General features: G+C 52.7%; 5 protein-coding genes across 9 annotated transcripts in view; 2 read left to right on the top strand and 3 right to left on the bottom strand.

Annotated features, from left to right (window-relative positions):
* VKORC1 (vitamin K epoxide reductase complex subunit 1) overlaps window positions 1–174 on the bottom strand; it is a 3,210-nt gene extending 3,036 nt beyond the window's left edge. For both annotated transcript variants that reach the window (XM_056137642.1, XM_056137641.1), the window contains exon 1: window positions 1–174. This exon is cut by the window's left edge and continues 64 nt beyond it. In XM_056137642.1, the coding sequence (XP_055993617.1) occupies window positions 1–109 (109 nt within the window). In that variant the 5' untranslated portion in view covers window positions 110–174.
* Window positions 175–9,854: 9,680 nt separating this feature from the next.
* BCKDK (branched chain keto acid dehydrogenase kinase) lies at window positions 9,855–14,552 on the top strand. The gene is made up of 12 exons (XM_056137638.1): window positions 9,855–9,960; window positions 10,494–10,859; window positions 10,975–11,043; window positions 11,131–11,241; window positions 11,532–11,579; window positions 11,666–11,785; window positions 11,882–11,980; window positions 12,118–12,191; window positions 12,514–12,642; window positions 12,729–12,818; window positions 13,857–14,015; window positions 14,102–14,552. The coding sequence occupies exons 2-12, from the start codon at window positions 10,665–10,667 to the stop codon at window positions 14,244–14,246; spliced, it is 1,239 nt and encodes a 412-aa protein (XP_055993613.1). The 5' UTR covers window positions 9,855–9,960; window positions 10,494–10,664; the 3' UTR covers window positions 14,247–14,552.
* A 4,047-nt stretch (window positions 14,553–18,599) lies between these two features.
* Window positions 18,600–28,358, top strand: KAT8 (lysine acetyltransferase 8). Of its 2 annotated transcripts, none has more exons than XM_056137636.1 (11): window positions 18,600–18,826; window positions 20,140–20,214; window positions 20,293–20,468; window positions 24,402–24,455; window positions 24,551–24,715; window positions 25,460–25,549; window positions 26,835–26,975; window positions 27,060–27,153; window positions 27,242–27,392; window positions 27,792–27,946; window positions 28,240–28,358. In XM_056137636.1, exons 1-11 carry the CDS (start codon window positions 18,613–18,615, stop codon window positions 28,302–28,304), a joined length of 1,380 nt encoding a protein of 459 aa, XP_055993611.1. In that variant the 5' UTR covers window positions 18,600–18,612; the 3' UTR covers window positions 28,305–28,358. The 2 variants fall into 2 exon arrangements, with proteins under 2 accessions (XP_055993611.1, XP_055993612.1); XM_056137637.1 differs by having other exon boundaries at window positions 28,139–28,254.
* Window positions 28,359–29,351: 993 nt separating this feature from the next.
* PRSS8 (serine protease 8) lies at window positions 29,352–32,407 on the bottom strand. Its single transcript, XM_056137640.1, has 5 exons — window positions 32,311–32,407; window positions 32,106–32,123; window positions 30,914–31,076; window positions 29,726–30,000; window positions 29,352–29,640 (listed from the first exon to the last, which is right to left on the bottom strand). The coding sequence occupies exons 1-5, from the start codon at window positions 32,393–32,395 to the stop codon at window positions 29,408–29,410; spliced, it is 774 nt and encodes a 257-aa protein (XP_055993615.1). The 5' UTR covers window positions 32,396–32,407; the 3' UTR covers window positions 29,352–29,407.
* Window positions 32,408–34,239: 1,832 nt separating this feature from the next.
* PRSS36 (serine protease 36) lies at window positions 34,240–46,419 on the bottom strand. Of its 3 annotated transcripts, none has more exons than XM_056137628.1 (15): window positions 46,383–46,419; window positions 45,940–45,975; window positions 45,777–45,812; window positions 45,390–45,552; window positions 44,831–45,111; window positions 40,951–41,117; window positions 37,659–37,908; window positions 37,424–37,553; window positions 36,884–37,140; window positions 36,639–36,802; window positions 35,703–35,940; window positions 35,452–35,593; window positions 34,965–35,230; window positions 34,769–34,890; window positions 34,240–34,596 (listed from the first exon to the last, which is right to left on the bottom strand). In XM_056137628.1, the coding sequence occupies exons 1-15, from the start codon at window positions 46,417–46,419 to the stop codon at window positions 34,318–34,320; spliced, it is 2,568 nt and encodes an 855-aa protein (XP_055993603.1). In that variant the 3' UTR covers window positions 34,240–34,317. The 3 variants fall into 3 exon arrangements, with proteins under 3 accessions (XP_055993603.1, XP_055993604.1, XP_055993605.1); XM_056137629.1 differs by having other exon boundaries at window positions 36,654–36,802; XM_056137630.1 differs by lacking the exon at window positions 34,769–34,890 and having other exon boundaries at window positions 35,152–35,230.
* Window positions 46,420–68,054: the final 21,635 nt, after the last annotated feature.

Below are 68,054 nucleotides of genomic sequence, written 5' to 3'. Positions count from 1 at the left end.
GGTCCCGGGCGCGCGCCGCCTTCACGTGCAGCGCGTAGAGCGAGAGCGCGAAGCCCGCGAGGCAGAGCGCCAGGCGGGCCCAGCCCGGGCTGCGCCAGGTAGCGCCCATGGCTGCGGGAGCCGCCGGAGGGGTGCGGGAGAGCCGCGACGACGGGGCGGGGCGGGGCCGACCACGCCCCTCCCGCCCCTCTGACCCGGCGATTGGCCCGCCTGGTCTCGCAGCGCCTCACCTCATTGGTTGTTCCCTGGTCAGCAGGCAAAGCAGGAAAACCACGAGGAATGCCGGGACTGGGAAGCCGACCCGGGAATACGGGTCGCCGGGCTGGTGGCAGTTGTAGTCAGAGCGGCGCAAGGCCTCCAGGGAAAGGGAGTCCCGGGGCTTTTAACTTAGTGCACAGAGCGCTTAACCCAGAGACCCCCGGATTGGGCAATCAGGGAATACTGCAATCCGATCAAGATCCAGACATCCCGAAACCCCTGTATCAGATATCAGCACTGTAGCATTGTCCTCCCCGTTGTTCATCGATTTGCTCCAACAGACCCAGTAACGTCTCCATTGTGAGACTTATTGTTGCTGTGTTTGACATATCGAATACTGCACGGGTACTTGCCAGACTTTGCCTGGCGGGCAGGATACTCTCGGTAGCTTGCCGGGCTCTTCGAAAGGGGCGGAAGTATTGAACTCCGCCGTGTGCAAGGCAGACATCCTACCCACTGTACTATCTCTCCAGCCTGGGTCCAAGAATCAGATGGAAAATTTAAATTAATAATAAATAATTAATCAAGCATCAGAATTATTAATAATTTCCTATCCGCTCAGTTTCTTCAACACGAACCTCCTGACTCACCAGCGCCTCTTGCCGGCCGCTTTCGCTCTCTTTCCCCAGCTCCATCATCTCTGGTGCAGGAGCCACGCACGGCTGGTCTTCTGAGAACTAGTCCCAGCTACGTGCTCGGAGCAGGAGGGGCGTGCGGTGCGGGAGCTCGAACGTGGGCTCCCGCATGTGCCCTCAAACCTCTGAGGTATCTCCTGGTCTGGACACATCCTTGACAGTATTATGACTATTCCATTGTGGCGCCCACCTGGTAAAACTGACCTGGATCAATCCCATCTTCTTTCAAAGCTTTTGTTGTTGCTGGTTTTGGGGTCTCACCTGGCTGTGTTTAGGTCTTACTCCTGACTCTGTACTCAGGGATAACTCCAGATGGGACTTGGGAACCATATGCGGTGCCAGGGGGCACATGCAAGGAAAATGCCCTACCCACTGTTCTATATCTCCTCTCCAGTCCCTAATCTGCTGATTTTAAAGCAGAAATCCTATGGATCTAATGTAGTTATTTGTATTCTCTTAATGAAGTCCTTAAAAAAAAATAAAAGGGCCAGAGACATAATAAAGCAGGTAAAGCACTTGCCTTGCACATAGCTGACCTGGGTTTGATTCTGGCACCAGGAATGATCCAGGAGCAGAGCCAGAAATAAAAATTTTTTTTGACTTTTTTGGTCACACCTGGCGATGCACAGGGGTTACTCCTGGCTCTGCACTCAGGAATTACCCCTAGCGGTGCTCAGAGGACCATATGGGATGCTGGGAATCGAACCAGGGTTGACCACGTGCAAGGTAAACGCCCTACCTGCTGTGCTATTGCTCCAGCCCCAGAGCCAGAAATAAATTTTGAGATCCACTAGGTAGCACTGTAGCACTGTCCTCCCTTTGTTCATCAATTTGCTCGAGCGGGCACCAGTAATGTCTCCATTGTGAGACTTGTTAGTTTTTGGCATATCGAATACGCCACAGGGAGTTTGCCAGGCTCTGGTGTGTGGGTGGGACACTCTCGGTAGCTGGCCGGGCTTTCTGAGAGGGACAGAGAAATCGAATCTGGGTCGTCAGCGTGAAGGCAAACACCGTACCTGCTGTTCTAATTGATCCGCTGGGTGTAACCTAAAAACAAAGGAAGAAAGGAAGGAAGGCCTAGTACCTCAGGTAGGGCGTTTGTTAGCCTTGCACATGGCCGACCGGGGTTTAGGTTTAATTCCCAGCATCCCATATGGTCCTGGAGCACTGCCAGGAGTCCGGAGTGCAGAGCCAGGGGTATCCCCTGAGCACCAATAGGTTTGGTCCAAGAAACAAAAACAAAGAAACATACCAAAAATACAGAGAAGAAACATGCAGAAGCAGTCAGAGGGATATATGACTTCGAAAGAAAGGCAGAGGCCAGAAAGAGGCCAATGGGCTGAATGCATTGTTCACGGGACTATTCTGTGCTTGGGATCTAATTTAGGCTTCCTGCTTGCAAAGAATGTGCTCCAGTCATCAGAGCTTTCTTTCTGTTACTAATTCATGTGCCTGTGTTTTAAAAACTCTAAATTTGTGGCAATTTGTTACAGTAGCTATGGGAAATAAATTCCAAGACTAAGACAGGTCTGTGGGGCTGGAGTGACAAAAGTATGGCGGGGAGGGTGTTTGCTTTGCACGTGGCCAACCCGGGTTCAATTCCCAGCATCCCATATGGTCCCCCAAGCACCGCCAGGAGTAATTCCTGAGTGCAAAGCCAGGAGTTACCCCTGTGCATCGCCGGTGTGACCCAAAAAGAAAAAAAAAAATTAGGCCTGTTTTTAGAGTTTCCTGCAGTGTTCCTGTTATCTATGCCTGCGTTCCTCTAGTAGTACAGATGACGAAAGGGAAAGCAAGATGGAAACTGAAATATATACACATATATATGTATATGTGTGTGTGTGTGTGTGTGTGTGTGTGTGTGTGTGTGTAGCACAGCGGGTAGAGCATTTGCCTTGCAAGCGGCCAACATGGCCGACCCGAGTTCGATTCCTCTGCCCCTCTCGGAGAGCCCGGCAAGCTACCGAAAGTATCTCGCCTGCACGGCAAAGCCTGGCAAGCTACCCGTGACATATTCCATATGCCAAAAACAGTAACAAGTCTCACAATTTGTTGTGAAATGTTACTGGTGCCCGCTCGAACAAATCAATCAATGAACAATGGGAGGACAGTGCTACAGTGCATATATATATATATATATATATATATATATATATATATATGGCTTAGTTTCCAAATTCAGTCATTTGGAATTATTCCAATTCCTTATCCGTGTGGAAAAGCTAGAGTGGAAGGGCTGGGGATTGCACACAGATTCCTGTCCCAAGAGAAAGGTTACTGGTTAAGTGGCAGAGCACAGACCTTGAAAATGTGAGGCCTTTGTTATAATCCCTGGTACCACAAAGAAAAACAAAACCCCAAAAGTATATAGGGAAATCTATACCGAGTGGTGGGCTCCATTGAGGACTTACTGTTGTTCAGTGGATTTAAAATAATAATGCTCATTTTCTTTTTTTCTCTCAGTATTTATGAATTAGGAATTGGGGAAGAAAATTTTGATTGGTCAGCTTTGCTGGATGCACTTACTGTCAAATTATGGCTAAAATTGGAACAATGGGGAACGGAAGGAGATGAGGACTAACCCAGTTTTTCTCTCCTCGCCTCCCTCCCTAACTGTCCCTGTTCTTGTTCCTGTCTCTGTCACCGACTCGTTCTTTCTCTCTCTCCTCCCACCCACCCCCCACACACCTCTCTAGGGCTTACCTATATCCATGAAGTCTCTTTGTAGAGGCTTCTTTTCCCTCACAGCATGACAGCCTTCAGGCTGCAGTAGCCAGTTCCATAATTATCTCAGTTATTTCCAGCCCCTGGCTTATACATACCATTGTGCAATCTCTTCTTTCACTCTGCAGAGTCCATCTGTTCAAATAAGATAGTACATAAAAGACAGTTGTGACTTTGGAGGCTGTCAGAGATGTTGCTGTTTCCATCTCATTCACTCAGTCTGGGTGAATCCAGTTGCCATTTTATTAGGATGTTAAGGAACCTAGGAAGAGGTTTACTCAGCAAGGAAAGGGGCTGCACTCATTATCCCGGCCTGGGAGACACCCACCTGAAAGTGGATTTTCTGGTACCAGTTCAAGTCATCTAATGATGTTGTTTTAGCTATCATGTTTTTAAAAATTAAACGTTTGTGGGGGGGGTCACACCCGGAGATGCTCGGGATTAATCCTGGCTCTGCACTCAGGAGTTATTCCTGGCAGTGCTTGGAGGACCATATGGGTACTGAGGGGTTGAACATGCAAGGTCAGTGCCTTATCCACCTTACTATCTCTCCAATCCATTTGTTATTTGTGGGGGGGCACATCTGTCAGTACCCAGGGCTTACTCCTGGCTCTACACTCAGGAATTACTCCTAGTGGGGTTCAGGGGACCATATAGGGTGCTGGAAATTGAACCCGGGTCAGCTGTGTGCAAGGCCCTACCTGCTATACTCTCTCTCCAGACCTCATCTCAATATCTTCACTGTAACCTCAGGGGAAACTTTGAGGCAGAATCACTGAGCTGAATTCTGACCCAAGAAGTGTGAGATGGGTCAGAGGGATCCCTGGCAACACCGTGTTGCTCCTCCATCCCACCCACCCCCACAAAAAAGTGTGAGAGATCATAAACACCATCAGTTAAACAATTAGTTTTATTTGGGGCGGCAATTTGTCACATAGCAGTAGATGGTTACCACAGGCGATAGGACTGTTTTGCTGTTGTTTGGTGTGTTTGTAGTTGGCGGTGTCCAGAATCCACCTGACAGTCCCGCACGGGAAAAGCCGATGCTTCTAGCTAAGCAACAGCATCACCTGGTGCTTGTGATTTTAAAGAGGATGATCACGGGAGACAGGACAGTGTTGTGAAATGAGGTGGTGTTTGCCTTGCCTGCAGCCATCGCAGTTTGATCCCCAGGACTACAGAGAGTGAGCACAGAGCTGAGAGTAATCCAAGCACTACCAAGTTCAGCCTCAAGCCCCAAATTAAAGAGGACGATCAGTATGGGCTCTACTCAGCAGACACACAGGCAGAAGCCTGAAGGAAACTGCTCCTGTATGTACAGTGTACTGTGAGCACTGCAGAAAAGTACTGGGGAAAGGTTCAGACAGAGGCTCTGCCCCACCCCCGGCGCCCCACCCCAGCTAGTGAGGCCCTCAGGTCCCAAAGCAGAAAGTGTCTGGATGGGGACTGGAGCTATAGTACATCGGGTAGGGCGTTTACCTTGCACGCGGCCGACCCCAGTTCAATTCCCAGCATCCATCCCATATGGTTCCCTGAGCACCGTCAGGAGTAATTCCTGAATGCATGAGCCAGGAGTAACCCCTGTGCATCGCCGGGTGTGACCCAGAAAGCCCCCCCCCCCAAAAAAGAAAAGAAAGACAAGTATTTTATTTTTTTGTTTATAATTTTATGTTTTTATGAAAGCACCTTGAGTTACAAAATTCTTCACAGTTGGGTTTTTGACAACTATATAATGTTTTATACAATGTTTCATCACTAACATCAACTTCCCTCCACCAGTGTTCCAAGGTTTCCTCTTATACCTGCCCATCCCAGCTCCAGCCTGCCATATTTACAGGCATCTTTTACATTTAGTTATTGAAGTTTGGGTTTTTTGTTTTCATTGTTGTTTACTTTGTGCTTTTGGGTATTTAGTTCTATCATTCTTTTTTATATAGTTTTTTAATTTTTATTAGTGAGACACCATGAGGTACAGTTGTAGACTCACAAATTTTTGTGCTTGGGTTTCAATTATACAATGATCAAATACCCATCCCTCCACCAGTGCCCATTTCCCACTACCACGGATCCCAGTATCCCTCCCACTCCCATCCCCCGCATCCCACCCTGCCTCTGTGGCAGGGCATTCCTTTTTGTTCTCTCTCCCCTTTTGGGTATTGTGGTTTGCAAAAGAGGCACTGATTGGCAATCATGTTTGGTCTATAGTCTACTTTCAGCATGCTTCTCCCATCCTGGGAGGATCCTCCCAACACCCTTTATTTGGTACTCCCGTCTCTGAGCTCCCTTTTCCCCTAGCACATGTGGCTGGCCTCCAAGTCATGGAGCAAAATTCCTGGTACTAATCTCGGCCATTCTTGGGTGTTAGTCTCCCGTTTTGTTGCTTTATGTTTGCCAGATGAATGCAATCTTTCTATGTCTATCCCTCTCTTTCTGACTCATTTCGCTTAACATGATACTTTCCATGTAGTACCACTTGTATGTAAATTTCATTACTTCATCTTTTCTAACAGCTACATAGTACTCCATTGTATAAATGTACCAAAGTTTCTTTAACCTACTGTGTATTCTTTCTTTTTGGGGTGTAAAGCCCTGTATAGGTCTATAAACCCTTTCTCTTCTACTTCTTCTTTCAAAGCCAGTGATTCCTTGCTGAGTTTTGTTCTTGTTGATCTCTCCAGAGGTGATAAGGCGATGTTGAAGTCTCCAACTACTATTGTGTTGCTAGCAATGCCATCCTTAAAATCTGTTAGCAGTTGTTTTAAGTATTTAGCTGTTCCCTCATTAGGTGCGTATACATTTAAGAGTGTGATTTCTTCCTGTTGTACGTATCCCTTGATGAAGAGAAAATAGCCTTCGCTGTCCCTTCTAATTTTTTTCAACGTGAAATTTAATGTTGTCAGATACTAGTATGGCCACTCCAGCTTTTTTTGAAGGAGCTGTTTGCTTGTAGGATTGTTTTTCCATCCTTTCACTTTGAGTCTGTGTTTGCTCTGACTGTTGAGATGAGTTTCTTGTAGGCAGAAGAATGTTGGGTTCTGTCTCTTGGGTCCTGTCTCTGTATCCATTTTGCCACTCTGTGTCTCTTAAATGGTGAATTTAGACCACTGACGTTGAGAGATTACTGTTATGGGGTTTTGGTCATCTTTTTGTAAGGGTGTGTTGTGGTCGTGGGATTTGGAAAGAAAAGTATTTTAATCTTATGGTCTGTTACAGCATGTCTGTTACAGCATCTGTAAAATAGGGGCACTAGTATCTACTTCCGGGGTGGTTGTGGCAATGAACAGAGCTCAACCACAAGCAACAATGTGTGCTCTGAGAGAGTGACTGCATGCTGGGCCACCCTCTGCCACCAGGAGGCAGCAGCTGACAGGGTCAGATGGGGTGAGGCCCTTCCCAGCTCCCAACATCCCCATAGCCACTGATTCTCAGGCTGCCCCTCTCAGAGCACACTGTCCTCACCACCAGAAGCACCCTTTCCCTCCCTCTGTGAGTCCCACAGCTGCGTGGGCTCCTGTCCAGAGTACTCCCATGGCTGGGGATGCGGCTCTGTAGCAGAAAACGTGCGTCCCCTGGGGAGGTCCTGGGATTAGTTGCCTGCACTGGAAAAAAGAAAAACAAAAGGAGAAGCAAAAGAGGAGAAGGAGAAGGAGAGGCCAGAGCTCTTGTGCTGTGGGTGAGGCATTTGCCTTGCGTGAGACTGACTCAGGTTCAATCTCCAGCACCCCATCTGGTTCCCGAGCCTTCCAGGAGTAAGTCCTGAGCACCTCCAAGTGTGACCCCAAAACAAAACAACTGTAGCACTGTAGAACTGTCCTTCCGTTGTTCATTGATTTGCTGGAGCGGGCACCAGTAACGTCTCCATTTGTGAGACTTGTTGTTACTGTTTTTGGCATATCGAATACGCCATGAGGAGTTTGCCAGGCTCTGCCATGCGGGCTGGATACTCTTGGTAGCTTGCTGGGCTCTCCAAGAGGGATGGAGGAATCAAACCCGGGTCGGCTGTATGCAAGGAAAACGCCCTACCCACTGTGCTATTGCTCCAACAAGAAACCTGGAATATTTCCAGGATTCTGGGGTAAGGGTAGGGGAAGGGGGCATGATAGAAGGTATAGGGATGGGGGGCTGATGAGGAAACCCCAAGACTTGGACACGCCCATGGTGCAGACAGGGCTGCAAGGCTATTCCCTACTTTGGCATCACTCTAAGCAGTGCTTCAGACCAGGTGGTGCTGGGACTCAAACCCAGGGACTTTACCATGGAGCTGGGACCCGCGGAGTCCCTTTGTCTGAAAACATTCCCCCAACTCTCAGGTAGGTGAGCCTTGGGGAAGGATCACACCTATTTTATTTTTGGTTTTGGTTTTGGGGCCATACTTGCCAATGAGCAGGGATTACTCAGCATTTTTCATCCCTTTTTAATCCCTAGCTCTGCATGTTCTCCCATGCACCATGGGGCGCAAGCCCCGGGTCATGAGCTGGGAGTAACTCCTGAGCACCTCAACTTGTGACCCCCTGGATGAATAACAACAAAAAGTTTTAAATGGAGGCAGATAGATAAGTGAAAGGGCTGGAACACATGATTGGCATGCAGAAACCTCAGGACCAATGCCTCCTACCACATGGTACTCAAGAGTGCTGCTGGGAGTGACCCCTAAGCACCAAGCCAGTTGTGGCCCCCCCAAACCAAAACTCAAATTTGTTTTTTAGTCTATCCCCTGTGGTGCTCAGGATTTACTACAGGTTCTGTATTCAGGGATTACTCCTGGAGGGATCAGGGGACCATATGGGATGCTAGGGACTGAACCTGGGTCAACCAGGCAAATGCCCTACCTGCTGAAGTAGTATTCTGGCCCCAAAACCCAACATTTTAAAATGGAGTTAGTGAAGCAGGTGACATCTTTGGAGCACAAAGGTAATTTTTAAAATAGCCGTGGGGCTGGAGCAATAATATAGTGGGTAAGGCACTTTCCTTGCATGTGGGTTGATCCCTGGCACTCCATATGGTGCCTTGAGTTCTGCCAGGAATGATTCCTGAGTGCAGAGTCAGGAGGAAGCCCTGAGCACAGCTGGGTGTGGTCCAAAAATCAAATTAAAATTCTAGGACAAAATTTACTTAGCACTGAATGCAGTCATGTTTGGGACTGGAGACAAATAGTATAGCAAGTAGGGCGTGTGCCTTGCACAAGGCTGACCTGGGTTCAATCCCTGGCTCTCCATATGGTCCCTGGAACCCCCAGGAGTCATCCATGAGCTCAGAGCCAGGAGTAAGTCCTGACTGCCACTAGGTGTGCTCCTCCACCCAACATAGTTACAAAATCTGTAACCATGGTTAAAAAAAAAAAGATCTAGTAAACACACACATCGATGTGCACACATAGACACAAAGGTACAGAGTCTCTTGCTCCTCTCACTTCCTATTTGGAAAAAATAACAGTCTTCTATTTGGGGAGGATGGTGTTACGCCACATTTAGCGATGGTCAGGGATCACTCCTGGAGGTGCTCAGGAGACCATATGCGGTCTCAATGCTCAACCAGGTGGACCACATGCAGGAAAGCACTCAACCCACTGAATCTCTTCAGTTCACGATAAGTACCTAAATTTCTGTACTATCTCTTGACCCACACAGTAGTTTTTAACTTGCCACAAACAATTTGAGGCTGAACTGGGATCTGATCTAAGCAATTTAGTTTCCCCCAAAATCAGTCAATATATGAAAGGAGACTGGGTTGGGGAAGACGCCTCTAAAGGCTGGAGTAGTGGACTTCATGCCCAATTCAATCAGCTTAACCAATAGCTGAATAAATAGCAGTAAATAATTTTAAAAAAAGGGCGGAAGTGCATGCTTTGCAGTGAGGGAGCCCTGGGTTTAATCCTTGGCTCCCATAGTCGCCTGAGCACTGAACCAGGGGTAGCTCCTGAATACTGCCCAGTGTGGCCCAAACATGAGAAGGAAGGAAAGGAAGAAAGGAGGGAAGCCAAGAAAGGAAAGGAGGAGAGAAAATAAAAAAGACGGAGATCTTGGGGAAGAATAATTCAGTCTGGGGACCCGTGCTTTACATCTGAAGAGTCTTCTCGCCCTTTCTCATTTCGCTCCCAGGGAGAGCAGGTGACAAGAGGCACCGAGAGGACACAGGCAACTGCAAGCTACCTAGGGGTCTGGAGCAAGAGCGGGACAGCGATGGAGCGCACGTCCTCCTCGCTGGACTACAACTCCCAGGAGGCACCGGGCGCCCACAGCCCCGCGACGTCACAGCGCCCGAAGGCGCAGGCGGCTCGGCTACCCCCGCCTGTCGACCGTTCGGGCTGTTCCGCTCGGACCCCGGCCCGGGCTCTGGCCCCGCGGTAAGTGGAGTATCGGTACCGGCGCTGCCCGTGGAAGCTTCGTAACACGCACCCGCAGCCTCCGCCATGGGGCTGAACTGGGGGTGTACTTGGACCGGGGTGCAAGAGGGAGGGATCTCTCATCTACCATATGGGGGTACCCGGGCGAATCAAGTGCCCCTTGTAAGGGGAGCCAGATGGAAACCCCCAAGTCGCAGCCGGGGGCGGTGGGCCCCCGGCGCACAGTGCAGTGCCCTGGAGCACGTACGCAGGCCGGGCTTCGGCGCCGGGTGTAGAGACTGGCGGGGGTCAGCCCCGCCCCCCGAATGAGGGGGCCGGAGGGAGGCCGGGTGAGGGTTTCCTGCCGGCTGGGTCTGAGATCGTTAGGGCGCGCCTCGAGTAGAACGACAGGATCTCGGGGAAGCGGGGTGGTCAAGGGTCGCTCTGGGCGCGGGGGGAGATGGCCAAGGGGGTGGTCAGGGGTTGCCGTGCCCACGTGATGATGTGGGGCTGCTGGACTCGAAGCTTGACAAGGGCCCCTTCTCCCCGGATAGATGGGAGCGGCTCCCCGGGGGCTGAGCTTGGCAGCACCGTTCGCCGGCCCTCATCCCTGAGGCCACAGAGGAGCCCTGTCCACCCACACCCTCGACCTTCTTGGCCCGTTTTGGGGTGGCCTGGGCCTGCCTGGTCTGCAGCCGTAGTGGTCGCCTGTCCCGACAGAGGAGATGATCCTGGCGTCCGTGCTGGGGGGCGGCCCCCGGGGGGGGCCTCCACTCCGGCCCCTCCTGGTGCCCGCACTCTCGCTCCGCGCCCGCTCCACCTCGGTCACCGACGCTCATCACCTGGAGATGGCCCGGGAACGCTCCAAGACTGTCACCTCCTTTTACAACCAGTCGGCCATCGACGTGGCAGCGGAGAAGGTGCACACACAGCAGGCAGGGAGGCTAGGGCCAGGGGCTGGAGCGGGTGCCCAGGAGAAAGGGTGGGGCCGGAGGTGCTGGAGGTCCCCCCGTTCAAAGCCAATCCCACCCCCAGCCCTCCGTCCGCCTCACTCCAACCATGATGCTGTACTCCGGGCGCTCTCAGGATGGCAGCCACCTTCTGGTAAGATTTCTGGCTCCTTTCCTTTTCTCTTGGTGCCTGGAGCTCCGGCCCAGCCACTCAGCCCTCGACTCGCCTTTCCTCTTCTAGAAAAGTGCCCGTTACTTGCAGCAAGAGTTGCCCGTGAGAATCGCTCACCGCATCAAGGGCTTCCGCAGCCTCCCCTTCATCATTGGCTGCAACCCCACCATACTGCACGTGGTAAGGCGGCCTCCAGGGGGCGCCGGTTTCCCTGGTAGAAAGAGCCCGGCATCTGTGTGGCTACTGCCCAGGAGGCAAAGGGGGAGAAGGAACCCGAGTGCAGACTTGCCTGCCAAAAGGTTTCTGGGTCATAGGGGACTCAGACCACAGCCTTCACAAGCCAAGACTGCATGTTCTCAGATGCTTCCAAGGCAACGATGGGCGGCTGAGGCGGATGGCAATCCCCATGGGTAAGCATGGGTGACTGCTCTGGACTCAGTGCCCAGAATTGCTACACCTCTTCCTTGCAGCACGAGCTGTACATCCGTGCCTTCCAGAAGCTGACAGACTTTCCTCCGGTGAGGGCTGGGTAAGGGCGGGGGGAGCGGGGGTGGCTGCGCTGACAGGGCTGGACCACCTATGCTCATGATTCTGTGCCCCAAAGATCAAGGACCAGGCGGATGAGACCCAGTATTGCCAGCTGGTGCGACAGCTGCTGGATGACCACAAGGACGTGGTGACTCTCTTAGCTGAGGGTCTGCGCGAGAGCCGGAAGCACATAGAGGTCAGGGGCAGCACAGTGTGGGTCAACACCTATTTTGGGGGGGGGGGGGCGGGAGCAGGGAAGAGCATAGCGTTTCTGAGGCCCTACACTTTACAGGATGAGAAGCTCGTCCGCTTCTTCTTAGACAAGACGCTGACTTCACGACTCGGAATCCGCATGCTGGCCACACATCATCTGGCACTGCATGAGGACAAGGTGGGGTGCTAGGGACTGAGAAGGCCCCTTGGGCAGGGGGCCTTGGATCCCGGGCCTGGGGAGAGGCTGGCACTACTTCAGCGGTTCAGGGGTGGCAGTGAAGGAGCCATCTAGTTCCGATCTCTTTCTCTCGCCAGCCTGACTTCGTAGGCATCATCTGCACTCGCCTTTCACCAAAGAAGATTATTGAAAAGTGGGTGGACTTCGCCAGGTGAGGCCAGAGCAGCTGAGGGGGTGGATGCTTCCCAAAGGGGAGGTTGGCTCTGAGCCCTTGCCCAAAGCATGTTCTAGGCCACTTGGTTCTTCAGCTGTGGCACAATGAAGATTTGGGGAGAGATAATTCATTTTGGTCAGGGACCAAAACTGTAGGAATTTTAAGAGAATCCCTGGCTCCTATAGGCACATGATCTATTCCCTAGTTATGAGAACCAAATGTCCTTAGGAATTGCACCTTTTGGGAGGGGGAAGAGGAGCAGAACAGCCTCTAGCTGAGAACCACTGATCTAGGTCTAAACACCTGCTCCTCACTGCAGGCGCCTGTGTGAGCACAAGTATGGCAATGCCCCCCGGGTCCGCATCAATGGACATGTGGCTGCCCGATTCCCCTTCATCCCTATGCCGCTGGACTATATCTTGCCTGAACTGCTCAAAAATGCCATGAGGTAGGTTAGCTGGATATGCAGAAGGTGGACAGGAACTGGCGTGAGGTTGTGCTTCCACCACTTATTGGTCTTTCTCCTCTGCATAGAGCCACAATGGAGAGTCATCTAGACACTCCCTACAATGTCCCTGATGTGGTCATCACCATTGCCAACAATGATATTGATCTCGTTATCAGGTTTGCGCTGTGTGGGAGTGGGTTAGGGAAGAGTGGGGTTCCAGGCTCCATTTCTGACTTACTGTGTGGGCTGGAGCCAATACCTCACCAGAGAGACCTGATCCCCACTGGACAGGTGTTCTCTGGAACCGGGGAGGTGACTCAGTGGTAGAGCACATGCCTTGCATGTGAGAAGTCCTGGGATTGTCACAAGATGGATATGAATGGATCTGGGGCCAGCCACAGGCCCTGGGGCCCTGCCTTTATTGACAGTGGGGGACCTGGGATGGTGAAAGATTGAGGAGTCATCAGTTTAGGCTGAGGATAATTGTCAAATCCTCTGAGAAGGTTTAAGCAGTCAGTAGCCCAGGCAAAGGTGAAGAAACATAGCTTTATGAAGAACAAGGGTCAGGCCCAGTCCCAGAGAGAGATGAGGCCAATCATGGTTCAAGATCCTGGCACTGTATGTGGTCCTCAGCAGTGCAGAGAGCAGGAATAGTCCTAGAGCACTGCTAGCTGTGGCCCCCAAACCCAAGAAAGTCAGAAGAAAATCTGTTACCTCCTAAGTATTCAATAAATTATATCATTATGATTACTTGGGGGGCATTGGGCCACACTTGGCGGTCCTCGGGGCTTACTTCTCAGGGACGACTCCTTGGTGGCCTTGGGGGACCATATGGGGTGCCTGGGATCAAACCCCAGTTTGCCTTGTGCAAGGCTGGCATCCTATGCACTGTACTTATCACTTCAGCCCATATTATTGTTAAAAGTTTAGGCATTTAGGGGCTAGAGAGTTAATATAGCATGCCTTGTATGTGGCTGACCTGGGTTCGATATCCATCATCCCATATGGTCCCCAGATCGCTACTAGAAGTAGTTCTTGAGCTCTGAGCCAGGAGTAAACCCTGAGCAAGTTTGGTGTGTTCCCAAAAACAAAAAAAAAAAATTCAGGCATGTAGACGGACACATCTCACCTATGGATGGAAGGCACAGGAAGGCAGACTCTGTTGGCTTGAAATTAGTGAGTCGTGTCCCCTTCCCGTGTTAACATCCTGCCAGGATTTCAGACCGGGGCGGGGGCATCGCTCACAAAGACCTGGATCGAGTTATGGACTACCACTTCACGACAGCTGAGGCCAGCACGCAGGACCCCCGGATCAGCCCACTCTTCGGCCACCTGGACATGAACAGTGGTGGCCAGTCAGGACCCATGCACGGGTAAGAGGCCACCTGCCAGTTTGGAGGGGTGGGCGTCCAGGAGGATCAGCCTCTCAGCTCTGTTATGTGTCCCTGCCCCCGCCCAGGTTTGGCTTTGGACTGCCCACGTCCCGGGCCTACGCCGAATACCTTGGTGGTTCCCTTCGGCTGCAGTCCCTGCAGGGCATCGGCACGGATGTCTACCTGCGGCTCCGTCACATTGATGGCCGGGAGGAGAGCTTCCGTATCTGATCCACGGCCCTTGGCCTGCTTGCAGCCCAGTCTGGGCCTTACCCCTTGCCAGGACCTTCAGGGCCAGGCAGGGCGCCTCCTTGCTCCACGCACTGCTGCATCTTGGGTCTTAGAGCCCCAAACAGACGGACTCCATGGAGCCAGGCACCACTGTCCTCCGAAGAATCACCTGCTTCCTGCCCTGGGCCGTGCAGGGAGGAAGGGGGGCCTTCTGATAAGGTCTCCAGCACCAGCTCCATCATTGTTGTTTCTGGGAACCCCAATTTTGACCTGCTGTTTGTTATTAAAGTTCACATTATGAATGCCCTCTTGGTCCCCATGTATGGGGAGGGCAGTGAACTTTTTATTTCCCCCTCCATTCAGGGCCTCTGGGCCCTTGGGTTTAACTTTTCGTGCCCTCGCCTCTGTCCTGCCAGCCTGAAGACAGCAAGCTGGCTCCAAGCCCTCTGCTTATTTGCTCTGGCAGGTGGGGGGGGGGGGGTGACTGGCAGTGTGTGCAAAGGCCTTTTATTCATTTAGCAAATATTTCTGGGTTTAGACATTATTGAAGGCCTGGGCTGGCACAGCTTGGAAACTCAGTTCTAACTCTTCCCTTCCTGGCAGTCTAGAGGTGAAGGTTAGGGTAACCTTCTGAGCCACCTGACTCCTGAGCTGGAATCAGGTTAAAAATACCACCAGCCAGCTGTGCCTGCTGCTGCCAAGGAAAGACACATGTGAGGCCCTGGTGTCTTCAGCAGAGACACACACACACACATACACACACACACACACACACACACACACACACACACACACACACATGGACAGTGTCAGATAGCAGGTGGCACTCCAGTTCGTCTGCCAGGAAAGAAAGACTTGGTGGCTTCAGCAGGGATTCACACACACACACACACACACACACACACACACACACTCACAGCATGTGGAACTCCAGTACACACACACACACACACACAGTCAGACAGCACGTGGAACTCCAGTTCGTCTGCCAGGAAAGAAAGACCTGGACCTGAGCGTCTGCTTGGTGGGCTGGGAGGGGGCTGGGGGATTCAGGGAGATGGGGACTATATCCAGGAGTCAAATGCCAGGTGGTGGAAACATAAAGTAAAAACTTGCCAGATAGGGCTGGAGCAATAGTACAGTGGGTAGGGCGTGTGCCTTGCAAGCAGCTAACCCGGGTTCAATCCCCATCATCCCATATGGTCCCCAGAGCACCACCAGGAGTAATTCCTGAGTGCAGAGCCAGGAGTAACCCCTGTGCAACGCTGGGTGTGACCCAAAAAGAAAAAAATAATAAAAAGAACTTGCCAGACAGTACAGCAGTTAGGGAGTTTGCCTTGAACACCAACCCGGGTTTGATCCCTGGCATCACATATGGTCCTGAAAGCACCACCAGGAATGATTCCTGAGTGCAGAGCCAGCCATATGTGGCTCCCGAACTAATAACAAAAACCCTTTCCAGGCTGAAAATAATGCTGATGGCAGTTGTGGGAGTGGTGGTGAGGGTGTTGTAGGGTTGTAGGCAGCAGTGAAGGCTAAGAAGCACCGGCCTTCTTGAGGCAGCTGGGGCCCACAGGTAAAAGCTAAGAAAGGATATTTCAAGTTGAATTCTCTAGGAGCATACAAGAGAAGAAGGATCTGTGTCCAAGAGATGTGCTGGGAGAGGTCCCATATGGAAAAGAGGGAGTAGGGGAGGTGGGAAAGGGCAGAACTTAGGCAAAGGTCTAAAAGTTCAAACCCAGTAAATTCTGCATAGGAGCTGGAAGAAAGAGTGACAGTTAAATTCTGAATTAGGAAGTGGGGTGGAGAAGTATTTAAACTCCCAGGCTGAAAAGTTTTTAGTTGTTTGAGCCAAAACCGCTCCAGCAGCCTGTGGAGCAGTTCCCCAAAGAGTCAAGAATAAACCTGGAGGGGCTGGAGTGATAGCACAGCGGGTAGGATGTTTGCCTTGCACGCGAACCGACCCGGGTTCGATTCCCAGCATCCCATATGGTCTCCCAAGCACCGCCAGGAATAATTCCTGAGTGCATAAGCCATGAGTAACCCCTGTGCATCACTGGGTGTGACCCCCAGAAAAAAGCAAAGGGGCTGGAGCAATAGCACAGTGGGTAGGGCGTTTGTCTTGCATGCGGCCGACCTAGGTTCGATTCCCAGCATCCCATATGGTCCCCTGAGCACCGCCAGGGGTAATTCCTGAGTGCAGAGCCAGGAGTAACCCCTGAGCATCACCGGGTGTGACCCAAAAATCCAAAAAAAAAAAAGCAAAAAATCAAAACAAAACCAAGAATAAACCCCGAGCACCTAGTGTGCCCCAAACAAAATGAAAAACACAAAGTACATCCATGATAATCTGGGCACACAGAAGCAACAGAATGACTCCAGGGGTTAGAGAGACAGTAATGGAGTCACGAAGCACATAGCCGGGCTGGAGCAATAGCACAGCAGGTAGGGCGTTTGCCTTGCACGCGGCCAACCCGGGTTTGATTTCCAGCATCCCATTTGGTCCCCCAAGCACCACCAGGAGTGGTTCCTAAGTGAAGAGCCAGGAGTAACCCCTGTGCATTGCCAGGTGTGACCCAAAAAGCAAAAAAAAAAAAAAAAAAAAAAGCACATAGCAGCCCTTTCTATCACTAGCCATGCAGGTCCTACCAAACACTGCTCCATATGACCCAGATAATATCTGGGTCACGGGGTGGGGGGCTCTCCTGTTGAATCACCACACAGAATGGTAGGGAAAAGATCCCGGGCTTCCAGATCACTACTTGGGGGTGGTCCCTCCAGAAAAGACCTACGGGATCTGGCTGAATCATCACCTATGTCTAGGCTTTAGGAGATATAGTCAGACTTTGACAAAGAATGCCCGGGGCTGGTGGTGGTGGCAGTGGGGGATTGATGCAGTGACTGATGAGGAATTTAGAAAGGGCAGCTTTAATTATCGAAGCTGTTGGATGAAGGGAAACATGAGGCACTAAAACTCTGGGGAAACTGAGTAACAATCTTGAGAACAGTGGGTGGAGTGGAAGGCAGTTTTAATTTTGTGCCTGACAGTGCTCTGTTTCTGGTGCTATTAGGCATTTGACGTTATCCCTAATTTCTTTGTATCTCCAAGGTCAAGTTACCAGCACTACTGGCTGCCACTGCGACCCCGGCCCCACACACTCCCCAATACCTAACAGACATTTGCATAGGGGCCATTCCTGGTCAGTGCGACTATGTGCAGTACTGGGGAAAGGGCCTGGTCTCCATATGCAGAACAAGTGCTTATTCCCTGTACTACTCTCCAGTCCCTATTATTTCTTGATCTGTAAACTCGGGGCCCCATCCTCAGGCCTGGAGCATCCCATTGCTTAGAATTACTTCTCAGGAGCTAGAGTGACAGCACAACGGGTAGGGTGCTTGCCTTGCACACGGCCGACCGGGGTTCAATTCCCAGATCCCATATGGTCCCCTGAGCACCGCCAAGAGTGATTCCTTGGTGCAGAGCCAGGAATGACCCCTGAGAATCGCCAGGTGTGACCCCCCCCCAAAAAAAAATTAACTTCTCAGGCAAATAACACAAGTCAAAGAAGATTCAGTGGTCAATGGTGGGACTGGAGATATAATACAGCTGATAAGGCACTTACGGGCCAACCCAGGTTCAATCCCCGGGACCCCAGATGGTTGCGCGGCACCAGAATGATCCCTGACAGGGCCAAGAGTAAGACGGAAACCCCTAGTACTGCCATGTGGGGGAAAACAAAAAACTTCAGCGGCCAAAGAAAGTGGAATACCTACGTTGGCACCGTGCCAGTACTTGTGTTATAATGCGTGAAACAGACAGATGTACGTAAGAGCGGTCTGTGGCTTGTACAGCTCTAGAGTCTAACTTCGACCCATGTTCTGAGAATGGACACGCTTGGACAACTTACCCAGCGAAGGGCCAAACCCAGAGTTCCTCAATCACTAAGCCAAGACGCACTCCATTAGGTCCACCGCCTTTGGCTGGCTTCGTTTGAGGGGGCTTCAGGGGAGGGGGTTAGCCCTTCGGAGAGGCTGACTTAGTGAGGAATTTACTGGCAATCTCTGGACACACCCGTCCTGCTTCCCCCACCACATTGAATCCTTTCTCCATCGAGAACACGGAGGGCGGTTGCTTCGTCTCTCCCACTTTCGGAAAACGGGTGGCAGGGATCAAGGGAGGCGCGCGGGTGGTCGCCCCGCAGGATAAACCCGCAGCTGCGGGCGCGGAGGAGGGCGCCGCAGCCAATCAGCGGCCGCCACCTCACAGGCCCGCCCCCGAGCCGCAGGCCGCCTCGGCCACGCGTCTGTGACCCGGATGTACAAAGCGTTGCACGGCGCCAAATTCGGCGTCACTTCCAGTACAGCAATGGCGGCACCGGGAGCAACGACGGCCGTTGCGGCGGCGGCGGCCTCGGGGGTCGCGGGGGAGGGCGAGCCCGGGCCTGCGGTGAGTGCGGCGGTCGAGGGAGCCGCCCCGTCCCCGGGCCGCGTCTCCCCGCCGACCCCGTCCCGCGGCGAGCCGGAAGTCACCGTGGAGATTGGGGAAACATACCTCTGCCGAAGACCGGATAGCACCTGGCGTGAGGGCGGGGCCCAGGGCTGGCGGCGGGGGCGGGGCGTGGGAACGGGCTCGCGGGGCCGCGGGGGCGGGGCTTGCCGGGAGAACTCGGCGTTGAGCTTCGTCGGGATTTGGGCTACGTCCGACTCACATCAGGCGGACGCCAAGTCCTCAGTCTAGAGAGCCCGGGTTTTTCCGGGTCCGACGGTTTATTCCGCTTTCTTGCTAACCCTGACTGCTCTCGTCTCTGCTCCTTCCCCGTCTCCTTCCCTATAAGCCCCAGATTCCTTTGGAGGGATTCCATCACGGTAACAACCGTTTTCTGGCCACTCTGCCGGAGACCATTGCGAGACCACGCTGCACCCTCTGAAAAGCACACCCCCTGGGCCTTCTCGCGGGGATATTCTTTCTTGTCTTTCTCCTTGCTCATCTGGCTAGTTGCTACTCATCCATTTAACATGTCCCCTTTGACGCCATTCTTGACTCCCTTCGGGCAAAGTGAGTTGTTCCCTCCCGCAACATTTTCTTCATACCGCAGCCATAGTAATGTGGCATTATATTGCAATTATCTGTGTCTTCCTCTGTCAAAATGGAAATTTCTGGATGACATGTGACTCACTGCTATATCCTCTGAATCCAGCAATGCCAGACATGCAGTGGTTATTTATTGAATGGGTTGCTAGTTGTGGGTGCTATAGGCATTAACTCAGCCTCTGAAATGGGCATATTATGCTTGTTTTACAAGTGAAGAAACCGAGGCTCCAAAGGCCAAATATCAGTTACGTATAAACTAAAGTTGTCTGAATCTGTAGCCAGCCCTGGTACTAAATAAATGAACAACCGGGTAAAGTAAAACTGCAGAATCTGGGGCTGGAGATTTAGTACAAGGTTTGAGGCATTTGCTTTGCTTGCTGCTGACCAGGGTTTGGATTCCTGGCACCATATTATGTACCCTGAGGACTGCCAGGAGTGATCCCTGAGCACAGAGCCAGGTATAATAAGCCCTGAGCAATGTCATATGTGCTCCCCAAGCCAGAAAACAACAAAAACAGAAACCGCAGAATCTAGAGCTGAGCTTAAACTCAATTGAGAATGAGTTAGTTATCTCTTCAAATCTATAAGAGGGGGTTATTCTTTGTTTTCCCATCTGTAAGAGAAGAATAACTCAACCTGATCTAGTCTGTAGGAAACGCAGATGTGACAGATGAGGTGCCCTTACTTGTAGCCCTGGAATCTGAAAATCATTCCCCATGGTAAAATTGCCTCTTGTTCCAGCTTCATTTTCCATCTTGTTGGTTCTAGCCATTTTTTCCCTTTCATGTTTTTCTTCTTCAGATTCTGCTGAAGTGATCCAGTCTCGGGTGAATGATCAGGAGGGCCGAGAGGAATTCTATGTGCACTACGTGGGCTGTGAGTCACTTGGGGTACCTGGGCCTGGGTTGGGGGAGTGGGATGGAAGGGCAGCACTCTGATGGCCCATCCTCACAGTTAACCGACGGCTGGATGAATGGGTAGACAAGAATCGGCTGGCGCTGACTAAGACAGTGAAGGATGCTGTGCAGAAGAACTCAGAGAAGTACCTGAGCGAGCTGGCTGAGCAGCCTGAGCGCAAGATCACTCGCAACCAAAAGCGCAAGCACGATGAGATCAACCATGTGCAGAAGGTCCGGGGCCCTTCCTTTACCCCTTCCCGGTGCCCCAAGAGGCTGAGCGGCCTCTCGCAACTCCCTTATGCCAAAATCGTAGCAGCTTCCGTTTTTTTAGCTTACACTGTATCTGGGACCTGCCCTTTCTCACGCATGTGCAGGTGAGAAAATCAAGGCTCAGAGAGATCCAGGGCTTGGCCACAGTCTCGCATCAAGGAAAGCACAGTCAGGACTGGAACACAGGCCTCTTGCTTGGCTGCCTCCTTGTCTCTGATTGGCTGAAACACTTTAGACGAAAGTCCAAAGGGCTGGAAGAGAACAAGTGTCACATTGAAGACTTGTTGCCACCAAGCACTAAGGGACGTTTTAAGCTTATCAAGTCCTCCCTAACAATTCACCACAGGGATTTTTTATTTTTATTTTATTTTATTTTTTTTGGTGCATGGGGAAGCAAGCTCAGAGAGGTAGGTTAAGTGACATGCCTGAGGTCGCAGGGCTTATAAAAGGGTGGGCTAAATTAGAATAATAATGCCAAACATTTATTGGCTTGTGAGCCAGAATATTGGGTTAAGTATTTTAATACCTGCTCCCTCTGTGGTTTCTCTGACCCTGTGAGGTGAGCATTATTATCTCCACTCTGCTGGGAGGAGCAGAAGGATTTAACAAGATTGTCCTTCTTCAGGGCACAAGCCTGTAACCATGACTTTGATACATCATAGAAATCAGACCATTTGCTCCCAAGTTATGGATTCCTTTCACCAAGTCTGCCTGCCTTGGGGGGGGTTACTTTCCTCCCCCTCTGAGTTTCAGTTTCTTTGGGGGTGGGGGCCACATCTAGTGATGTTCAAAAGACTATGCAGTGCCAGGGATTGAACCCTTATTTAAAGCATGCATCCTTTGAGCTATTTCCCTGGCCCAGATTATTTAAAATTGTATTATTTTGGGGGTTATCTCCAGTGGTGATCAGGGCTTAGTCCTAGCTCCAAGCTCAGGGATACTCTTGGCAGGCTCAGAGGACCTTATGGGGTGCCGGGAATTGAATCTGGGTCAGCCACGCACAAGACAAATGCCCTCCCTATATGCTGTGCTTTTACTCCAACCCTAAAGGTAAAAGGTAAAGGCCCTCCCGTTGATCGTCGATTTGCTCGAGCGGGCCCAGTAACGTCTCCATTGGAGACTTTGTTGTTACTGTGTCTGGCATATCGAGTACTCTCGGTAGCTTGCCGGGCTCTCCGAGAGGGGCAGAGGAATCGAACTCGGGTCGGCCATGTTGGCCGCTTGTAAGGCGAACGCCCTACTCGCTGTGCTATCGCTCCAGCCCTAAAGTTATCATTTTATTTATTTTCATTTTTTCTTTTTGGGTCACACTCAGCAATGCACAGGGGTTACTCCTGGCTCATGCACTCAGGAATTATCCCTGGCGGTGCTCGGGTGACCATATGGGATGCTGGGAATTGAACCTGGATTGGCTGTGTGCAAGGCAAACATCCTACCCGCTATGCTATCACTCCAGCCCTAAAGTTACCATTTTAAAACTGGAAGCAATATCATAAAACAAAGTGTCAGTGCACTTCACCATACTGAAGGTAAGTAGTGTTTTGAGAAGGTTTTATTTCCCTTGCAAATATACACTCATATATGTACACAGAAGTGTCAGCTGGCTTGCTGTGCCACTTGCACTTCCTCTGTGGGTTGTGATAACAATTTGAAATGCCCTGAACTGGAAAGCCCTCCAAGGGACTAATGTAATGCAGTACTGTTCCGTTGACCTTTCCATGGACATGCTCCAACTGCACTGTCCAGGACAGTAGTCACCACTGACTAGGATCCTACTTCAATTTATTTATTTATTTGCTTTTTGGGTCACACCTGGCAATGCACAGGGGTCACTCCTGGCTCTGCGCTCAGGAATTACCCCTGACGGTGCTCGGGAGACCATATGGGATGCTGGGAATCAAACCCGGGTCGACTGCGTGCAAGGCAAAATGCCCTACGTGCTGTGCTATCGCTCCAGCCCCCCTGCTTCAATTTAATGAATGTAAGTAGCTCCATATGGCTACTGGACAGCACAGGCCTGAGATTCTCATAGTTCCCCCGCCAGTTCGCACTGGCAGCGTAAGCCTCAAAGATGTACTTCTAAGGTGAACATTAGGGTGGATGACAATGGCTAATGGGAATGGGTTGTCGGTGAATTCTCTAGAGTCTGATTAATGTTTAACTCTAAATAAATCACAGCATTTAAGAAAAGTAGTGTTTTTGTAATTATTTAATGCATTTTGCCAAGAGAATGGTGTTTTGTGTGTTGTGACATGTGTTTTCACGAGGTATCTGAGGAGGAAGACCTTGCCTCCTTGTAAAGGCTAGGCCTGGAGTTGCGCAGATGGGAACCCACACCCCGATGTGCAGAATATCAGTTCTGAGCCGGTATCTCTTTGTGCGTCAGTTTCCTTCTTTGTGCTCTGTGCATATCGAATGCCCTAGTCTCAGGCTCATTGTGCAGACAAAATAAAATACTGCTGGAGTGTTTGGGACTTGAGATAAATAGCTGCGAACTAGACCACAGGCAAGTGCCCTTCCATTGCCTGCCTGTGTCTTCTGTGAACAAAGATATGTTTGTTATAGAAGTCAGCCAGAGAGGCTGGGGCTTTGTGGAGGGGTCTACTAGGTAAGCCAGTGGCTCTGCTCTGCTCTTAGCTCTGGGCTGACGCTGCCACCCCTACATGTAAGCCTTGCTGTGTCCCTGCTCCTCCTCCAGTGGCATGCCCTTATTCCCAGCTTCCAAAGAAACTGGGAAATAGGGAAGTTTTGCAAAAGGGGGCAGGGGAGGGTTTGGTTGACCAGCGTATTCTTGACTGGGTAGGGGGAGGTTATTTTCTGCTTTGCAAGAATCAGCACTCCCGGAGGATGATGGGCCGTGGAGGGCAGCAGAGAACACCGTAAAGACCAAAACTACACATGAGAACTCACCAGCCCACCTCATCCCCCTCAGTCATTGGCTCATGCCCCAGAGAACTCGAGCGAGTTTCCCGGTAGCAGTAAAGAGAAGCACTCAGGGAGAAGGAGCCGCACGTGCAAAGGCACGGAGGCTGGGAAAGGGATGCTGTAGAACTGAAGGGGTGTACGGAGGCTGGCCCCTCGGAGGCCTGGCTGCTTCCCTGGCAGCAGTGGATATGTGGGATGAGACAGATTTCCAGGACTCAACAGATGTGAAGGAGTTCGAGTTGCTAGGACTTGGTGATTAATTGAATGACAGCGATGGAGGGCTCTTAAAAGTGGGCCCGTTATGGGGCCCAGAGCAATTGTACAGTGGGAAGGGCGCTTGCCTTGCACGGATTCAATCCCTGGCATCCCATATGGTCCCCCAAGCACTGCTAGGAGTGACTCCTGAGCACAGAGCTAGGAATTGTCCCTGAGCATTGCCAGATGTAGCCCAAACTTAAAAAAAAAAAAGTCTTTGGAAGGCAGGGAACCCAGGAGAGGCCGTTTGCAACGGGGAAAGGTTGGATTCCTTTGCAGACAACTAGACTGATAGGAGTGGGAGACAGCCTGGGAGCAGCAGAGGATGGGCAGCTGCTTAGGCCGAGTGCTCAGGGAAGAGGAGCAGAGGCTCTGGGCGTGGTCCCTGCTTTATCGTCTCACAACGCTTTGGCTCCCAGTGGCTGCTGGAGCTCTGTCAAGCCCAGGGCCAGGCCCCCTGATCCTAGTTCCGTTCATCTGGCGAAAGGCCCAAACCTGTGCATCAAGGATTTCTGGGGTGTCTGGGAGGTGCAGGGGGCAGAGAGCCGAGACCCTTGGACTCGCCAGCTTCAGAACCAGGTAAAAGCGAATAAATTCTTGGTGGGGCTCTGGTTGTCACGAGTACATGAGCGCTGGGAGAAGGGGAGTGGGCTGGGGGTGCGGAGCTGGCCTGACTGCGTGTCCACTCACCCTGCACTCTCCTTCCTCCCACAGACCTATGCGGAGATGGACCCCACCACTGCAGCCCTGGAGAAGGAGCACGAGGCGGTGAGCAGGGGTGGGGTCTGGACTGTGCTCCCTCCCCCTGTGCTTCCCGGGCTCCACTGAGCACCCACTGCCTTCCGCTCCCACCTTGTCCCCAGATCACCAAGGTGAAGTACGTAGACAAGATCCACATTGGGAACTACGAGATCGATGCCTGGTACTTCTCCCCATTCCCTGAAGACTATGGGAAGCAGCCCAAGCTCTGGCTCTGCGAGTACTGTCTCAAGTATATGAAGTTCGAGAAGAGCTACCGCTTCCACCTGGTGAGGCTGTGCACAGGCGGAGGGATGGGCAGAGGAGGCGGGTGTGAGAGTTGCCCTGGGTCGAGAGATTAGCTTCCATGGCTGGTGTTGCTTTGGCCAGTATCCTGCTGCTCCCAGGGCTGTTTCCTTCTGAGAGAGGCCTTCCACCTATGTTTTTTTTTTTTTCTTTTTGGGTCACACCTGGTGAAGCTCAGGGGTAACTCCTGGCTCTGCACTCAGGAATTACTCCTGGCGGTGCTCGGGGGACCCTATGGGTTGCTGGGAATCGAACCCGGGTCAGCCGTGTGCAAGGCAAACGCCCTACCTGCTGTGCTCTCTCTCTAGCCCCCACCTTTGTTTCTTGAGGGCAGCCCTGTGCCAGGCTCCTGGGTACAGACCGGAAGTCAGCACAGCTCTGGCGCCTGGGCTCATGAGGCAGGGAAGGGGGAGGGCTGGAGAACCTGAGATGTGGGGCTCTGGGCTCCTGCAGAGGGGTGCTTCCCATGGGGGAGTCTGGGGCCAGTGTTCGTGGTCCGTTGTCAGGGCCTAAAGTCCTCCTGGCTGACCTGGTGGGGTGATCAGCCTCTCTGGGCCTCAGTTTCTTCACCTGTGAACTCAGCTCTTGTCTTCAGGTCATTGGAAGGACAACTCGGGGGTGGGGGGTGGGCAGGGACAGCCGAGACTTGCTGTGAGTCCCAGGGGGCAGGATGGAGCCCCCTGTCAGAGAACCTCAGCGGCTCAAAGCTGCTTCCTCGCCTCTCCCAGGGCCAGTGTCAGTGGCGGCAGCCCCCCGGGAAGGAGATCTACCGTAAGAGCAACATCTCTGTGTATGAGGTGGATGGCAAAGACCACAAGGTGAGGATGGGGTGGGGTGACTGGTCTGGCAGGGGCCTGACCTGGGTTTAATTCATCACGCTGTCTGAGGGCTTGGGCCCCCCCTACCCCCACAAGTCTTTTTTTTTTTTTTTTAATTTGAAGCATTGTGAATGATAATACCGTTAATGATTAGGTAATAGCTGTTAAAAAAAAAAAACAAAACCACTAGACGGGTTAGGTGGCCGAGGTGCCAGGGAGGTGCAGGGTCACGGCACCCGGAAGGCCTTCCATGTTGCTCTCATGGCTGCTGTCTCTTGTCTCCGTGTGGGCAGCTCGGGAGCCCAGGGCCACTGAAAGCCCTTTCTGCCTCTGGGCTGTGTGACTCCTGCTCCGTGTTCTCAGAAGCCGTGGAGCTCTGCTTCCTGGTGGCTACAGCCATCGTCACCAGGTCACTTCCTAGCTGACCTTGGGCAAGTCACTTAACAGGATCTGTTCCTCTTTCCTCCTCTCTGAGCCAGGAGTCAGGAGGGTATTTCCCCGGAGGATTGTTAGTGGGATCCGAGAGCTGGAGGTGGCAAGTGTTAAGCCCAGTGTGGGCATGACCGGTGCTGAGTACGCATGGCTGGGTTACACTTGGGCCACGAGGGAATACCCCAAGCCACCACTCTGGGCCCCATCCAAGCCTGGTGATTGGCCTCCCTGAGTATTACCTGGGGTGGTGGCAGGGTGTGGCAGTTGGGGTGATACAGCACCCCCCTGCCCCCATGCCAGATCTAAGACCTCAGGAGACACTTCTCCCTGAAACTCCACTTAAGTAAAATGGCTCTAGCAAGTTTGGGCTCACACAATTGGTAGGTCAAATGACAGGGACGTGGAAGGTTCATACACCAGAGCCTCCTGGATCTGTGTTGTGAAGCCACTATCAGGGTCACATTGTTTGTCCTGACACTGGACGGAGTGAGTCTAAGGGAGCAGCGTGGACAGCTCAGGCTGGGGCATCAGTCCAGGAGTGCTGGGTGCTGGGGACACAGTTCCACAGCACAGAGCCCGGGTTCTCCAGGCACTCACCCACTGGGGTTCAGGCATGCCCCAGTGCCCCGCTGTGCCTCGCTTCCCCGTTGTGAACATCAGTGTATGCGAAACTTGAGCTCCAGTGAGCGCGCGACTCATTAGTCAGCCCTGCCGAGTGCTGATGTTCTCTGGAGTTTCAGTCTCCCGGTCCATCCAGTTCTGGCTCCCGCTATTCCGGGGAGGAGCCCACTCACCGCTCGCGGCTCCGGGAGGGCTTGCTCCTGAGCGGGCTGTTTCCTCTGCCTCCCGTCAGATTTACTGTCAGAACCTGTGTCTGCTGGCCAAACTTTTCCTGGACCACAAGACCTTGTACTTCGACGTGGAGCCCTTTGTCTTCTACATCCTGACCGAGGTGGACAGGCAGGGAGCCCACATCGTCGGCTACTTCTCCAAGGTGCTGTGTCTGGAGACCCGGGTTGAGTGGGAAGTGAGTGGTGGGGTGGGGCCTCCCCCAGGTCCTGACCACAGCCCCTCTCAGGAGAAGGAGTCGCCGGACGGGAACAACGTGGCCTGCATCCTGACCTTGCCCCCCTACCAGCGCAGGGGCTACGGCAAGTTCCTCATTGCTTTCAGTGAGTGTCTTGGAGCCCGGCCCCTTGGGGCGACTGTGGTGGGTCCCTGGGCAGGGCTGGGCTCTCAGACCCTTTCTCCCCCTGCCAGGTTATGAGCTGTCCAAGCTAGAGAGTACCGTGGGCTCCCCAGAGAAACCACTGTCGGACCTGGGCAAGCTCAGCTACCGCAGCTACTGGTCTTGGGTCCTGCTGGAGATCTTGCGAGACTTCCGGGGCACACTATCCATCAAGGACCTGAGGTGAGTGTCCTGGTCCCCAGCCTTGTCTGGAGCATGCTGCCTCCCACGGGCCCCAGGAAGAAAGGCTTCCTGGAACCCTCAAAGAGGGAAGGACTTGGCCAAGTCCCGGCTCCTGTCTGCTGGTCCTCTGTCACTGTCTCTGTCAGCTCCACAGGGCACTCCCTCCAGCATCCACTCTCACTTCCTTCTTTATTCTCTAGATTTAGTTATTTATTTTTATGGTTTGGGGCCATACCCAGCAGTGCTCAGGGCTGACTGCTGGGTCTGTACTCAGCGATCACTACGGGCGGAGCTCAGGGGACCCTATGGGGTGCTGGGGACTGAACCCGGGTCGACTGCTTCAAGCAAGGGCCCTCCCCGCTGTTCTACGGCTCTGGCCCTCTCATTCCCTTTCTGTAGCCAGATGACCAGCATTACCCAGAACGACATCATCAGCACCCTCCAGTCCCTCAACATGGTCAAGTACTGGAAAGGGCAGCACGTGATCTGCGTCACACCCAAGCTGGTAGAGGAACACCTCAAAAGCGCCCAGTATAAGAAACCGCCCATAACAGGTGGGTGGGGGGCTGCCCAGGGTGCGTGCGTGGTGGGGAGGTGGATGATAGTAGGAGCCTGGACCTCCTTCTGGCTGTGCGTGATCCCAAACCCGTCTGACCAGCTCCCACATGCAGCCCGGGGCAGGATCCTCATTCCTGGGCTTCCCTGCCCCCTCCCCACACTCAGTCTGCCCTTGTTCTCACCTGAAGGTGAAACCTGGCCGGGGCCCAACGCACAGCAGCTGTGGGAGCACACAGTGTGCTAGGCGCAGGGGGCCCAGCCCTGCCTCTCATGCCTCTTCTCCCCACAGTGGACTCTGTCTGCCTCAAGTGGGCCCCTCCCAAGCACAAGCAAGCCAAACTCTCCAAGAAGTGAGCAGCCCGCGCCGCCGCCGCCGCCGCCGCCCTGCCCACCCTGGCCCCAGCCTGTAAATATGTACAGACCTTGTTTCCGCACATTTTAATAAAGTCAGTTCTGTCGGGGACTCTTGACCTTGGAGCTGGGAAGGGCGCGGGCTACGGGCTGCCGGTCTTCGTTTCACAGCACACAAACATCCTTCTGTGCTCAGAATGTTTTACTGCTCCTTCCACTCCCACCCAAAGCCAAGCCAAGCCCAGTTCCGGTGGGGGCTCAGTCCTCCGGAGTCCGAGAGTCCAGGTGGGGGGTGGGGCACGGCTGCCAAGGGCAAGATTAGGGCAAACTTCATATCTCTGAAAACCTGCTGCCCAGAGGCAGCCCAGGCCCAGAAGAAGGGAGAGGATGAGGTCTGGGCACCCTGTCAGGCAAGTCTCCTCCAAACGGGGTGCCAGCGCCAGTTTTCATTGCTGAGGGTCCTCGGGCTCCCCAGGAGCCCATGCAGTAGGCTGTGGAGTGCAGGCGGAGGTGACCAGAGGTTCTGGCCATCCCACAGACAGTCAAGTTCCTGACTGGGTCGTAATCCCGAAAAATAAACCAGAAGCGTGGGCCAGGATGGTGCCCTGGGCTCCCACGGGGTCTGGGGCAGGGGGCAAGAGTAGCTCAAGCCAGGCCCCAGACCCCAAGAACTCAGGGCATGGCCAAGTCCTTTCTTGGAACAGACGTCTGTCCTGGAGTGAGATATGGAGGTTGGCTGTAGAGTCATTTGCAAGGGCCTCAGAGCTGGTGCCACGGCAGGATGAGGCTCAGGGTCAGGCCTAGTGGCAGCAGCAGAAGGGGCCCCCGCCAGCCCGGAGCTGGGCTGGAGTTGAAGGCCAGAGAGTTCTTGCAGAGGTGATCATCAGGCTGGAAGTCCTGCACTGGGGGCAGCACTCGAGGCTGGAGCTCTGCCACGTGGTGGTGAATCCAGGAGGCATAGCTGGAGGTCAGAGTGTACACACCTGGCCGGTTGGGGGCTCCACAGGCATCACCCCAGCTCACAATGCCCGCGAGGTACCAGAGGCCTCCCACAGGACAGGAGAGTGGGCCCCCAGAGTCACCCTGAGGAGAAAAACCAATAACCGTTAAACCCAGGCCTTGGCGCCTCTCCCAACATAGCGTCTCTCCGGTTCCCCTGCCCCTGCGTTTACCTGGCAGGCGTCCTTGCCCCCCTTCACGTAGCCGGCACACACCATGTCCTGCTGGATAAAGTGGGGCTCTTCGGGCCTGGCTCGGATGCTGTAGAGGCAGTTACACGTCTCGCGACTAATGAGCGGCACCTCAAGTTGCTGTAGCGTCCTGGGAGGATTGAGGCTCACTGTGGGGGAGGGGGGAGATGTTCATCCAGGGCCTTTTCCTCTCAGGGTCCCCTTTGTGCCCCCCAACCCCAGTGCCTGCCTCACCTGAGGGGGCCACATGGCCCCATCCAGTGACGGTGCAGCGGAGGCCGTTGGGAAAGGAGGCATTGGCTGCAGGCAGGCAGACGGGCCGAATGTAGCGGGTGAAGGTGACAGGCCTGGCCAGTCTGACTAGTGCAATGTCACCTTGGGAGCCCTCCTCGCGGTAGCTGGGGTGGGAGATGATCTGCGCCACCTGGTGGACCTGGTATGTCGCCGGGGTATGGGAGTCCAGCTGATGGGCCCCCAGCTTGACCTCATAGTCTTCCTTGCTGTGCTCTCTGCAGGCAGAGGGGGCAAAGGCTGAGACCCGGCAGGCTCCTCCTGCTTCCCTGACCTCTTTGCCCCAAGGCAAACCAATCCTAGGCTGACTATTAGTTGTTTTGTTTGTAGGTTAAAAAGATCCAGGAGGGGTCAGAAAGATAGTACAGCCTGCAGGGCACTCGCCTTGCCTCTGGCATCCTGTCTGGTCCCCTGAGCACCATCAAGAGTGATTTCTGAGTGCAGAACCAGGAGTATCCCAGAGCATTGCCAGGCATGGTCCAAAAACAAAAAAACAAACAAAAAAAAGAGGGGCCTGGAGCAATAGCACAGTGAGGAGGGCATGTGGCCGGCCCAGGTTGGATCCCCAGCATCCCATATGGTCCTCCAAGCATGGCCAGGAGTGATTCCTGAGTGCAGAGCCAGGAGTAATCCCTGAGCATAGCTGGATGGTGTGACCCAAAGAGCCAAAAAAAAAAACAAAAAACCCAGCCAGGAGCAGCCCTGTTAGTGTTCAGGGGTTACCCCTGCCTCTTGGGGGCTGCTCGCGGTGCCACTCGAGAGCTTGTGCTGGGGGACTTGCGCAGGGCCTCTCACATGCCCTATGAGTGCTTCAACTCAGCGTTGCATTCCCTCTGGCCCATTGTTCTGACTGTATTTGGGCAGCACCTACTGGTGCCCAGACGACTGGCACCGCACTTGGAGATCACATGTAGAAATACTGGGGGGGACCAAGGGGGGTTGAAGCCAGGCCCTGCATGCAAAAACATGCACTTGCCCTTTGAGCCATCTCCCCGGCACTGACCTTCACTCTTGCCAAGACTTTCAGACTTCACTGGCCCACTTAGACCCAACCCAGGAGCTTTGACCAGATTGAACTTTGACCTCTGATCCACCCTCGTACTTCCCCACCCGGCCTCTTCCAGCTGGTACCTTGGGAAGCAGTGAGCAGCTGACAGCACCCACTCATCAGACACGAGAGAGCCACCACACACATGGATGCCATCGTAGATGATGCTGACCTGCCAGGGCCACTGGCCAGGGGCTGCACTGCTGCCCCCTGTGATGCGCGCCTGGGGGACGATGCCGCAGACAGCTGCCAAGGGAGGGGGGGTGCGTCAGGCCCTCTGGGAACCCCACACCAAGTCCTGCGCCCAGTCACTGCCCACAGCGGGGATCTGGTCCGGGAAGTCACGGAGATGCCTTCCCTTCGTAGCCTCACGGGCATGGCCACCCCCGGTCCATCACCTGTTTCGGTGCCTCCAGCTTCCTTCCTGCTCCATCCAACCCCTCCTCTCACAGGGTGAAGAGCAGGGGCACACACCGCAGATGTGGCCAGGTTGCATCCTGATTAAAATCCTTCCCTAGACCCCCACGAACCTTTCCCTGAGCACCCCAAGCTCCCCAGGCCCCATCCCCCAGCCTCTTGCTTTTCCAAGTCAGCGGGCTAGAACTCCTTCCCGGTCCTGCTCTGCTGGGGAGACCCTTCAACCCTCAGCCCTCTCTGCCCAGCACTGGCGACTTTCTTCCACACCAGCTGGGGGACCTGTGCCTCAGACCCCGGGTTCCCTGCACCCAGTGCCAGTGCCGGGCTGTGTGCTGAAGGAACTTGCCAGGCCTGCAGAGCACCTGCCCCAGTCCTGCCTCCTTCCTCCTGCTAACAGCCACAGAGGGAGTGGGGGTGGGGGTGGGTACCGAGGCGGCTTTTGTTGTAGCCTCCAGACTCCTCAGTTAGCGCCAGGGCTTAGAGAGCTTCATTTTGGGGGGGGAGCGGGGGCAGGCACGGTGAGTCCGAGCTGAGCCTGGTGGTCACTAGGGCAGGGGGACACCCACGGCACAACCGGGCCCAGCGTTGCTTCCCTCCAAACCACCCACCTTTGAAGTCAGAGCTGGGTTGAATCCCAGCTGGCCGCTGCCGGCAGCACGCCCTTCACTAATCTTCCTCTGTGGCTTAAGTTTTCTTTGGCTCTACAGAACCTGGGCCCTCGTACCTCCCCCACAGAACAAGATTTGGGGGGACTTAAATAGAAACGGGGTGTTGGGGACAACTGCTGCGGAGTGGCCGGCATTCATTAAAAAAAAAAGGGGGGCCCCTTCCCCTCCCCCGTCTCCTAGGCAAACTCACCTTCAGCCCCATCAGCTCCTGGAAGGAAAAGAGAAAACCGGGAGTCAACCAGGCTGACCCCTGAGTACCTGCCCCTGCTCCGGAGGGCGCCCCCCACCCGAGGGGCCCAGAGCTGAAGCCCAGGAGGAGGGGGGAGCCCACGGGGGAGGGCTCTCCGGGCTCCACTGCACCCACCCCTCCCCCTCCGCGGCACATCCCCACTCACCTGTCCAGGGCCAGAAGGACCCGAGCAGGAGCACAGCGATCGCTGCCCCCAGTGGCCCAGGCTTCAGCCCCGCACTCCGGGCCATGGCCCAGGTTGAGGGCGCCGCGGGAGACGCCAGACGGGCGTGGACCAGGGCTGGGTGGGAAGGCAAGATCCAGGTGTGCGGCCCGGGGCGGGCGGGCGGGCGGAGGGTCCTGAGATTCACACCGGGGCGGCGGGGCCGGCGGCCAGGGCTGGCTGGGCTCTCCGGAGGCGACAGCCGGGGTGGCGCTGGGGGCTCCGAGGCGGTGCGGTGGCGTCTCCGGACTGCCGGACCGTCGGAGCCGGTGACTTACCTGCCCGCCCCTTCCAGGCCCCGCCCCGCCCGGCCGGCACCCGCTTCTCGCCGGGCCCGGGGCTCCCGCTGCGGGGCCGCGCTGGGGCTGGGTGCGAGGGGCTGGTCACAGCAGGAGGGCGGGCGCGGGGCCGGGACCCCTGCGAGGCCGACTCCCGAGGTGGCACCAGGCGCCCTCGCCCCGGGCCTTCCGACTGCCAGGCCAGTTATGCCCCCAAGCCTTTCCCCTGGGGGCACGCTGGCTCCTCCCTCGGCTCCCCCTTCGAGCTCAGGACCCGAACCCCGACGACGACACGCGGAGCCTCGCCTGCGTGTGTGAGGAGTGACGAGTGCGCCTGGCAGTGCCCATCATCTCCCAAGTATGTACCGAGTGCCTGCCACGTTCCGGGACAAAACAGACACCGTCCCTGCCTGGCCTGACTCACGGCCGTGACCAGGATGACGGCTGGAGTCTGACATCACGAAAGGGCTCAAGGAAGTGTGCTTGGTGCTGAGACACTGCGAGGGACGAGGGACGGAAGGTCCTGTGACGGCCCGGGGGGCAGGGCGGGCAGGTGTGTCTGTGCATGAGTCTGTGCACTGCCGGGGAACCACCGGGCCCTGCTCTCCCGGGATGCCATCCGGGACCTGACCTGGCTTGGCCCTGTGAAGGTCAGAGGCCCTAGTCTGAGAAGAAGGCACTGTGGGGGGGTTTGGTGGAGGGTGTGGGAAGGGATCCGACAGGGTTGGGGTGTAGGGCCTTGTCTGTGGAATTGGAGGTTCAGGGGACTCTCTAGGATCTGATGTCTGGTCCCTTCTGAGCGGATTCTCAGCCTCTCTGTGAAACAGCTTCCCCCCTCCACGATTGTCTGCCCCCAGAGACGTCCCCTTCCTCTGCTGTCCTCAGATGGCATCCGCCCCAAGGACCCCCTTCCTGGTCTCCATGTGCTCCTCTTCTGTTCTCCTACCTCACCACTCTAGGACCCTGTGCTGAGCACAGTCAGGGGAGTCCTGAGCTCTCAGCCCCCTGCTGTGGGGACTGGGGGTGGGGGAGGTGTGCCCAGAGGGGGTGGGGTGTGGTTGTACCTCTTAAGGGGGTGCCTGCCAGGGATGAAGAATCAAGGAAATGGGCCCTGGGGGTACTGGGAGCGGAGCCCTGAGGGCACAGGCATTGAAGGGGCTCTTTGGGGCGTCCATCACCCGGTGTGCAGATTACAGTGGACACTCCCCGGGTTCCTCGATGCAGGAAATCTCCTTCGACCCTCACCCCAGACCTTGCTAGGGCCTCCTGGGTGCCCAGCGGTGTCCAGCAGGTGCTGGGGGCTGACCCTCGAGGAGGTGACACACACCCACCGCCTGCCTCCTGTGCCCCGGGGCAGGAATGAGGGACAGCTGCCACGTTATCAGGGACACATTTCCTGGGAGCCCAAGGCCTGAGTCAGAGTTCAGGAGGGAGGGGCCCTACCCACTGCCCTCCCCCAACCCCGCAGTGCCCCCTTATGCTACCGGACCACGTGTCTGTGTTTACGCCTTTATTATCCGCTCCCTCTTGCTCCCTTGGATTCCAAGTTGAAGACTGCTGCCTGGTGGTGGGTGGGTGGGGTGCGCCTGCCGGCCTCCCAAGGAAGGAGAGAGCCGGTCGGGCCACATTCCAGCCGCACTGGGCGGGAAGGATGTGAGAAGGGGGAGACTCCTCAGCTCTGGATTAGGGGGGTCAGAAGCAGGAGGAAGAGAGCCGCGCGAGGGGGACCCGAGGCCCTCGCCAATTCTGGGGAGCAGAGGTCACTGCTTTCTGGGGTCCAGTGGGGGAAGCCACTCGGGGGCAGGAAATGGGCCTCCCCAACTGTCTGAGAGATCCAGGCCTCTTCTGGGCCCACGGCGGCAAACAACTCTCTGCTCCCTCGCACAGCCATGCCCACCAGGGCCCAGGGGCCCCCCTCAGTTTGGCACAGGAGGGGAGGGGCCGAGGTCACCTGCGGAATTAGAATCCAGATCAAAAGGGCATTACCGGCCTGCTGGGCTTCCTGCCCCTTCTCTGAGGCATCCTGACCCCTGGTCTCTCTCCTGGGCTAGCCAGGCAGTACCCCAATTCTCAACCCCGCACTGCCTCTCCCCTCCCTGCAGGGGGAGGCCCCGGCCAGGTACCTCACACCTGTCCTCCTGTCCCTCCGTGTACTGAACACACAGCGTCCCTGGGGGCAGAATGCCCTGGTACAGGCAGTGGCAGAGTTGCGGCGTCAGGATGGAGACGGCGGCTGCCACAGGCACTAAAGGGAGAAAAGCAGGTGGTCCCAGGGGCTCTGCTCTGGGCACTGCGCACCCTCAGGGCCTGAGTTCTCACCTCGGTCCCGGGGGTTCTTCCAGCCCAGCACCCAGCAGCTGGCCCCCAGGGGGAACCCCCTGGAGTGAAGGCACACGGGCAAGGCTGATGGGGAGGGCTCTACCCGAGAGCTAAGCTCCAGGAGAGCCAGCGGGGGCCGGAAGCCCAGATGACGGGGCAGGCGGATGCTCATGACCGAGCGGGACACCTGGTGGCTCCAAGGGAGGGGGCTGGCCCCTGCCCGGCCCAGGTACACTTCAATGTAGGGCACCGTCGTGGTGCCCAGCCTGTGGGAACAAGTCAGGGTCAGACCTGCCCCCCCATGCCCTGTGCATCAGGGCACCATACCACTGTCCCTCATGCCACCCTTTGCCATGCTACCCTCCTCTATGCCACCCTCCCTCACCTCTCTCCTCCTCAGGGCTCTCCCAGTCGTGGGGAGACTCATGACCTCAGGAGTCCCCAGAACTCCCCTCCCCCTCCTGCCCAGTAGACGGGTGGAACCCACCTGAGAACACAGTGAGTGGCTGCCAGGACCCAGCCTGGTGCCACAAGGATCCCAGTGCAGACTCGGTCACCAGCCACGTGCACCTCTGCCAGCCAGGGCCACAGTCCCCGCTTTGAAGCAGGCTCTGGCCGCAGGCCGCAGGCTGGGGAAAGAGGCGAGTACCTCAGTGGAAGGCCCGCAGCTTTCCCCCCGAAGCCTCATCACAGATCTACACCCCCCCAGAAACTTGGTCCCAAAGGTTCCTTCCTCACCCCCCTGCTCTGTGTGTGGGGGACAAGTCTCTGCCTCAGTCTTCTCCCACTCAGCGCCCCAGTCCCAAGCCAGCTGGTCTTCCAGGTATGCGCCCCGTGTCACATGGGCGATCCACGAGCCGTGGGTCTGCAGCGGGGAGAAGGCTCGAGGCCGGAGGCAGCTGTAGGGCAAAGGTCCGATCCCAGCCAGGAACCAGGTCCCCTCCTCCCTGCACACAAGGCTCCACCGCGAGAGGTTCTGTAGCGAGAGACAGTGAGTGAACTGGTGACAGGATGACTGAAGACTTGGTGCTTTCCCGGGCGCCCTCATCCACTGTCTGAACATCACTCCCACCTCCAGGCCAGGGGACTGATCTGAACAGGAGATTAAGCTGTGGGCTGGAGAGACAGTACAGTGGGTATGGTGCTGGCCTAGCATGCCACACGCCATTCAAATCCAGGGCATCACATAAGCTCCCCAGAACACTGCCAGAAGGGCTGGAGCGATAGCACAGCAGGAAGGGTGTTGTTAGCCTTGCATGCAGCTGACCAGGGTTCGATTCCCAGCATCCCATATGATCCTCTGAGCACCGCCAGGAGTGATTCCTGAGTGCAAAGCCAGGAGTAACCCCTAAGCATCACCCGGTGTGACCGCAAAAGCAAAAAAAAAAAAAAAAAAAAAAAAAAAAACTACTGCAGAGCACTGAGCCGGGAATAGTCCCTGAGTATCAAGGTGTGTGACCCAACAGCCCCCACCTCTAGCCCCCAGGAAATAAAACTCCGCTTAATATTTTTGTGGTGTTGGGGATCGAACTCGGGGCTTGCGCATATGCGTGGCAAATAGTCTACCTGTAAAATTCTCTTTAGACCCCAGAAAACACGGCCCAAGGACGGTCGAGGCCCCGCCCCGGCGCCTCGCCCCGCCCCGCCCCCGCGCCTCGCCCCGCCCCCGCGCACCCAGCAGCGCCCCGCCTCTTCCTCCTCCTGGTAGGCGGGACACAGAGCGTGGGGCGGGTCTCCGGGCAGCGGCACCGACGCCCCCTGGCGGCCGTACAGGCAGTGACACCACCAGCTGTCCAGCAGTTCGGCCTCCAGCTGCGAGCTCGGGCCGGGCGCGGCTTCTGGGGGCCGAAGGGGAACTGGTCAGCCAGGGCGTGGGGGGCCCCGCCGCCGCCCGGCCCCGCCGACTGGAGGCCCCTCACCGCCGCGGCCCCAGCGCGCCAGGCGGCAGCGGCTCCCCGGCAGGAAGTAGTGCTCGGGGTAGGGCAAGCACACGGGCCGCGGCGCCGCGCTCAGGTTGACGGGCGCGCGCAGCTGCAGCAGCGCCAGGTCGGCGGCGTCGTCCCACGAGGCGTTCTCGTGCCGCACCAGACGCGCCACCCGCTCCGCGCCCCGTCGCGAGGGCAGCAGCACGCGCCAGTCGTCCAGGTCCTGGGGCCTGCGGTCTGAGCTGATGGGACTGCGGGACCAAGAGGCTGGAGGTGTGGGGCGGGCTCTGCACCCTCCCAGCTGGAGTGGATCCTCGCCTCCAGAATGCATCCTTGCGTGCGTTCTGGCTCAAGCTTAGACAACCCTTTATTCCCCACTTCCCCCCACCAAGACTACGACCCCGCTGTATGAGCTGTGCCCATGGGTGGTAGCCCCGCCCCCATGGGACCCACCGCCCACACCAAGGCCAGGTACTGTCTCAGGCTGAGCCGGGAGAGCCAACAGTCTGCTAAGAGACACGAGCGTCCACTCACTCCAGAAAGCAGCTGGCCGGGGCCAAGACCCAGCTTTCAGACACCAACGCCCCATGGCAGGGTCTGGATCCTGGCACCGTCACCTGAGCCTCCCAGGGCCAGGCTTCTGGACGCGGGGCCTTCCCGCATTCTGGGGGGCGAGGGACGTGGGTCAGGAGGGGCCTGAACATCCAGCACCGCCCGTCCCGACTCTGGTCTCCCGTGTCTGTCTCACATCCCGGGGCCCGCCCCTCACCTGGCAGGGCGATGGTACAGTTTTCATCTGTGGGTTCCTGGGGGCCTGACTGGGACTCTGGGGACTGGGGGGGAAAGGCAGGCCCAGTCTCCGAGCCCATCACCTGTTCCCGGATCCATTTCTCGTAGGAGGCCACAGCAGTGAAGACCCCTGGGCGGTTCCTCCGTCCACAGCCGAAACCAAAGCTGGTGATTCCTGCCTGGAACCATCGACCGCCTTCCTCACAGACCAGGGGCCCCCCAGAGTCTCCCTGATGAAAGATGACTCAGTGTCGGGGGAGAAGTCCAGGGCCACCTCAGAAAGATTGCACCTCTTTGGTCTTGGCCCAACACAGCCACCTTTTCTGAGAAATGTGCCTTGAGCGCACCTGGTCACCTGCAGTCCCTGCAGCTCGAAATAGAAGAGTGTTATAAGGCAGAAAGGGACGAGAAGCCAAAGCCAGGAGCAGCAAGCTAGAGCACAAAGGCACGCAAGGAGCTTGCGGGCCTCCTTCGTAGCCAGCACAGAAGAGGAAGAAGTTGTGGCTGGAGCGATAGCATGGCAGAGAAGGCATTTGCCTTGCACACAGCGACCCGGATTTGATTCCCAGCATCCCATATGGTTCCCTGAGCACTGCCAGGAGGAATTCCTGAGTGCAGAGCCAGGAGTAACCCCTGAACATCACCGGGTGTGCCCCAAAAAGAAAAAAAAGGAAGAGGAAGAAGCTGTTCCAAAGAGACTGACTCAGAAGCTAAGCTAGGGATGCACTCCGTGTGTGAGGCCCGAGCTCATCCCCAGCACTGAAGAAAAGAAGAAGAAAGAGGCGAAGAAGAGTCTAGATGCGAAGGATGAGGCATATACATACATGTAAGGGGGCCTGGGTGGGGGATGGAGGGCAGGGTTTTGTTGTTTTTTTCTAGGGGGAGGGCATACCCAGTCATGTTCAGGGGTTCAAGGGTTCCTCCTGGCTTTGCACTCTGACATCACTCCTTGGCTGTGCGGGGACCATATGGACTGCCAGCTATCAGACTCAGGTCAGCCACGTGCAAGGCAAACGCTTTACTCACTGTACAGTCTCCCCGGCCCCAACAGAGAGCGGGATGGAGGTGGGCGTGGGGCAGCATTTGGAAGACAGTGAAGAGTCTCCCCTGCGAGGTGCTCTGTCTTTCCAGGCCCCTCTCAGGGCGACTGTGGATGCTGACAGATGTGCATACTGGGGTGGTACTTGTTCATATTTGGGAGGCTCTTCTCAGCTGTGTTTGGGGGACCATGAGGTGCTGGGGATTGAAATTGGGCCTCTGTGCATCCAGGCATGTGCACCAGCCCTTGTCTCCTTAGCTTGTGCTCTAAACGATTCCGCAGGGCCTCACTGATACGCCTACAGTGTATCTAGACTCAGATCACGAGAACATTATAATCCAGAAGCATGACAGGTGTCTCTGAAAATGCAGTCATAGGGTGTTGTGTGTTTGCCATTTGGGGAAGGTTGTGTGTGGGGGAATGATTAAAGTATGTTTTGGCTTTCAACAGGGTATTTGAAAAATTTTCTTCAATGAAGAAACAAATTTTTTTTTGGTGGGGGCCACAGCCAGCAGTGCAGAGGGTTTAGCCCTGGCCTTCACTCAGAAACCCTGGCGAGCTCTGGGGCTCAAAGCTAGGTAAGCTATGTGCAAGGCAAGCAAACACCCTACCTAGTGCACCATCGCTCTGACTTCCATAATTCGTTTTTTTAAATCTTTTTTCTTTCTTTTTTTTTTTTGCTTTTTGGGTCACACCTGGCAATGCACAGGGGTTACTCCTGGCTCTGTGCTCAAGAATTACTCCTGGCAGTGCTCAGGGGACCATATCGGATGCTGGGAATCGAACCCGGGTCGGCCGCGTGCAAGGCAAACACCCTACCTGCTGTGCTATTGCTCCATCCCCCCATAATTCATTTTTAAAGATAATCCTTGAGTTTCCACTCAATAATAGTGACTGAGATGTGAGATAATAATGACAACAAAAATATTAAATCCTAATTTAGCTCTTATTAAGGACCAGACACACTTCCTAAGTGTTTTTAAAATACAAATTCATTTAATCATCAGAACTGCCATGTGAGGTAGGTAATACTATCATTTCCATTCTCTAGATGAACACAGAGAGGTTAAATGACTTGTCAAAAACGAACACATGAAAAAATAGGGAGGTCTAAACATCTGGAGGTTAAATGACTTGTCAAAAAATGGGGGTTGCAAGAGTGGCCGAGATTAGTACCAGGAACTTTGCTCCATGGCTTGGAGGACAGCCACACGCGCTAGGGGAAAAGGGAGCTCAGATAGAGAAGGGAGCACCAAATAAAGGGTGTTGGGAGGATCCTCCCAGGGTGGGAGAAGCATGCTGAAAGTAGACTATAGACCAAACATGATTGCCACTCAATGTCTCTCTTGCAAACCACAACACCCAAAAGGAGAGAGAAAGAACAAAAGGGAATGCCCTGCCACAGAGGCAGGGTGGGATGGGGGGATGGGGGGTGGGAGGGATACTGGGACCCATAGTGGTGGAAAATGGGCACTGGTGGAGGGATGGGTACTTGATCATTGTATAACTGAAACCCAAGCACAAAAATCTGTAAGTCTATAACTGTACCTCATGGTGTTTCACTAATAAAAAAATAAAAACTAAATAAAAATGGGGGTTGGAGCAATAGCACAGCGGGTAGGGCGTCTGCCTTGCACGTGGCCGACCCAGATTCAATTCCCAGCATCCCATATGGTCACCTGAGCACCGCCAGGGATAATTTCTGAGTGCAGAGCCAGGAGTAACTCCTGTGCATTGCCAGGTGTAACCCAAAAAGAAAACAAACAAACAAACAAACAAACAAAGGACCCTACTTTACCAAGGCTGGGTAGCATATAGGTGGCAGTATTGAACCTCTGTTAGACATCTGGAGTCTGGCAGGTACCTCTGCACCACTCTGCCTTTTGTTTGTTTGTTTTGACTTTTTGGGGCAACACCTGGTGATGCCCAGGGGTTGCTCCTGGCTCTGCACTCAGGAATCACTCCTGGTGGTGCTTGGGGAACCATGTGGGATGCCGAGGATCAAACCCAGGTCAGCCATGTGCAAGGCAGGCGCTCTCCCCACTGTACCATCACTCTGGCCCCGTCTCCTTTTGTAATCTTGACATCAATCCCATTCGTGACAATTTTGCCCTCCTTTCTGCAGATGAGACTCAGAGAAATGTGGGAGATGAGATCTATTTTCCACTGTTCTCCTTGCTGCCTGAGGCTCTGTGTAGGCCTGCCTTGTGGGTGCAGCCCTTACCGCCCTCACCTGGCAAGTGTCCCTGCGGCCCTCTGGATAGCCGGCGCACAGCATCCCTGGCAGCAGCTGGAAAGTCAGGTTGAAGGGTCCTGGCCGGCTGTAGAGACACTGACAGGCCGCCTCACCTAGCAGCTTTAGCTCCACTTCTTGTAGCACCCAGGGGACAGGCAGAGGGTCTGTGCAGAACCAGAGAGTGGGTGCTGAGCGGCAGGCCCAGAGCATTCCCTCCGCCTCCGCATCCCTCGGGCCCAGCTTTGTCCCCTCTAGCTGTCTCCCAAACAGCTCTCTTGAGATGCCCTGTCGCTTCCGCCATGTCCATGCAAGGCTGGTGTTAACCTCTTCCTCCTCCCGCCTGTCTCGGGCCTGTAGGCAGCCCATGGTTCAGAGATGCCTGGGCATCAAAGGGTGCCTGCGACATAGAACCACGATGGCATAGCACCAACATGGGCCATGTGGGGCCAAGAGGGCACCTTTCTTTTTCCAGTTTTTAAATTTATTTTTGTTTTTGAATCACAGTGAGATAGAGAGGGCACCTTTCAATAAAGATGCCACCGTGTAGACTAGCTGAGCCCTGTACAAGCAGAGAATCTGCCTACTGGACAGAGAATGTCTATGGTCCCTGTCTCAGCTTCACCTTCCCTGGGACTGGAGTGATAATACAGCGGGGAGGGCACTTGCTTTCTGCATGTGCCCAATACATATTAGGTCCCCGGCATCCTATATGGTCCTTTGAGCACCACCAGGAGTAATTCCTGATGTAGAGTCAGGAGTGCTCCTGAGCATCACTGAGTGTGGCCCCCAAAACAATAAAAATCAGATTCCCCTTCCCAATAACTGCCCTAGTCCAGTAACCTCACTGTGACTCAGGCATTTTCATGGCAACTTCTCTCATTCAGGAGATGCTGCTTAGACCCAAATGACAGGCCCAGTTTACAAATGACAGGCCCTCTAAACAGCCTGTGCGGGTGCTTCCAGAGGGACATTTATTTATCTTTTTAGTTTTTGCGTCACACCCAGAGATGCTCTGGGGTCACTCCTGGCAACAGAGGAATTACTGTTGTTGGTTTGTTGGTGCTTAGGGGACCAGATGGGATGCTGGGAATTGAAAGTGGGTCAGATGCATGCAAGGAAAACCCCTTACCCACTGGACTATCTCTCCAGTCCCCCAGAGGAAAATTTTAAAGGTCAGTGAATTCTGCTGTGTACATCTGGGTCCAGAGGCATTTCTGAAGGGCTTTGATGGAATCTCAGGATCGAGAAGGGGTGGGTGAGTGTGAAACAGCCTGGCCTCCTACCCCGCCACCTACTCCTATGAGACTGGTGAAGGGGAGGCTGTATTTGAGAGTCAACCCGGGACCCTGCTGGCGCTGCTCTAATGACTGTGCCTCCTTGCAGTCCCTAGAAGGGCCCCTTAAACCCCTGCCTTCCTGCCAATTTATACCCTTCCACAAAACCTCCCAGAAGGAGCCAGAGTGATTGTACAGCGGAGGGTGCTTGCCTTGCATGCAGCTGACCTGAGTTCAACCCCTGGCACCTGATATGATCCCCCAAACCTGACAGGAATGATCCCTAAGCCCAGAGCCAGGAGTAAGCCCTGAGCCCAGCCAGATGTGACCCAAACACCAAATGATCACCCCAGAAATCTGCTCTGGCTACCCATTGCCAAGATGGCCTAGATCCATCCCCCTCTGGATGGATCTATTTATGGATTGATCTCTCGATCTCTCCATCTGCGGATGGGTCCATGGATTTCCTCCTTGCCCAGCCTGAGCTTCCTGGTCAGCTCCTGTCCTAGAACAGCCCCTGCAGGCAGAAGCAGTGGCTTCTGCTGAAGCACCGTCTTCACGGTCCCCAGCACTGCCCAGGTATGATCACAGCAGAACGGGGTGAGCTGTGGGGCCTGCTAACACGGAAGGCCATTAGATAATAGGAAAGATGGGCATGGAAAAGTGCCCTGCCCCCCACTCCATGATTTCTAACATAAAGGTAAAAGGTAAAGGCCCTCCCGTTGATCGTCGATTTGCTCGAGCGGGCCCAGTAACGTCTCCATTGGAGACTTTGTTGTTACTGTGTTTGGCATATCGAATACTCTCGGTAGCTTGCCGGGCTCTCTGAGAGGGGCGGAGGAATCGAACTCGGGTCGGCCATGTTGGCTGCTTGTAAGGCGAACGCCCTACCGCTGTGGTATCACTCCAGCCCCTGGAGTGAATAAATCAGAACATAAGTGCTGATTTATTGAATTTGTCCTTTATCTGCCTGCCAGAGAAGGTGGGACTTTTATTGCTATGTTCATTGGTGTGTCTTATTTTTTTCTTTTTTGGGTCACACCTGGCGATGCACAGGGGTTACTCCTGGTTCTACACTAAGGAATTACCCCTGGTGGTGCTCAGGAGACCATATGGGATGCTGGGAATCGAATCCGGGCTGGCCGGATGCAAGGCAAACGCCCTACCCGCTGTGCTATTGCTCTAGCCCCCTCATTGGTGTATCTAATACCTAACTTAGTGCTCGGCCCAAGGAGGTGCTCATGGAATATATGTTGTGAGCTGGAGAGATAGTACAGGGGTTAAGGCATTTGCCTTGCATGCAAGCCGACCCCAGTTAGATTCTCAGCACTGCCTAGTGATCCCCTGAGCACTGCCTGAAGTGATCCCTGAGCACAGAGCCAGGAGCAAATCACAAGCACCAAAGGGTGTGACCCCAACTTCTCCCAACACAGGAAATAATCTGTTGGATGACAGACTGACCAATGAAGGCAAATGGTGAGAGGCAGGTAGTGGGGAGGAAGTGAGTGGGGAGGGGAGGGCAGGAAGGCAGGAAAGGAGGGCAGAAACTGGCATTGGCTGAATGCCTCTTCTAGACGCCTGTGCCCTCCTATAGACTTAACACAAGGGTAAAAGTACTGAAATGCGTTAAGCACCTCTATGCCATAAACTTAAAAGATTTCTCCCATATGACTCGTACAACAGTTCCACACTCAGTTTTTTTTTTTTTTTCCAGAAAAGCAAGTAGCAGAGTGCTTTGCAGAGCAGGGTTGGGATGGGAATGCTAGTTGTACTCTAAATCCAGCAAAAGCTGGAAGATGGGGCCTGAGAGATAGTCCAGAGGGCAAGGTGTTTGTTTGCCTTGCGTGAGGGAGACTCAGGTTCAATCTCCAGGACCCCATATGATCCCCTGAGCCTGCCAGGAGTGTTCTCTGAACATAAACCTAGGGGTAAACCCTGGACAAAGCTGGGTGTGGCCCCCAGAGAGAGAGGGGAGTGGGGCGGGGAGGGAGAAAAGAGAAAAAAAAATGGGAAGAAAAGGTGAAGAGGGAGGAGGGGTAATGAAGATGATTTAGAATAGCTTCCCCAGGTTCTGGGTTCAGGGATCACTTCTGGCAGTCTCGAGGAGCTATCTGGGGGTGCTGGGGATCGAATCCGGGTTGGCCGCGAGCAAGACAAACGCCCTACCCTGCTGTGCTAGCACCCCGACCCTCTATCCTAAGCTCTGAGTCTTTGGGAGTAAAGGAGATGGAGAGATGCAGGATGCAGCTAAGCCCTGCCCCTGCCCTAGACTTTTTTTTTTTCTTTTCCAATCACACCCAGCGATGCACAAGGGTTATTCCTGGCTCGTGCACTCAGGAATTACTCCTGGCGGTGCGCGCGGGGGGCGGGGGGATGTGTGATGTGTGTGTGTGTGTGTGGGAACACACCATATGGGATGCTGGGTATCGAACCCGGGTCGGCCCCGCGCAAGGCAAACGCCCTTCCCGCTGTGCTATCGCTCCAGCCCCTGCCCTAGGCTTTAGCTTCTCCTCGCATCCCCGGGCCCAGCTTTCCGGACACTCCCCCAGGTCCCTCGGGGAGGACCCCTCGTTTGGCGCCCCCACCTCCTGCACGTCACTCACCGGCCTCCTGGACGTTCCCCCAGCCGGTGGCCCAGCAGCTGGCGCCGTGCGCGAAGCGGTGCGAGGCGCGGGGCAGGCAGACGGGGCGCACGGCGGCGCCCAGGGTGGCGGGCGCGGCCAGGCGCAGGAGGGCCACGTCGGCGCCGTGCTCCACGCCGCTGTAGCTGTCGGGCACCAGGATGGAGGCCACCGCGCGCACGTGCACGCCGTCCAGGGGCCCGTCCTGGGAGTGCACGCCCAGCACCACTGACCACTCAGCCGCGGGCTCCAAGGTCCCGTTCCTGCGCCGAGGCCGGGCGGGAGGTTAGAGCGCCCCTGGGGAGGGGTTCGAACCCAGGGGAGGAAGGGCGCAGGTTATGGAGCTTGAGATGGAGAAGGATCAGATGGGGAAAGACAGAATGCAGACCACGATACCGGCCAAGGGAGGAGCCCGGTCAGTGCCACTACTCCCCAGAACCCGGATCCCGTGCGCCGGAGGGTGGGGAGACACGGGGGAGCCGTGGGGTCAGCCTGCGTGCTAGGCTTGAGGGAAAGGGGGTGAACGAAGGTTGATACTCACTCCACAAAACAGTGGGCAGCCGAGAGCACCCAGGAGGGGGCGATGAGGGAGCCCCCACACACGTGCCCTCCCCGGTGATACAAGCTCACCTGCCAGGGCCACGTGCGCGGCTGTGCGTCCGAGCCCCCCACGATGCGGGCAGAGGGCTCAGGCCGCCCGCAGTCTGCAGTGGGGAGTGGCGGGGGGGGGGGGGCATGAAAGTCAGAGCTGCCCTGAGTCACCGGGGCACAGCCCTTTCCTCCAGCAGGCTTCGGTTCCCACCCCTTGAACAGTGAACAGAAGACTCAGGCACTTCGAAGTTTCTGGTCCCTTCTAGAAGGATTCCTCTCAGCACCTAGCCAGCCTTTACCCCTTCAAGATCTGAGGACCCCCCCTTACCGCCCTTACCGAGATCTCCAGGTTCTTCTTGAGAAGGACCAAAAGCTGGCAGGCAGAGGGCATAGGAAGGAAGATACTGGTGAAACCGCCCCCACCCCCAGCCCCTTGCCCATTCTCCACCCACCTCCTGTCTCTTCCCTCTGCAGGGGCTCCTGAACCGGGGCTGTCTTACCTGCTTCCTGGGAGGCTCCTAGGTCCGAGTTGATGGCTGGAAGGAGCAGGTTGGGGGATGCTGGTGAGCCAAACTGCGGCTGGGTCCTCCCTGGGCCCCTCCCCACTTTACAGCTGCTCATGCTTCTCCCTCCTTGGCTTCCTCTCCCTCTCTCCCTCTTGACACCTCACCCTTCCTTCTGTTTTGTTTTTGCTTTGCGGGTCACACCCAGCAATGCTCAGGGATCATTCCTGACAGGCCCAGGGAACCATCTGGGGTGCCGGGGATGGAGCCTGGGTGGGCCACATGCAAGGCAAACACCCACTGTAGCTTCTCTCCAGCCCACATCACCCTTTCCTTCTGATCTCCTTCTCCCCTTCCTCCTCGGACACTTCGCTCCCAGGCAGAACCCAAATGTCCTGCTTTGAAGCAGTGAGGCTCTACACCCCTGTCCCCGGAGGTACCGAGCATCACAAGTGGGAGGACCAGGAGCTGGGACATGGCTCGTGGGCCCAGCTGGAGCCGAGGCGAAGGGAAGTGGGACCCCGCACAGCCGCTCTGTGTCTGCCCTCAGAGCCAGCGGGGTTCTGATGGTCCCCCGATGCCCCACCTTCCCTGGCTGGAGCCCATCCGGGAATCTGAGAGGCTCTCAAGTTGGAAGGGGGAAGTAGAGAGGCAGAAGGCCCCACCCAGAGCCCGGCGCACCCATCACATCTCGAGACCAGAGGCGGCTGTCCTCCCTCAGGGCACCTTGGAGGTGAGCAGAGAACCTGTGGACAAAAGCATAAAGGACTTCAGGGTTGGGACTGCAGGTGCGCAGCCGGGCAGGGGTGGTGTCCCCTCTGTGGCCGTGACTCATCAGAGACCGCACTTGTGTGTGGGGTGCGGCTCCCCCAATGGCTTCACCTTTTCTTCTCACACAGCTCTGGTTACTGGAATTGCTGGCCTGGTGGAAATGGGAGCCCTAGGGAATTCAATCCCATCCTAACAAAAGGACCACAGATCACGGCTGGTTGGACTGGTCAGAGGCTTCTGGAAGGGGGCTGGGTGGGTGGATGAGGCAGGGAGACACTCCACCCTTCTGCTTTCGGTGAGATTCTTGCAGCTGTTTTTGTCACTTACTTGTAGTGTGTCCTTGGGAAAGTCACTCAGCAACGTAGGCACAGGCCTTGTATGCATGAAGCCCTGGGTTTGATGCTTGGGTACCACCAAAAATAAATAAATAAATAAATAAAAGGAGAAAATGAAAAGAGAGGATGAAAGAAAGAAGGAAAGATAGGGGATGGAGAGATAGCACAGTGGATAGGGCATTTGCCTTGCATGCAGCTGACCCAGGTTCGATTCTCAGCATCCCATATGGTTCCCTGTGCACTGCCAGGAGTAATTCCTGAGCGCAAAGCCAGGAGTAACCCCTGAGCATCGCCAGGTGTGACCCAAAAAGCAAAAAGAAAAAAAAAGAAAGAAGGAAAGATAGAAGGAAACAAAAAATTAAAGACAAGGAGTATACCTTAAAAGGATGTGGAAATAGGGGATACAGGGAGTTACCAGGCCCTAAAATGGAGCCGGGACACTGTTCGCTGTTCAGGAAGGGCTGCCCCGGTGCTCCTGGCTGGGCTGTGCATCTATGAAGCCTCCAAACAGTCCAGGCCAGGGGGCGACCCAGGCAGCCGCGGCCTGTCACGCAGGGACCTGTCACACCACACATCAGGGCAGTTATCTTGGGCGTAGCTCAGAAACTTACACAACGTATTTTAACATTTTTCCAAGAAGAAATTAGTTCCTAAATTGTATGTCAGTCTGTACTGACCTTTTGGCTCCCAGCAGGACCTGCTAGGAACAATTGTCTTAGTCCATAAATCCGGTGGTGCTGTGCCATGTGGGGGCCTAATTTGGTTTCCGATGGACTCTACGTATCCCTGACTTCTATTTCCCCCAAATAAATTCCTGCTTTTCTTAGTTTTCCTCAACGTGTTGATGGTTCCTGGTACCAGAGAACAAACAGGGAGGTGCCATAGCCCTTCACGGGCTTTTACCTGGTCCATCATCCTCCAGGCTGAGTCATTCTGCACCCAATAACCTCCCTCCCTTGGTCGAGGGTCAGGATTTATTTGGGTGTCTTTGGTTCTGGCTTATAGGGAATATTTTCCCCTCTCTGTCCTGGGGAATTAAACCTGGGTCTCGTGCATGCCAGGCATGAGATATTGAGGTACATCTCACTCTTTTTATTTATTTTTAATTTTTTTTTTTTTTTTGCTTTTTGGGTCACAGCCGGTGATGCACAGAGGCTACTCCTGGCTCTGCACTCAGGAATTACTCCTGGCGGTGCTTGGGGGACCATATGGGATGCTGGGAATCGAACCCGGGTTGGCCGCATGCAAAGCAAATGCCCTACCTGCTGTGCTATTGCTCCAGCCCTCCCCCCTTTTTATTTTTGGTGGAGATTTAGGATTGCTGTGATTTAGGATGTGAGGAAGTAACCCAGGACCTGAGGTTAGCTCTGTGCTCTGTATCTGGGCCACAGTCCCCGTCCCATCTCCAGAACTTTCTCTTCAGGTGAGTTCTCACATTAAGGAATACCCACTTTCTAGAGGAACCGCTGATGCAAATTCCCCCTGCGACTCTTGCCAGTTCCATGTTCGAGGAAAACGCCTCTTTGTGTATCGTTTTTAGTCAACAGGACGGAGATTGATCTGACCCTTTATTGGCCCCGTTGGGGAGTCTTTGGATTCCTAAAGTAGTTTATGTAAGTACTCAATTAGAAAAAAACTTGCAGAACCAAATACATTGTGTGAAAAGCTTGTTTGTTTTTGAACCACATTTGACGTGTTCGGGGCTTACTCCTGACTCAGCACTCAGCACTACTGGTGATGCTCTGGGATGCCAGGAATCAAACCCTGGTCAGCCACAAGCATGGCAAAAGCCCTACCTGATGTACTATTGCTTCTGCCCTTAATCCTAAACTTTTATACCAGATTTCTTTATGTTTATACCAACTCATTCACATGCTTGCCGAGAACAGAAATCAAGAATTAAATGTAGTAAACTGACAAAATTCCTTAAATTGTTTCTTTAGAGCCAGAGTAATAGAGCAATGTTCTATTACTCTTTTAGGGTTGGGGCCAGAGCAATAGTGCTGCAGGTAAGGCACTTGCCTTGTTTGTGGCCAACTCATACGGTTCACAAGCACCACCAGGAGTAATTCCTGAGCATAGAACTAGGAGTAACTCCTGAGCCCCCCAGGTGTGGCCCAAAGAGAAAAAAATAGCTTTTTTTTGGTTTTGTGGTCACACCCAGTAGTGCGTGGGGTTCACTTCTGGCTCTGCATTCAGGGACAACTCCTGGCAGGGCTTGGAGGACCATACAGGGTGCTAGGGATTGAACCTGGATCAGTGCTTTACCCACTGTACTATCGCTCTATCCCCTAAAACACTTATTTATTTATTTATTTATTTATTTATCGGCCACACCCAGAAATGCTCAGGGGCTACTCCTGGCTCTGCACCAAGCAGTTACTCCTGGTGATGCTGGGAGGGTCATATGGGATGCCAGGGATTGAATCCAAGTAGGCCACATGCCAGGCAAGTGCCTTACTTGCTGCACTATCTCTCTGGCCCTAACCCTGAAACATTGTTACAGGCCAGGGGATCAGGCTCAGCAGTGCCATAGTGCTATCCCCAAAGTCTTTCTCAAAATTATAGACCAAAAAATAAAACCCACCAAATGCACTCAAAGACTAAAAGAGTCCTGATTATTTTTATCAATTTGAAAATATATTGTTTTTAAAAATTATTTAATTATTTATTTAGTTTGCTTTTTGGATCACACCTGGCTATGCACAGGAGTTACTCCTGACTTTGCACTCCGGAATTCCTCCTGGTGGTGCTCAGGGGACCATATGGGATGCTGGGAATTGAACGCGCATTGGCCCTGTGCAAGGCAAGCGCCCTACCCGTTGTGCTATCGCTCCAGCCCCTGAAAATATATTATTTTTAGGGGACCACACTCAGAAGTGCTCAAGGACAACTCCTCGTGGGGGCTTGGGGGACTATACGGGATGCCAGCGATCAAACCTGGGTCAACCACATGCAAGGTAAGCACCCTAACCACTGTACTGGGTCTTTGGAAATATTTTATTTATTTATTTGTTTTTTGGTCCCACTCAGTGATACTCAGAGGTTACTCCTGGCTCTGAACTCAGTAATTTACTCCTGGCGGTGCTCAGGGGACCATATAGAATAGAACCCGGGTCAGCTGTGTGCAAGGCAATTGCTCTGCCTGCTGAACTATTGCTCTGTCCCTTTGAAAAATATTTTAAAGCAATAGTTAGGTAAAGAAGATATAAACTACAATGGTTCTCTGTCCCCTCGTTGTTCATTGATTTGCTCGAGCGGGCTCAGTAACGTCTCCATTGTGAGACTTGTTGTTACTGTGTTTTGGCATATCGAATACATCACGGGTAGCTTGCCAGGCTTTGTCGTGCAGGCGAGATACTTTCAGTAGCTTGCCAGGCTCTCCGAGAGGGGTGAAGGAATCAAACCCAGGTCTGCCGGGTCGGCCACATGCAAGGCAAATGCCCTACCCGCTATGCTATCGCTCTAGCCCAAGGTTAAAAATAAAGAGGAGGGGCTGGAGCCTTGCACGCGTCCAACTCGGGTTCGATTCCCAACATCCCATATGGTCCCCTGAGCACTGCCAGGAGTAACTCCTGAGTGCATGAGCCAGGAGTAACCCCTGTGCATCGCCGGGTGTGACCCAAAAAGCAAAATAAATAAATAAAATAAAAATAAAGAGGAAAATATATAAAATAAAGTTAAATATATACCAACCCAATGAACCAGCAATTTTTCTAATAGGTATCATTAGTAGCATTTCCACAGTTATATAAAAATATTCACAGCAGATTTATTCATAATAGCCAAACATTAAACATATACAAAGTGACTGACACATATTAAGCAAATGTGACTTGTAGAGGCAAAAGTCCATTGGATTAATGGACTAAAGACAAAAAATCTATATAAAATCTATAGGACCAGGATGTAGCTCAGTGGAACAGCACAAGTTTTTCAGGAACAAGGGTGGGTTTGCATTCTCAAAAAAAAAAAAAAACACAAGAAAAAAACCTTACTCCTTCAGGTAAATAAAACAACTTAACTGGGCCCCGTGGAAACTCGTGCTCTGGCTCATTTGACTGTTCAGCTCTCTATAACCCTTCAAAATTCTTCCAAGGAAAGTGATACAAGTTCTAAATGTCTAGGTTCAGACTGCACTAGACCAGGCTCACTCTGAATAAACTGAACTTTCAAAGGCCCTATCCCCATGCCCGTTTCAGCAATAGAGCGTCTCCCTCCAAGCAAGCAGGGCTGACCACCTTCACCCATGCAGGGTTATTTCCTGCAGCTGCTCTCTTTTGCAGCCTTTGAAGTGACTAATACTTTTGCCACACTTAACAAAGCAGATTTTAAATGTTCTCAGGACAACTCACAAAAAATTTTTTTTTTACTTTATTTTATTTTTTGCTTTTTGGGTCATACCCGGCGATGCACAGGGGTTACTCCTGGCTCTGTGCTCAGGAATTACCCCTGGCAGTGTTCAGGGGACCATATGGGATGCTGGGAATCGAACCCGGGTCGGCCACGTGCAAGGGAAACGCCCTCCCCGCTGTGCTATCACTCCAGCCTCCCCAAAATATTTTTTTAAACAGGGCATCCTAGTGGTGTTATGTTGGGGGGCATACTCATGGATTAATGCTTAGGGCCACTCCCCATGGTGCTGGGGGATCAAACCCTGGGCTCCCATATGCAAAGCATGGGCTCCAGCCCTCTGAGCTCTCTCCGGCTCTCAGTACCACCAATTAAAAATGTCAATGGAGGGGGTTGGATAGCACAGCAGGTAGGGCGCTTGCCTTGCACGCGGCTGACCTGGGTTCGATTCCCAGCATCCCATATGGTCTCCTAGCACCGCCAGGAGTAATTCCTGAGTGCAAAGCCAGGAGTAACCCCTGTGCATCACTGGGTGTGACCCAAAAGCACTGCACTGTGGCACTTAGCACAGCTTAGGTCTCGTTCATCGATTTACTCAAGTGGGCACCAGTAACATCTCCATTGTGAGACTTATTGTTACTATTTTTGGCATATCGAATATGCCACGGAGAGCTTGCTGGGCTCTGCCGTGCGGGCGGGATACTCTTGGTAGCTTGCCAGGCTCTCAGAGAGGGAATGGAAGAATCATACTTGGGTCGGCCTCGTGCAAGGCATACGCCCTACAGGCTGTGCTATAGTTTCAGCCCAAAAAGAAAAAAAAAAAGGCAATGGAGCTGGAGACACAGCTTGAGGGCTGCATGCATGCTTTGGGAATCCAGTTGAAGCTCTGCACCACATAGAATCATAGAATCCTCAGGAACTCCTTTGGGTACTGAGCCAGGATGTTCCTGAGTGCTATGAGGTATGATTGGGGGTGCAGGCCAGCAGGATAATATTAGCGTTGAATGTGTAAGGCCCTGAGTTGGATCCCTGGCACTGCATAAACAAATCAATAAAGATAAGCTCTTAGTCCCTAGGCCTTTAGATGCTATCCGAAAACCTAAGGCAGTACAGAAGACTCCTACTCCGGCAAGGGAGAGGGTTCAAAGGGCTAGAGTGCAGGCAGGATGTGGAGCCCAGGTTTGATCTCTGGCAAATCAGGGTCTCTGGGAGTGGCCCTCAGGACCCTCAGGTATGCACTGTCCCCCCCCCCCCAAGAAGACTCCTACTTAAAGACAATGCAGAGGCAAGGTGGCTCCCGTTCCGTGGCTCCCTCTGCCAGCTTCAGGGCCTTTTAAGAATTAAAGTTTCTTTCCCCCGCTTTCTCTTTCCTTTATTGTGTCAGTATGCTGCCTTGCACACCAGCTGACCCAGATTCAATTCCTGGTATCCTATGGGGTCCCCCAAGCATGGCCAGGAGTAATTCCTGAGTGCAGAGCCAGGAGTAACCCCTGAACACTGACGGGTGTGACCCAAAAACAAAAACTAAAAACAAGAATTACTATGTTGGGTGGAAGAGATAACCCAGGGGATAACACTTGCTTTGTAGGTATCACCTGCTTCTGTCCCTGGCACGTTGGACGGTTCTCCAACCACTGCTGGGACCAACCCCTTGCACAGTGCCAGGAATAACTGCTGAACACAGCTTAGGTACGGCCCAGAGCCCTACCCAATTATTGTCTTGGGGTCGGGGGAGGGAGATAGCTCTGAGAACTAAAACGTATGCCCTGGGGCTAGAGAGTACAGCTGTGGGGCGCTTTCCTTGCACATGGCCAGCCCAAGTTTGATCCCCAACAACCCAGATGGTTCCCCCAAACCTTACCAGGAATGACCCCAAAGACCAAGGAGTAAGTCCTGAGCTTTTCTGGGTATGGACCTTAAATCAAAAATTAAATATAAATAAATAAAAATCAATACTCAGGTACATTAACCGTCCCCTGAAGCACTCTCTTGACCCTGTCACTGTCACTGTCATCCCGTTGTTTATTGATTTGCTCGAGTGGGTACCAGTCACGTCTCTATTCACCCAGCCCTGAAATTTTAGCAGCCTCTACTCTCTTCCATCCTTTTTCCTTCGTTTTGACCCTATAATCCCTAAATTGTCCCCCTATCCATAGTGGGCCTGGCTAGGGAACCCCAGTGTGGAACGGAGTCTTTTGAATTTCCCTTTTTCCATCTGAATAAGAGGAACTCCCTAAATTTTGCTCTCAGGGCACATTACAAAGACAGGTGGATTATCTGGCTGTAGTAAGTAGAAAAATGTTCCCTAAAGATTGCCACATGCTAATCTCCTAGGCTGTGAATATTCAACCTTCCAGGGCAAAAACAATTTTGCAGACATGCTTAAAGACAGGAAACTTGAGACAGATTATCCTGGGTTATCCAGGCCAACCCAGTCTAATCACATGAATCCTAAAACTCAGAAAACCTTTCCTGGGTCAAAGAGATGCAAAGACAGAATATGGCCAGAGAACTGCCTCTGCAGGTAGAGAGAGCGAACCACTGGGCTGGAGAGACCGTACAGCATTGCACACTGCCAGGAATGACTCGAATCCCTGCTTTACCAGAAAAAATCAACTTATGGGGCCAGGGATGCAGTTGAGATGTTGACACTTGCCTTGCATGTGTGAGGTCCTGGTTTTGAGTTCCAGCACCACAAAAATTTCCTGAATAAATGTCATTTAAAAATATTTATTTTAAAATCGGAGACTAACATCCAGGAGTGGCCAAGATTAGTACCAGGAATTTTGCTCCATGACTTGGAGGACAGCCACACGTGCTAGGGGAAAAGAAAGCTCAGTTAGAGAAGAGAGCACCAAATAAAGGGTGTTGGGAGGATCCTCCCAGGGTGGAAGAAGCATGCTGAAAGTAGACTATAGACCAAACATGATTGCCACTCAATGCCTCTATTGCAAACTACAGGACCCAAAAGGAGAGAGAGAGAACAAAAGGGAATGTCCTGCCACAGAGGCAGGGTGGGATAGGGGCGATGGGGGGTGGGAGGGATGCTGGGACCCGTGGTGGTGGAGGATGGGCGCTGGTGGAGGGATGGGTACTTGATCATTGTATAACTGAAACCCAAGCACAAAAATTTGTAAGTCTATAACTGTACCTCATGGTGTTTCACTAATAAAATTTTTTTTTAAATTGAAAAAAATTTTATTTTAGGGGCTGGAGCAATAGCACCGCGGGTAGGGTGTTTTCCTTGCACGTGGCCAACCCGGGTTTGATTCCCAGTGTCCCATATGGTCCCCTGAGCACCGCCAGGGGTGATTCCTGAGTGCAGAGCCAGGAGTAACTCCTGGGTATTGCCGGGTGTGACCCAAAAAGCAAAAAAAAATTATTTTAATATTCTTTTATGCTTCTCCCCCACCCCCCTGAGTTACTGAGTCATACCAAGCAGTGCTCTGAAGATCATATTGTGTCAAGGATCATGTTGAACCAGGTTGACTGCATATAAGGCAAGCAACTTAGCTCCTGGGTTTTATTTACTTATTGGCTTCTGGGATCACACTCATTGATGCCCAGGGGTTACTCCTGGCTCTGCCCTCAGGAGTTACTCCTGGTGCTTCGGGGGCCTTATGGGATGCTGGAGATTGAACCTGGATTGGCCATGTGCAAGGCAAGAGCCCTACGTGCTGGACTAACGCTCTTGCCCCCAACCTATGTTTATTTTAATCACCTCTTGAAACTTTTTGCTGATTTTACTAACATGATGTTGTTGAGGCTTTCATTGAACCAAAATGTCCTCTCAAATCCGGGCCAGCTGTGTGTAAAGTAAGCACCCTTTCTGCTGTACTATTGCTCTGTCTCTGAGTATTTGATTTTTATGAAAAAATATGTAACAGTAGCTTTTACTCATGCCAGTCACCAAATAATAAAAAAAATTAGTGCTGAGTCTATATTTTAAAATGAATGGATTGATATCTTTGTATCTTATTTGTCATTGAAAATACTGTTAGATGGGCTGGAGAGATAGCACAGCGGGTAGGGCGTTTGCCTTGCACGCGGCTGACCTGGGTTCAATTCCCAGCATCCCATATGGTCCCCTGAGCACTGCCAGGAGTAACTCCTGAGTGCAGAACCAGAAGTAACCCCTGTGCATTGCCAGGTGTGACCCAAAATGCAAAAAAAAAAATACTGTTAGAAACCCTTAAATAGGGGGCCAGAGGTGTACAGTGGGTAGGACCTGTGGCCGACCAGAGTTCAATCCCTGGCATTCCATACAGCCCCTTGAGCCCTCCAGGAGTCATCCAGGACTGACCCCTCAGTAAGCCCTGACCATAGCTGGATCACGATCACGATCACAATCATCCTGTTGTTCATCGATTGCCTCGAGCAGGCCCCAGTAACGTCTCCTTTGTCCTAGCCCTGAGATTTTAAAAAGTGTCATATTCAAGGCTCTTTCAGGGCTAGGAGAATGAGACCCATCATTGTTACTGGTATTTGGCATATTTGGTACACCACAGGGAATTTGCCAGACTCTGCCGTGTGGGCAGGTTACATTCGGTAGCCTGCCAGGTTGTCCAAAGCAAGAATGAGATAATAAGATGTTGTGTGGCCGCAAATGTGGCCATGCACTTTCAGAAGCTGGGTTTTATAGTCTCTGAGTCTTGGCCGTTGATGGAATTACAAGGCACGGGGGGGGGGGGGGGGGAGGCAGTTGGTGGGTATGACCCCTGCCTACTGGAAGATGGAGGATCTGGTGGAGGATGCTCAGCCCCTATCCGAGCAGGCTTGGAGATCTCAGCCCTGGGACCCGCATGCCTTTGTTCCTCTGACAGTACCTTCATGCGTGTGGAGAGTGGTCTCAGCATGGTTGTGGCTGGTTCTGGAGGTCTTCGGCTGCCGGGGCTTTGCTCGGGGCGGGGAGGGAAACTCAATCCGCCCCCCTCCAAGGGGCCCCGGTGAGGACAGCCAGGCGTGGGGGCAGGAGACTGCCATAGCTGGATGTGGCCCGAAAATCAAAACAAACAAGAAAAGAAATGCAGCTAATTGTAGAAAGCCTGCCCTGAGCTTGATGCCCAGCACTGCCTTACTTTGCCTAGTGCCACTCCTGGAACCACAAGCATGCCACTTGCAGGGCACTACAACAAAGTATGCCTCCACCTCTGACAACACAACCACCTTTTAGAGGGAACAAAGGCATAAATGTTAGAGGCCTGAATCATTGGCGCTATTTTTTTAGACATGAGATCCCACAAAATTTGGTTTCAGAGCCATAGCACAGCGGGTAACCCAGGTTTGATCTCCGGCATCCTATATGGTCCCTGCCAGAAGTGATTCCTGAGTGCAGAGCCTGGAGTAATCCCTGAGCATCACTGGGTGTGACCTAAAAAGAAAAAAAAAGAAGAGATCCCACAGATTTTCAGTTACTTCACATAGAGAACAACAAAACTGCCAGATGCATATGAAAAGTTGTGCCCTGTCACTTAAGAGAAATGGAAATGTATTATTTATTTATTCATGTAGTTCTTTGTATTTTCAGTGCAGGGGGTCAAACCCTGGGCCTTCTATCTGCAAAGCTGAGCTTTATGCCTAAGACCCTAACTAAGACCTGGACACCTTGCTTAGGGGAAGGTGCTTTGAGCAACACCCAGCAACCCCGAGCTCACAGCAGCCTTTGTGCATCGCCTGGTGTGGCCCCCAAATTAAAAACCTTTCCAGAGACAGGAGGGACTTAAGTCGCTCAGTGGCACACGTGTGAGGTAGTCCCGTGGCCGCCTTCCAGTGGTTGCCTCAGAGGCAGAGTTCACGGGAGCTGTGTGTGTGGGAGGCCCTGGGTTCCATCCCGGTCACTGAAAAACACGTCTTTGCCTAGGACCTAGTGCTAGCTCAAGTGACAGAGAGAGACTAGGGCCAGAATGATAGCCACCCTACAGCGGGTAGGGCATTTGCCTTGAATGAGACCAACCTGGGTTTGATCCCCGGAACCCCATACGGTTCTCCTGAGCATCGTGAGGAGTAATAGTAGTTCCTGAGTGCAGAGCCAGGAGTAACCCCTGAACATCACAAGGAGTGACTCCAAAACAAACAAACAGAACCAAAAACAAAAAAAGAAAGAAAGAAAGAAAGGAGGAAGAAAGAAAGAAAGAAAGAAAGAAAGAAAGAAAGAAAGAAAGAAGAAAAGAAAGAAAAAGAGCTGAAAAAGTGAAATGCCCTCAGCTTAGTGCTTGACCCTGGGGTTGTCCTGTGGTCCCTGGGTGCTGCTGGCCCAGGCAGCACTGCATCACCAGGCCCGAGTGCCGCCCTGTTGACAGACTGACCCTGCTTGGCTGAGGATCCACCAGGGTGATCCTAGGCCTGAGGCCCTGCTGAATCTGGTCCCCTTCTTCCTTTCTTTTTGTTTTATTTTTATTTATTTATTCGCTTTTTGAGTCACACCCGGTGATGTACAGGGGTTACTCCTGGCTCTGCTCTAAGGAGTTACTTCTGGCGGTGCTCAGGGGACCAAATGGGATGCTGGGAATCGAACCCGGGTCGGCCGTGTGCAAGACAAACGCCCTGCCTGCTGTGCTATCTCTCCAGCCCCTATTTTTTAATTTTTTGCTTTTGGGTCACACCCGGCAATGTACAGGGGTTACTCCTGGCTCATGCACTCAGGAATTACTCCTGATGGTGCTCAGAGGACCATATGGGATGTTGGGGATCGAACCCGGGTTGGCCGCATGCAAACCCTACCCGCTGTGCTATATTGCTCCAGCCCCCCCTCCTTTTATTTTTTTTAAAAGAATTTGTTGCTGGGGTCAGAGAGATGAAATAGCAGGGAGGGCATTTACTTTGTATGTGGCTTACTTGGATTTGATCCCTAACATCCCATATGGTCCCTTAAGCACTGCCAGGAGCGATTCCTGAGTGCAGAGCCAGAAGTAACCCCTGAGCATTGCTGGGTATGCCCCCAAAACAAACAAAGAAATGAACAAACAAAAAGAACTTGTTGCAGTACAGGAAAATTCTCTATCTGGATTGAGATGGTGGTTATAGGCATACAGGAAGTGAAAATTTCACAGAGCTCTACCCTTAAGATAGTGATGCTTTACGGTCAGAGAGATAGTACCATGGTGAGGCCCTCCGTGCCTTGCATGTGGCTGAATCTGGTTTGATCCCTGGAACCTGAGCACTGTCAGGAGAGTCCCTGAGCATAAAGTGGGTAGTCAGCACTGAGCACAGCCAATATGGCCCCTAAATCAAAATAATTAGCATATATTTAATCATTTTATCACATAATTATTTTATCTGAATAAAAAGAAACAATACAATTAACAGTGAAGTGAATTCAGGGTCAGTTAAGGAAAAGCAAACTGGACCAGCTTTAAAAATACTTTCCTAGACCACAAAGTTGGTGAAAGGTGGAACGTTACATCAGATACACTAGGGGCATGCAAGCTATGTGGTTTCTGAGAGTTTAGCCAAAGTAACGAAACCCTTTAGCAATTGGAGAAACAATAAAAGCATGCTTAGGCAGAGCTGTTGATAATACATTCCTGACAAAAAAAGATAATTTCTAAATTTTGGTAACAGATTACTCTCTTTTCTGTATTGGCCTTCTCACTAAAAAAAGGTCGATTGTCATTGACCTAGAAAAAAAACATAAAAAATGAAAAACACATTCTTGGATTCTTGGGCTAGAGCAATAGCTCAGCAGGCTTGCCTGCACATTTTGCAGGAGGCCTGGGTTTGATCAATTGCACAATCCCCCAAACAGTGCTTCGAGGGACCCTCAAGTACTGAGTCAGGAGTATTCCCTGAGCACCACCACATGTGGTTAATGCACTAAAGAAAAAAAAAAAGACATTATTTGGATAATTCTTTTTTTTTTTTTGGTGGGGGGGGTCACACCCGGAGATGCACAGGGGTTACTCCTGGCTCTGCACTCAGGAATTACTCCTGGCGGTGCTCAGGGGACCATATGGGATGCTGGGAATCGAACCTGGATCGGCCACGTGCAAGGCAAACGCCCTACCCGCTGTGCTATCGCTCCAGCCCCTATTTGGATAATTAGTAAATTTTTTTTTTTTAAATCTCAGTTAAATGGGGGCTGGAGTGATAGCACAGTGGGTAGGGTGTTTGCCTTGCACGTGGCCGATCCAGGTTCGATTCCCAGCATCCCATATGGTCCCCTGAGCACCGCCAGGAGTAATTCCTGAGTGCAGAGCCAGGAGTAACCCCTGAGCATTGCCGAGTATGACCCAAAAAGCTAAAACAAAACAAAAAACAAACAAACAAACAAAAAACTCAGTTAAATGCCTGAAAGGTGCTGAAGGGAGTAAATAGGAGACTAACATGCTGACAGTTGACAGACAAACCACATCAGCTGAAGCAGAGAGATAGTACAGGGGGATCATCTTGCATGTGGTTGAACGTGATTTGAATCCCCAAGACCCACCAGGAGTGATTTCTGAGCACAGAGAGAGGAGTAAGTCCTGAGCACTGCCAGGTGTGGCCCAGAAATGCACCCCCACCCCCAAAAACAAAACACACACACACACACACACACACACAAAAGAAAAACCAAACAAAACCAGGATTAAGTCCTGAGGAGGATTGTGCCACCACTGTTTGTGGCACCCCCCTCCCTCCCCAGTACACACAGCACCGTGAGGGGAGAGCTCCCTACCCCGGGGAAAGAGGAGGTGCAGAAAGTAAAGTCACACCGGTGCTGGGCAGGGCTGTTCTGGGAAGGTCTTTTCACCTCAGAATCAGTGGTGTCTTCTTAAATGCATACCACAAAGGGTGCTTCCACAGAGCAATAGCATGCTGCTTTGGAAAACTTGTTAAATGCATCCTTTGGGACCTTGTCAGATAAAACAGAGGCAACTCAGTGAAATAGGAGTTTCTGATATTCAATGAAGGATTTTTCATTATGGTGCAGCATTGAGCAACATTTCTGCACTATCACAGTCCTCTCATTGTTCATCGATTTGCTCGAGCGGGCCCAGTAATGTCTCCATTGTGAGACTTGTTGTTACTGTGTTTGGCATGTCTAATATGTCACGGGTAGCTCACCAGACTCTGCTGTGCGGGCGAGATACTCTCAGTAGCTTGCCGAGTTCTCCAAAAGGGGTGGGGGAATCAAACTCAGGTCGGCCAGGTAGGCCACGTGCAAGGCAAACGCCCTACTCACTGTGCCATCATTGGGGTCACATCTGATGATGCCCAGGGGCTACTGTCAGCTCAGGGGTCACTCCTAGTAGTGCTGAGGGATCAAGTGCTTTTGAACTATCTAGGGTCACAGAATTATTTGGAGGGGGGGCAGTGGTTTGAGCCGCTTCCTTCAGTGCTGGTAGTGCTCAGGGGTCAAACCAGGCATAGCAACGGGCAAATTGCAAGTGGCTTGCCTCCAATAGCATCTTTCCCACCCCAGATTGGTGGCAATCAGAAATCAGATTTGTCTGGGAATCCTGCATTTCTACTTGTTACATACCACAACCAAATCTATGGCCATAAAATCATCTCACTAAGTTTCTGTATTGTTACTGCTGTGCTGGGAAAAGTGAAACTTTCTGAAGAACTCTGCAAGACAATTGGAGGTGAGTTCAAAGCGTATATGCCATATTGCTCTTCATGGCTCATAGAAGTGACCCTAGGAATGAGAATGCTTGAGAGACTGCTGATAAAACTGAGCACCGAAAATTAAAAAAAAAAAAAAAAGAAAAAAAAAGAAAAAAAATTGAGCACCTATTCACTTAGGTATCAGAAGCCTAAGACGTATGAACCAAGTGTGCAGACTTCTGGTTCCCTCTTGTGGCAAGAAGAGTAACTGCTCCTCTTTTTATTTGTGCTGGGGGCGGAAGGGGGGGGCGGGGGATGGAGGGGAGGGTGTGACCATCCTAGGTCTCCTATTATGTCTTCTAGTACAGTCCCTCAGCAGCTAAGGCCTGGTGGAGTCATACATTACTCCAGATTCAGCACTTTTGTCTGAAATTAGCAGCTCTGCTTCAAGAGCACCTTAGAGGATGCACTGTCTACTATCTGGAGGGTGATTCCCCTGGAGACAAGGAGGGTGATCTTGGAGAGAGACCCCAGACCCCTCCCCCCCCACACCCGGGATGAAAGGAAATAGGATGAGAACAAGATTCCTCCCGCTCTTTGGTTTGTGTTGGAGCCACAACTAGTGATGTTCAGGCTTATTCCTAGCTCTGTGCTCAGGGATCACTCTTAGAGGGGCTTGGGGACCATATGTGATGCCAGGGATTAAACCCAGGTCAGCTGGGTACAAGGCAAGTACCCTACCAGCTGTAATATAACTACAACCCCCCTTACGACAGGATGTTTTGTTTTGTTTTGGGGCCACACCCAGCTGTGCTTAAGGCTTACTCCTGGCTCTGCTCTCAGGGATCATTCCTGGAGCTTGGAGGACCATATAGGGTGCTGGGGATAGAGCCTGGGCCAGCTGCGTGCAAGGCAAGCACCCTACTCACTGTACTATTGCTCCTGTCCCCAGAGACAAGATTTTTAAGGGGCAACTGAAGGCAACATAGTGTTGACCTGGAGTCATTAGCTTGGGGACCTTTCTGAATCCCTCTGGGAAAATGGGGGATGGGCATGGTGGGACCCCAGATATTTATACCATAGTAGGTATTTCTTCTATAAGCTGTGTTTCTGAATTCTAAACATGTAAAGTGGGAGTGTGAATGAGGAGGAAAATTTTAGGTAACAAAATATCCAAAAAATCTGTTTTTTTTTTTCCGGAGAATTTGGAGGCAGTCAAGTCACACATGGCTATACTCAGGGCGGGCTTACTCCTGCCTCTGTGTTCAGGGGTCACTCCAGGTGGGGCTCAGGAGGCCACATGTAGTGCCAGGAATCAGACTAAGGTCTGCTGTGAGCAAGGCAAGTGCCTCCTTGCTGTATTGCCTCTCTATCCCCGCCTTCAGACTATCTTAATCAAAACCAGTCATATTATTCTAAGGATATCGAAGGTTTCTCTTTGAATCTGTGAGAAAGACTCCTGCAGTAGGGGCCTGAGAGATCGTATAGTGGGGGGGGGGTTCTTACCAACCTGGGTTCGATCCCTGGCATCCCATAGCATCCCCTGAGCACTGCCAGGAGTGATCCCTGAGTGCAGAGCCAGGAGTAACCCCTGAGAACCACCAGGTGTGGCCCCAAACAAAAACAGAAGCAGACAAGGAAAGAGTGGTGTACTAGAGCTACATATCTGGGGCATCAGGCCTGTGAAGTTCACTGCAGGGCACTTAACACACATGACTAATAAAGTTTTATTAACATTAAACCTAAATAATACTCAAAGACAAGACAATAGAAACCAGGGCCAGGAGGACTTGCCGCAAGTTGTGGGTCAGTGCATTTAGGACAGCGAAGGGACCACTAGGACAATGTTCACTCTGGACAAGAACTGAGTGCTAAAAGGAGGTAAAGTGATAATACATGGTAACCTTTCAGTAATGGCCTAAAAGGAGGGAGGGAGAGGGAGAGAGGGGAGGAGAGGGAGAAAGGGAGGGAGGGACAGAGGGAGCGGTGTCATAGAGGCGGGGTGGGGGGGTGGGGGGGCTAAAGGGGTGGAACATTGGTGGCAGAAAATGTACACTGGTGAAGGGATGGGTGTTGGAACATTGTAGGACTGAAACCCAATCATGCACAACTTTGTAACTGTGCATCTCACAGTGATTAAATTAAAAAAATTAAAAAACAAACAAACCCTAACCCACTAACCACATTCAAATGCTCAGACACCACAGGTGTAGACGCCTCCCTGGATATGACATCGCTGTCATCACAGAACTTCCTCTTTTTTATAAAAATAAAAAATTCAAATAAAAAATCTTTCAATAACAAAGTTTCTGAGAGTTGCATTTTAGGCATGTAATATTTCAACACTAATCCCACCATCAGGGTCAACTTCCCTTCCAGTGTTCCCAGGTTCCCACCCCACCCCAACCCCACCCAGTGTCTGCTTGTCAACCTGACAGACACATTACAACGTTCCAGTGGCTGCAATGTAGGTCTCACGTTTTCAGTGTTGTTCAGTCTGTGTTTTGGGTCTGTGGCTCCGCTCCTCCCCGACATCACGAGTGTAACTGAAGCCCTGACGCCTGCTCACCCGTTAGTTACTTCCTATTCTCGTCTTCCCTCCTCAGAACTTCCACTCTCGATGATTAGTTGAGGAGATGCCATAGCTTCTATTAAATCAAAATAAAAGATGGTTTTCCTGGCCAGAGAGCTAGTTCAGAGGGCAAATGATTTGTATGCAACTGACCTGGGTTCAATCCCCAGCACCATGTATGTTACCCCATGCATAGAGCCCTGAAGACTCCCAGATGTGGGCAACCCAACTAAGTAATAAAAAATTTGGGGGTGAGTCAGGCTTAAACAATAATACCAAAATTCTCAGTGGGTTTGCTGTGCCTTGAAGCAACAGGATGTTTTTGTTTTTGTTGTTGCTGTTGCTGTTTGTTTTTTTATTTTTTTGTTTTTGCTTTTTGAGCAATGCACAAGGGTTACTCCTGGCGTTGCACTCAGGAATTACTCTTGCGGTGCTCGGGAAATCATATGGGATGCTGGGAATTGGAACTCAGGTTGGCCATGTGCAAGGCAAACACCCTACCCGCTGTACTATCGCTCCAGCCCTGTGAGTGTTTTTCGAAGTCAAATCCTATCAGCCATTTGATCCCCTTACTCTTGTTCTGTCTGCAATCTCACTTTTGGTCACAGTAACTGAGGGTGCACTTGGAGCTAGGGGTCTGGGCCAGGGATCGGAGCATGTGGAGGCTCAGTTTGAACCCCCGCACATTTGGTCCTTGGAGCATCACAAGGTGTGACCCTCAAACACTGAACCCAAATGGTCCCTGAGCACTTGAGTGTGATCTAGGAACTAAAACAATAACAACAACAAAAATGGACCCCCAAACCCCACCCATACTCAAGGCAAGCCAGGTAGGCACTCTGGAACAGAGTGACATGCCTGGGCCAACTATCAGCCTACAAACTCATGTCACAGGCCAGTTGACTTTTTGTTTGTTTTTGTTCCACACCCTGCAGTGCTCAGGGCTTATTCCTAGTTCTTGTGCTCAGGGATTGGTCCTGGGGACTAGATTGGGTGCCAGGGATGGAATCCAGGCCACAGACAAGGCAAGTGCCCTACCTGCTTTACTATCTCTTTGGCCCCTGGCCAGTTTACTTTTTAAGAAATCAACATCCTAAGTTTAAAATTAGACCTAAAATTAGGTCTGAGTATGTGGCTTTAGGGTAAACCTCGGAGCTCACATGTTTACATGGATGGTGTCTGATCCCTGGCACCACACAAAAAAAATCAGGTCAGACAAATAGCTAAATGATTAGAGCACATGCTTTGTATGCAGAAGGCCTGGTTTGATCCTCAGCACTGAATGTATGGTTATACAAGTACTGCCGGTAGCACCCACTGAGCACAGAGCTAGGAGTAGCCCCTGAGCACCTCAAGGTGTGGTTCAATACTCTCTTTCTCCAGACACAAAACAACCAGACTGGAGATGTAATACAGGGAATTAGGTGCTTGAATTACAAGCATCTGACCCTGGTTCGAATCCCTGGTTCCACACATGATCTCTCAAGCCTCACCAGGGGTGATCCTCGGTCACAGAGTCATAGCAAACTTGCCCTGAGCTCTGCTGGGTGTGATCCAAAACAAAAGAAGAAGAAATGAGGGGCCAGAGCAATAGTACAGCCGGTAGGTTGACTTGCCTTGCACATGGCCAACCTGGGTTGATCCCCGGCATCCCATATGGTCCCTGAGCATTGCCAGGAGTAATTCTTGAGTGCAGAACTAGGAACATTATAATGTGTGCCCCCCAAAGAAACAAATAGAAAAAAATAACTGAAACAAAACAAAAAAAGTCAATTTAGCATCCTCACTCGAGGCAAGTCAAGGAGAAACATTTCACTTGTTTGCTTCCCGTGGTTGCTGTTGCTAGTGGTTGTACTCTGGTGGAAGCTCGAGCATTGGTAACGATGCTTTCCAGAAGTCCCACATTGGGTCGTGGTGCTTGTGAGGAAGGCCCATATTGAGTTGTGGTGTTTGTAGGGGGACCTCCATACTGGGCTATGATGTTTACACTTTAATTGTGGAACTTGCACATATTTGGTTGCAGCATGAGGAAGCTTGTGCCCTTGGTTTAGTGCTCTTCACGATCACGATCACGACCATCCTGTTATTCGTCGATTGCTTCGAGCAGGCCCCAGTAACGTCTCCTTCGTCCTAGCCCTGAGATTTTTAAGAAAGTGCCATATTCAAGGCTCTTTAGGAGAATGAGACCCATCATTGTTATTGGTATTTGGCATATTGGATACGCCACGGGGAGTTTGCCAGACTCTGCTGTGTGGGCAGGTTACATTCGGTAGCCTGCCAATTTGTCCAAAGTAGGAATGAGATGATAAGATGTCGCAAATGTGGCCGCGCTTCGGGAGCTGGGTTTTATAGTCTCTGAGTCTTGGCCATTGATGGGATTACACGGCGCCAGGGGGCCAGTTGGTGGGTGTGACCCCCACCTACTGGAATTTGGAGGATCTGGGTGGAGGATGCTCAGCCCCGATCCGAGTAGGCTTGGCGATCTCAGCCCCGGGACCCGCAAGCCTTTGTTCCTCTTTGTGCTCTTAGCCTAGGACAAATGACTTAAGTTGGGCCAAGCAGGGTGTCAGGAGGGATGACTACCCTTTGGGCACTCTGCCTACTAACTGATTGGCACCTATCATGGTTTTCTACAGAGGGGCACCCACTTTGCATTCTAATTTTGGAATTAGCTTGGCTTTCTGATTACTGACCTTGCATGGATGGTCTTAAATTTCTAACCAATAAGGGCCAATGCTTTGGTTCATTTAGACATGAACTGTCTAGGGGAAAGCAGTTTAATTTATATTCAGCTCTGAGCTCCTGGAGTTTCCTGATTCCTTCTGGGACAGTTCCTCGGAGGTCAGTATCCTAGGTGATTTCAGTATAATAAGAGATCTCTGAATCTACTTCTATTCCGCCTTCATTTTATTTATTTATTTATTTTTTGCAGGGAGGGATTCTCTGTGGATGCTGGAAGACCCCAGGGCCACTCCCAGTGACACTCAGTGCAGCTCATGGGCCTGATGGTTCAGTGTTAGGGGTGGTGATCTGGTGTGGCTCAAATCCAGCAGTGCTAATCGCTATCAGAGCCATACCCTGCAGTTCTCAGGGAAGCACGTGGCATCAGAATTTGGTCACAGACATGGGTTCCCACTCTCTGAGCTATCTTCAAACTCTTCAGATTGATTTTTTTTTTTTTTTTTTTTTTTTTGCTTTTTGGGTCACACCCGGCGATGCTCAGGGGTTACTCCTGGCTCTGCAACTCAGGAATTCCTCCTGGTGGTGCTCGGGGGACCATAGGGGATGCTAGGAATCAAACCCAGGTTGGCCTTGTGCAAGGCAAATGCCTTATCCTCTGTGCTATCGCTCCAGTCCCCAGATTGATTTTTTTGAGGAGGGGGCTACACCTAGCAGTACTTGGGGACTACTCCTGGCTCTGTGCTTGGGAATCAATTTCAGTGATACTTGGGTGACCACCCAGTGCTAGGGCAGGCCACTAGTAAAATAGTACCATTACTCCTATACTGTCGTCTCTGTATAATTTATTTATTTACTTATTTATTTGGTTGGAGCGATAGCATGGCGGGTAGGGCGTTTGCCTTGCAAACGGCTGACCTGGCTGAGCCGGGTTCGATTCCTCTGCCCCTCTTGGAGAGCCTGGCAAACTACCGAGAGTATTCTGCCCGTAAGACAAAGCCTGGCAAGCTACCCGTGACGTATTCGATATGCCAAAAACAGTAACAAGTCTCACAATGGAGACGTTACTGGTGCCTGCTCGAGCAAATTGATGAACAACAGGAGGACAGTGACAGTGACAGTGATTTATTTGGTTCTTGGGCCACACCTGGCAGTGCTCAAGGGTTACTCCTGGCTCTTCACTCGGGAATCATTCCTGACACCCTATCTGCTGTGCTATCACTCCAGCCCCTGTATAAGGTTTTTAAAAGACTGATTTTTTAATGGGGCCATAATGATAGTACCATAGGTAAGGTGTTTGCCTTGCACGTGGCTGACCTGTGTTTGATCCTAGTATCCCATATGTTCCCTGAAAAATGATTCCTGAGTGAAGAGCCAGAAGTAAATCCTGAGAACCACCAGAAGTAATTTCTGAGTGCAAAGCCAGGAGTAACCCCTGAGAATCACTGGGTGTGGCCCAAAAACCAAAAAAGAAGGAAAACAACTGAAAACCCCAAAAGGACTGATTTTTATAGTAAACCATAGTTTAGCACATTTTGCTTTTTTTGTTTTGTTGTGAGGGTTTGGAGTCACACCCATGGTGCTTAGAGCCTACTCCCAAATGGATCAGTGCTGAGGGGTCTTGGAGGGGGGCGCGGAGATCATTCCTGGTGGTGCTCAGCAAACTACATGGTACCAGGGGTTTAAACCTAGGTTTCTGCACGCAAAACACATGTTCCAGTGCTTTGAGCCATGTCCCTGGCTAATAGTTTAGTGGTTCTGATTCTAGAGTTTTGCTTGTTTTAGGATCATATGAAGCGCTACTCAAGGATCACTCCTGGTGGGGCTCAGGGGGGCATATGGGGAAATGGGGATTGAGCCCAGATCAGATG

The sequence above is a fragment of the Sorex fumeus genome, unplaced genomic scaffold (genome assembly GCF_029834395.1).
Source record: "Sorex fumeus unplaced genomic scaffold, SorFum_2.1 ptg000126l, whole genome shotgun sequence".
Classification (NCBI taxonomy): Eukaryota; Metazoa; Chordata; class Mammalia; order Eulipotyphla; family Soricidae; genus Sorex; species Sorex fumeus.
Note: the sequence above shows the minus strand (reverse complement) of the source record. Positions and strands in the feature narration are given on the sequence as shown.

Coding starts and splice junctions, on each gene's coding strand:
- BCKDK (XM_056137638.1), top strand. CDS start 10,665: ATGATCCTGGCGTCCGTGCTGGGGGGCGGCCCCCGGGGGGGGCCTCCA. Junction 11,580..11,665: donor AGCTGACAGACTTTCCTCCG/GTGAGGGCTGGG, acceptor TGTGCCCCAAAG/ATCAAGGACCAGGCGGATGA. Junction 11,786..11,881: donor AGAGCCGGAAGCACATAGAG/GTCAGGGGCAGC, acceptor TACACTTTACAG/GATGAGAAGCTCGTCCGCTT.
- KAT8 (XM_056137636.1), top strand. CDS start 18,613: ATGGCGGCACCGGGAGCAACGACGGCCGTTGCGGCGGCGGCGGCCTCG. Junction 24,716..25,459: donor AGAGCTACCGCTTCCACCTG/GTGAGGCTGTGC, acceptor CGCCTCTCCCAG/GGCCAGTGTCAGTGGCGGCA. Junction 26,976..27,059: donor TCGTCGGCTACTTCTCCAAG/GTGCTGTGTCTG, acceptor AGCCCCTCTCAG/GAGAAGGAGTCGCCGGACGG.
- PRSS8 (XM_056137640.1), bottom strand. CDS start 32,395: ATGGCCCGGAGTGCGGGGCTGAAGCCTGGGCCACTGGGGGCAGCGATC. Junction 30,001..30,913: donor GCTGCTCACTGCTTCCCAAG/GTACCAGCTGGA, acceptor CTCTGCCTGCAG/AGAGCACAGCAAGGAAGACT. Junction 29,641..29,725: donor GGGCCATGTGGCCCCCTCAG/GTGAGGCAGGCA, acceptor CCTCCCCCACAG/TGAGCCTCAATCCTCCCAGG.
- PRSS36 (XM_056137628.1), bottom strand. CDS start 46,419: ATGTCCCAGCTCCTGGTCCTCCCACTTGTGATGCTCG. Junction 37,554..37,658: donor CTGTACCATCGCCCTGCCAG/GTGAGGGGCGGG, acceptor CTCGCCCCCCAG/AATGCGGGAAGGCCCCGCGT. Junction 34,891..34,964: donor GAAGAACCCCCGGGACCGAG/GTGAGAACTCAG, acceptor TTCTCCCTTTAG/TGCCTGTGGCAGCCGCCGTC.